The sequence below is a fragment of the Malaclemys terrapin genome, chromosome 4, assembly GCF_027887155.1.
Source record: "Malaclemys terrapin pileata isolate rMalTer1 chromosome 4, rMalTer1.hap1, whole genome shotgun sequence".
In the NCBI taxonomy this organism is placed as follows: domain Eukaryota; kingdom Metazoa; phylum Chordata; order Testudines; family Emydidae; genus Malaclemys; species Malaclemys terrapin.
Window position 1 is genome coordinate 150,707,792 of NC_071508.1, and position 60,948 is coordinate 150,768,739.

The following is a 60,948-nucleotide window of genomic DNA, read 5'->3' on the forward strand; positions in this document are numbered from 1 at the left end:
TGGCACTTTGCTTTAAAAACAGAGTCAAAACTAAAGATCCTTTACTTTTTTTACCCCCACCCATGCTAATACAAAGGGTAAAGAGGCACAAAAATTCTCCTCCCATTTTGCTACCCTCCCCAGCAGGGCCAGCTCTACTGTTTTTGCCGTCCCAAGCAACACACCGAATTGCCACTGCAGACGGCGGGGTCAGTCCATGTGCCGTTAGGGCGGCAGCGGCAATTCAGCAGCAGCTTCTGTCTTCAGCCGGAAGTCAGAAGCCACAGAATTGCCACCACGGGCAGCTGAACCTAGAAGCTGCCACCGAATTGCCGCAGCCGCAGAAATGCACGTGCCGCCCTAACGGCACACGGACTGCCCCGCCGTCCACGGCGGCAATTCGGCGCGCTACTCGGTGCGGCAAAAACACACGGAGTGCCGCCCCTTGCACATTGCCGCCCCAAGCACCTGCTTGGAATGCTGGTGCCTGGAGCCGGCCCTGCTCCCCAGTCCTTTAATTTTACTGCAAGTTACCAGATGGTGCTATTACAGATAGCATGTTCTGTTTAACTGAATGTATAGACAGATTTTGGAGAAATGCCAGTTAAGTGTGATTCAGTTAATAATTTTAGCAGCTGTGTTATTATACATGTAAAATTGGTTTTCTACAATTTGCAAGTGTCATAGGTTAAAACCTAATTTCAGTGGCTGATCCTGCATTCCACATCTGTGGAATCATTGTAAACTGTACATCACTCCCATTACAAGAGTGTACCACAGTCAGAGTGCAAAGACATAAGGGAAATTTGTAGAAATTTGCAGAAGTTGACAAAAGCTTTGCATCTCAATGATGGAAATGACAAAACAACAGTAAGATGAAGAACAGGACGTCAAGGACAGTTCTCACACAAAGTAAGCATGGTGATGAATAGGGACCTGGACACACAAATGACCATTTGTACATATTATCTAAAGTAACAGGGCCTATAACAGTGATGTGACTTCTCTCTGAATAGAAGAAACTCTCGTATATTGGGTATGAAGACAGACAAAGCTACAGGGAAAGTGAAAAGCAGTGAGTTGGTAAAAAGAGGCAGGCATAAGGGGAAGGGGATAATTTTCAGAGCTGGCATGAATAAGAACCCAGTGGCTTACACATCTAAAGTAGGCAGACAGAGGGATAGGGTAGAAAAGATTTTGTGATCGGATAGGTTGTATTGCTATAAGAGGGCACTGATTAGTATTGGGCACCTTTCTGGTAGACAGTGAGGCCACCTAGATGGTGCTTTATTGGACTCATACAGCTACAGGGCTCTCAAGAAGTTAAGTAACAAAATAGATAAAGCAGAGAAATATAGACGATTTTGACCAAATGTTCAGGATATAGCAAATAAAAATAGGGGAAAGGAATGCATCAGTATGGAAGATTGCCACAGGGTCAGCGTGTAAATGCAAGAAATTATTTATATAAAAAAATAGAAAGACAATATATATAGGCAGGGAATTACGTCATGATAGACATACCTGAAGCATGATGATGTAAAACTCAATGGGAATTTAATACACAAGATATAAACTATGTATGAAAGCTAAAGAAGAGTGAAATATTACCCTTAGTTACAAAGATTTGGAGGCAGCTGACATTGGAGATCATATGCTAGGTGCCATTCATATTCCTGCTGTTTTGTCATTTTCCATCCTTGAGATGCAAAGCTTCTGGCAACTTACAACATGGCAAGATGACAAGTTAGATGTCTTCAAGTCGGCAGGGCCTGATGAAATACATCCTAGACTACTCAAGCTGTTGACTAAGGAGATATCTGAGCCATTAGTGATTATATCTGAAAAATTATGGAAGATGGGAGAGATTCCAGAGAACTGGAAGATAGCAAATATAGTGCCAATCTATAACATGGGGAATAAGAACTACCCATGGAATAACAGACCACTCAGCTTAACTTCAGTACCCAGAAAGATAATGGAGCAAATAAATAATCAATCAATCATTTGAAAAAACTTAGAAGCTAACAAAGTGATAAGTAACAGTCACCATGTATTTGTCAAGAACAAATTGTGTCAAACCAACCCAATGGCTTTCTTATCCATGGTAACAAGACTTGTGGATAGGGGGAAAGCAGTAGATGTGGTATAGCTTGACATTAGTAAGGCTTTTGATACTGTCTCGCATGATCTTCTCATAAATAAACTAGTGAAATACAACCTAGATGGAGCTAATATAAGGTGGGTACCATAGGTGCTGGAACAATTTGTATAGTGTTGGTGCTGAAAGCCATTGAATAAAACTGTAAATCCTGTATATGATGGAAACCACTTCAAACCAGGAGATCCTGCTGCACCTCTAGTTCCAGCACCTAAGGTGGGTGCATAACTGGTTGGAAAACCATTCCCAGAGAGTAGTTATCAGTGGTTCAAAGTCAAGCTGGAACGGCATATCGAGTGAGATCCCACAGGGATTGGTCTTGGGTCTGGTTCTGTTCAATATCTTCATAAGTGATTTAAATAATGGCATAGAGAGTACACTTATAAAGCTTGTAGATGATACCAAACTGGGAGGGGTTGCAAGTGCTTTGGAGAATAGGATTAAAAGTCAAAATGATCTGGAGAAACTGGAGAAATGATCTGAAGTAAATAGGATGAAATTCAGTAAGGACAAATGCAAAGTACTGCACTTGGGAATGAACAATCAGTTGCACACATACAAAATGGGAAATGACTGCCTAGGAAGGAGTCCTGCAGAAAGGGATCTGGGGGTCATAGTGGACCACAAGCTAAATATGAATCAACAGTGTAACACAGTTGCAAAAAAAGCAAACGTCATTCTGGTATGTATCAGCAGGAGTGTTGTAAGCAAGACACGAGTATTACTGTAATTCTTCCACTCTACTCCACATCTGATAAGGCATCAGCTAGAGTACTGTGTCCAGTTCTTGGTGCCACAATTCAGGAAAGATGTGGGCAAATTGGAGAAAGTCCAGAGCAAAGCAACAAAAATGATGAAAGGTCTAGAAAACATGACCTATGAGGAAAGATTGAAAAAATTGGGTTTGTTTAGTCTGAAGAAGAGAAGACTGAGAGGGGACATAACAGTTTTCAAGTACATAAAAGGTTGTGACAAGGAGGAGAGTGAAAAATTGTTCTCTTTAACCTCTGAGGATAGGACAAGAAGCAATGTGCTTAAGTTGCAGCAAGGGAGGTTTAGGTTGGACATTAGGAAAAACTTCCTAACAGTCAGGGTTGTTAAGCACTGGAACAAATTGGACAAACACCTATCAGGGATGGTCTAGTTATTTCTTAGCCCTGCCTTGAGTGCAGGGCACTGGACTAGAGGACCTACTGAGGCCCCTTACACTTCTATGATATAGGAATTACCAACCAGGTACAGCACTGGTAGATATTAAAGAGAAAAGGATCGCACAGTGATCATGCTGATGCATTTACCATATCATGTGATCAAAACGAGCATCACTTTTGTTGAAGAAAAGTACAGAATAAGAAGAATATGTTTTCCCATAAGGTCCTACACTGGCTCTGGGCACCATATAACATTAGAACACTCTAAAATAATAATTTAAAAAAACAGTCTGCTTCAGTATATACAAAAAATAATCAAGATGTCCAAAACCAGGAACGTGTGATAAGAGGGAAAAAAGAGGGGACAAAAATGGTCACACCCATGAATGGCTACTGCCTGGAGAAAAGGTTGAGTTTCTTAAGTATGGTAGATGTGGAATGAAGTGTTGCCAACTCTCATGATTTTATTGCAAGTCTTGTGATATTTCGTGTTTAGAATTATAGAAATGTAGAACTGCAAAGGACCTTGATAGGTCATCTAGTCCAATCCCCTACATCAAGGCAGGACTAAATATTATCCAGACCGTCCCTGACAGGTGTTTATCTAACCTGTTATTAAAATCCTCCAATGACAGAGATTCCACAACCTGCCTAGGTAATTTGTTCCAGTGTTTGACTACACGGACAGTTAGGAAGTTTTTCCTAATGTCTAATTTAAATTGCCCTTACTGCAATTTAAGTCCTTTGCTTCTCATCCTGTCCTCAGGGGTTAAGGAGAACAATTTATCACCCTCCTCTTTATAACAACCTTTTATTTACTTGAAGACTGTTATTATATTCCCCCTCAGTCATCTCTTCTCCAGACTGAACAAATCCAATTTTTTCCATCTTTCCTCATAGGTAATGTTTTCTAGATCTTTAATTATTTTAATTGCTCTCCTCTGGACTTGTCTTAAAGCCTATGCTCCTGGAGTCATGTGATTCCATAACTAGCTCTGTTTCTTTTCTTTTAAAGGTAAATTTCTAGCTCTGGTGGTTATAGAGAAAAGCCAAAAAATGTTAATGCTAAAACTGAAAAGACACAAAATATATTATTTTTTAAAAATCTCAATTTTTAAACGAATCATGATTTTTTGGGGGCCTGACTCGTGATATTTGAAAGTTTGGGTTTGGCAATACTGTCATATCAAGGGTGAACTCATTCTACACCCCAGGACCAGCCACAGGAAAGCACTGATCACTTGGCTACTTAAAATGCAGTGGAGAGATCCATAAAAGGTAGGTGTGTGCAAGCACAGACACCCCTAAGAGCTGTGCAAAAACTACTTATGCAATAGGAGCTGCAACTGCAAACATACTCAAAAGCAATAACACAAGCATTTTATTCTTATCCACATCCTGTGTTGCTAACACCAGTTCAGCTGCAGCAGTGTTAGCGATGGTGGGACCTACAACAAAGGCAGCGCTCTAGCACCTGCTTTCAGCACACTGTCAGTTAGACTTGCTCTGAAAATGTTCACTCGATAGAGGAATGAAAATGGTTGCCTGAGCCAGAGAGCTGTCTGCACTAGGGCTCCCACCAGTGCAGCTGAACCAGTGTTAACAATGGCAGGAATTTTATTATTAAAAGATTCCTATCTAGACAAGGCTTTAGGGGAAAGAAATGCATGTAGCCAAAAAGGTGAAGGGAGAGATCTAGATGGGCTATATACTACATCTTCTCTGTGTTCTTGAACTAGACTAGTCTCTTTTCCCTTTCCCAAATAGAACCGTCCCCCCCCCCAATAAATTGTAGAATGCACGCAGTAGATTAGCTATGGAGAAATCACTGCAGGAAGCAACATCAGGGATTGCCACTTCCCAAACAACTGCTCTGGCCTCCAGCTGAAGGAGCAAGTAGCAGCTTGGGGGAGAGTCTCTATTATACTTTCCGGAGCCTTACTTAAAAGGCACAGGACATGGCACTTCTTGCGCCCAGAGGGTACAATTATCTCTGCACCTGTTTGTTCAGAATCACAGAAGAGAAAGTACATTGATTACAGGAAATTACAAGCTAGTGACACAGCCTCTTAACTGCAAGCCTCAGCATGATTAATCTGCCCTTTTCAAATGCTGAAGAGCCCATCAGCTGCACCATCAGCAAGGAATAGCTTTAATATATTACACATTTTATATAAAGTGTAGTGGAGAAGGGCTGGCCACCAGGGAGTTCAAATGCATGTATGCCCTGAGTCACCACCTTTCTTTCACCTTGAAAGTCGTGTTCCAATACTGGCTTTCCATTTTTGACTGGCACTGCACATTGAGCAGAGAGTTTCACTTATCTGTACAAGTCTTTTTACCACTATTACTAGTTATTTCTATTCTGGTAGAGACCTGGAGTCATAAAGATGTTGTGCTGGCACAGCATAAACACACGGCTTGTCTACACTACACAAACGCTTTGCCAGTATAGCTATAATGGCAAAGCCTTCTAGTGGAGACAGAGGTTATAGGAGCAAAATGAGTTATTTTGTTGCTATAGTTAAATCACCTCCCCAAATGACATAAATTATGCCAGCAAAAAGTATAATCTGTTTCTGCACAGTGGGAGGGGGGTGTTGCCAGCATAGCTACATTGGTTAAGGATTATTTAGAAAAGCTGGACATGCACAAGTCCATGGGGTGGGATGCAATGCATCCAAGGGTGCTGAAGGAGTTGGCTGATGTGATTGCAGAGCCACTGGCCATTATCTTTGAAAACTCATGGTGATCGGGGGAGGTCCTGGACGATTGGAAAAAGGCAAATATAGTGCCCATCTTTAAAAAAGGGAAAAAGGAGAATCCGGGAAATTACAGACCAGTCAGCCTCACCTCAGTTCCTGGAAAAATCATGGAGCAGATCCTCAAGGAATCCATTTTGAAGCACTTGGAGGAGAGGAAGGTGATCAGGAACAGTCAACATGGATTCACCAAGAGCAAGTCATTCCTGACCAACCTAATTGCTTTCTATGATGAGATAACTGGCTCTGTGGATATGGGGAAAGCAGTGGATGTGATATAGCTTGACTTTAGCAAAGCTTTTGATACAGTCTCCCACGCTATTCTTGCCAGCAAGTTAAAGAAGTATGGATTGGATGGATGGACTATAGGTGGATAGAAAGCTGCCTAGATCATCGGGCTCAACGGGTAGTGATCAACAGCTCGATGTCTAGTTGGCAGCCGGTATCAAGCAGAGTGCCCCAGGGGTCGGTCCTGGTGCTGGTTTTGTTCAAAATCTTCATTAATGATCTGGATGATGAGATGGATCGCACCTTCAGCAAGTTCATGGATGACACTAAGATGGGGGGAGAGGTAGATACACTGGAGGGTAAGGATCGGGTTCAGAGTGACTTAGACAAATTGGAGGATTGGTTCAGAAGAAATCTGATGAGGTTCAACAAGGACACGTGCAGAGTCCTGCACTTAGGATGGAAGAATCCCAAGCATTGCTGCTTTCAGAGTAGCAGCCGTGTTAGTCTGTATCCGCAAAAAGAACAGGAGTACTTGTGGCACCTTTGTTAGTCTCTAAGTACTCCTGTTCTCCAAGCATTGCTGGGGACCAACTGGCTAAGTGGCATTTCGGCAGAAAAGGACCTGGTGATTAGAGTGTATGAGAAGCTGGATATGAGTCAGCAGTGTGCCCTTGTTGCCAAGAAGGCTAATGGCATATTGGGCTGCATTAGTAAGAGCACTGCCAGCAGATCGAGGGGAGTAATTATTCCCCTCTATTCGGCACTGGAGAGGCCACATCTGAAGTATTGCATACAGTTTTGGGCCCCCCACTACAGAAAGGTTGTGGACAAATTGGAAAGAGTCCAGCAGAGGGCAACAAAAATGATCAGGAGGCTGGAGCACATGACTTATGACGAGAGGCTGAGGGAACTGGGGTTATTTAGTCTGCAGTGAGAAGAGTGAGGGGGGATTTGATAGCAGCCTTCAATTACCTGAAGGGTGGGTTCCAAAGAGATGGAACTAGGTTGTTCTCAGTGGTGGCAGATGACAGAACAAGAAGGAATGGTCTCAAGTTGCAGTGTGGGAGGTTTAGGTTGGATATTAGGAAACACTATTTCACTAGGAGGGTGGTGAAGCATTGGAGGTAGTGAAATTTCTATCCTTAGAGGTTTTTAAGGCCCCGCTTGACAAAGCCCTGGCTGGGATAATTTAGTTGGGGTTGGTCCTGCTTTGAGCAGGGGGTTGGACTAGATGACCTCCTGAGGTCTCTTACAACTCTAGTCTTCTATGATTCTATGGTTACAAGTGATTTCTTCCACATGCCTATTGCCTATGCCAGCAAAACGTGGTGTAGACCTGGCCCCATCAAAAGACAGTCCCTGCCTCAAAGAGCTTATAATAGAAATAGACAAAAACAGACAAAGAGGAGGGGTGAAAACACAGGCAAAGTGACTCAGGGTACGATCCGGCAGGTAGTAATCGATCTATCGGGGATCCATTTATCACATCTCGTCTAGACGCGATAAATCGATCCCCGAACGCATTCCCTGTCGACTCCGGAACTCCACCAGAGCAAGAGGCGGTAGCGGAGTTGACGCGGGAGCCGCGACCATCGATCACGCACCGTGAGGACCAGAGGTAAATCGATTTAAGATACGTCGACTTCAGCTACGCTATTCATGTAGCTGAAGTTGCGTATCTTAGATCGATCCCCCCCTCCCCCCAGTGTAGACCAGCCCTCAGCAAAGCCAGGAATAGAATGCAGCTGCTCTGACACCTACTCCTGTGACTTATTCACTGAACCATACTGCCACTTTCTGGTTCTGGAGCAGTTACAGTGAAATGTAGTGGAACCTAGCAACGTGCAATACAGATCTGGGGAATGCTATGAGCTTTATCCGAGCCTGCAAAATTTAAGCTTTAATTAAAAAACTGAGTTTATAGCCCTTAAGAGTTGTTGAAACAAACCTTCCAATCATGAACCAAATGCTACACGAAGCCTTTTTTAGACAGAGAGCCTGAAACACTAGATATGAATCCCTCTTTATTGGTCTAGCTTCATATGGGCCTTACCTACACTTGTAAACCATGGAGTGTAGCTATACGGGTTTTAAAAATCAGGGCTTTGGAGCTGTGCTCCGGCTCCGCTCCAGCTCCAGGCAAAAACCTGCAGCTCCACTGCTCCGGAGCTGCTCCGCGCTCCAGCTCCAGGCTCCACTCCAAAGCCCTGTTAAAAATGGTTTAAAGTACTAGTACAAACCAAACTCTTTTCCACACCAGTTCAGACGAGTGCGATTCATACCTGGTGGACGGTAACAAATTTTTCATCTGTGTTTAAAGAAGGTGCTAGAGATGATCCTGGGAATTACAGCCCAATAAGCCTCACTCAGGCATGAGGTAAAATGGTTAAACTAGAGATATAAGCCACTTGAGTATCCCAGGGAATAACCAGCATGGTTGCTGCAAAGGAAAATCATGTTTCATGAATCTCTTAGAATGGGCCAATAAAATAATAGGTCATCATTATGGAAAATCATGGGAGACGGGAGAGATTCCAGGAGACTGGAAAAGGGCAAATATAGTGCCCATCTATAAAAAGGGAAATAAAAACAACCCAGGAAACTACAGACCAGTTAGTTTAACTTCTGTGCCAGGGAAGATAATGGAGCAAGTAATTAAGGAAATCATCTGCAAACACTTGGAAGGTGGTAAGGTGATAGGGAATAGCCAACATGGATTTGTAAAGAACAAATCGTGTCAAACCAATCTGATACTTTCTTTGATAGGATAACGAGTCTTGTGGATAAGGGAGAAGCTGTGGATGTGGTATACCTAGACTTTAGTAAGGCATTTGACACGGTCTCGCATGAAATTCTTATCGATAAACTAGGCAAATACAATTTAGATGGGGCTACTATAAGGTGGGTGCATAACTGGCTGGATAACCGTACTCAGAGAGTTGTTATTAATGGTTCCCAATCCTGCTGGAAAGGCATAACAAGTGGGGTTCCGCAGAGGTCTGTTTTGGGACCAGCTCTGTTCAATATCTTCATTAACAACTTAGATATTGGCATAGAAAGTACGCTTATTAAGTTTGCGGATAATACCAAACTGGGAGGGATTGCAACTGCTTTGGAGGACAGGGTCATAATTCAAAATGATCTGGACAAATTGGAGAAATGGTCTGAGTTAAACAGGATGAAGTTTAACAAAGACAAATGCAAAGTGCTCCACTTAGGAAGAAAAAATCAGTTTCACACATACAGAATGGGAAGAGACTGTCTAGGAAGGAGTACGGCAGAAAGGGATCTAGGGGTTATAGTGGACGACAAGCTAAATATGAGTCAACAGATGCTGTTGCAAAAAAAGCAAACGTGATTCTGGGATGTATTAACAGGTGTGTTGTGAACAAGACACGAGAAGTCATTCTTCCGCTCTACTCTGCTCTGGTTAGGCCTCAGCTGGAGTATTGTGTCCAGTTCTGGACACCGCATTTCAAGAAAGATGTGGAGAAATTGGAGAGGGTCCAGAGAAGAGCAACAAGAATGAGTAAAGGTCTTGAGAACATGACCTATGAAGGAAGGCTGAAAGAATTGGGTTTGTTTAGTTTGGAAAAGAGAAGACTGAGAGGGGACATGATAGCAGTTTTCAGGTATCTAAAAGGGTGTAATAAGGAGGTGGGAGAAAACTTGTTCACCTTAGCCTCTAAGGATAGAACAAGAAGCAATGGGCTTAAACTGCAGCAAGGGAGGTCTACTTGGACATTAGGAAAAAGTTCCTAACTGTCAAGGTGGTTAAACACTGGAATAAACTGCTTAGAGAGGTTGTGGAATCTCCATCGTGGGAGATATTTAAGAGTAGGTTAGATAAATGTCTATCAGAGATGGTCTAGACAGTATTTGGTCCTGCCATGCGGGCAGGGGACTGCACTCGATGACCTCTCGAGTCCAGAATCTATAAAGGAGAACTGGTTGATTGTTTATTGGACTTTCAAAAAGCTGTTGGCAAAAGCTCCATAAAAGGACATTAAAAGAATCTAAGTGACCATCGGTTGGGAGGTAAAGAGCCACTATAGATTAAAAACAGGCTAAGACTCCAATAAATAAATAAATACATTTTCATGATGGCCAAAGGTGAACTAGAAGGGCCCTATGGTTCCATGCTGTGACTGGTGCAATTTGCTGGAATCCTGACCTTTTTTTGGTAACTCATCTTTATCCACCCAGACACCTTTTTGCTGGCACTTCGCTGAGACTTACATGCTGACAAGTCCCTCCCCTCTTGTCTTCCCCTTAATTATTTTCCAGTATCCCTGAGCCCCAGCTTCTCTTATTTCCTCTGTCCCTTCTCCCACGCCTGAGCTGCTGCCTAAGAATGTCAGTGAAATTTACCAGGCAGAAATGACAACAGAGTAAAACAAGAATATCGTTTACATGTAGTCAAACATATTAAGAGAAGTGCAGAGTTTTATCAAGGGCCATTGGAAACTTGCTCAGAAATTTTAATATAGAATGCCAGTATTTGTTTACAGTTCAGGCTTGTCAGTGTTACAGGCTCAAAGAAGACATTTCTGTTTTTCATATTCATAAGCCATTAGCTGTAGTGAAGTGCTATACAGTTATTGAGAATGTTGAAGGTTTGTTTCCACTACCTCTCTTCCTCACATGGAATTTCAGCAGAACTTTACAGAACATTCTTGGTTTCCTGATAGCAGTACATTTAGCAATCAAAGCTCTGTAAACAATGGTGGGTTAAAAGAAAGGCAGTGTACTACGTGCTCCATAAGCAGTCACATTTAGAAGACACTGAATGCCGCTCTACAAGGAGATGTACCCTGCAGTCCGTTGTGATGCGAAAATTCTGGATTGCTTCTTTTGCCAGATTTGTGCCACCAGTAACATCAAGTTCTCGCAAACTCTCCATTTTAGCCAAGCTCAACAAGATATTGTCAGTCAAAACAAAACCACTGGGGATGAAAAACAGATTGTACTTAGGGTTTCAGAGGGAGTTACAAACAGAGACATCTGAAATACAGAGCAAAAGAACAGTTTCTATATTGGTGACTTAAAGATCCAGAATCTCCCACTAGTGATGGCAGAGATGTGTGTTCATAGAATCAGAGAGATTAGAGGTGGTCTGGATGGCCTAACAGGTCTCTTCCACATCCCTCTCAATGCACAAGCATGCCAGCAATGAGCATTGCCAGGGACAAAGGATTAGTAATGTAACTAATTGGAAAACTTTTTATCCCAGAGGGCTGCCCTACGGAGTACGGATGGGCAAAGGGAATTATGTCTTCTCCAGAGCATGATCAGGGTGTTTTGGCCAGCTCACTGCTACTCAAAGATCAGATCCTCCCCAATTGCTGGATGAGCTACCAGGCCCCCCAAATTGGGAGAAAGGAAAAACTCCCTGCCTGCCCCGGATGGAGGAGTGAAAATGGCAGCCTACCAGGCCAGGATGTCACTATTTGGAAACTAGTGAGTTAAAAAGACTTCCCTGGGGGAAGGAACATTGAGGGACCAGATGTACTAGTCTCCTGCCAGAGACTATGGTTCTGCCCTTACTACAGCTCCTCACTTCCCTGTTGGGTTCTTCAGTTTTTGGCTACCCAGCGTCATTGCACAGTTGCAAGTGCTGGCATCATACAACCATCACCATGTCTTCAATCTGGCATCCTCCTATGCTCTTTGGGAGTCAACTAACGAGCTCACTAGCCATCTCATGTGGGGGTCAACAAGGTCAACTCATCTCCTGCTCATGTCTACCTGTATATTCAGAGGATAAGGAAATGAGGGCAAGTTTCCCATGCCCACAATTCTTCAGCACTTGTGAGAGCAGAAACACTTGCTCCTGCTACTGATTACCCAATTGCCTATTAGCTTTACCAGCATGGTAAGGGAGATATCTCCCCTGCCCTTCCCTTCCCCTCCCCTGAATACACTGGGCTGAATCTGATGGTCTGGAAGCAAGGGCTTGTCCACATGGTAAATGGAACCAAAATACTGATTGCGGCTACATTTCACAACTGTAATTATTGCAGTTCAAGCCTGTGTATTGATACTCTTATTTCTGAATAACTTGATTTCTTTTTTACTGAATTATTTCAAAAACAGGGCATTTATTCACAAACAGACTTGAACTGAAATAGCCAGAGGTGTGAATTACAACCGATTTAGTTATTTCACTTCCATTAACTGGAAGTCCCAGGAGACACAAAACAAGGTAAATAAAGAACCCCCACCTTCTTAATCGTTTTGTGCTGCCTCTTTATTTAGCTTTAAAGGGGTGTTAATGACAGCCATGTCTACACACAGACTTGCACCAGTTTATCTAAAAATTGGTTTAAAAACCTCACACTTTTAGTTAAACCAGTGCAGCTTTTAACATACAAGTCCTAATGTAGTAAGTTTCTTTCATTCTTCAACATCGGTAGCACATTATTTGGTCATACCTAAGGCAGAGTCTAGTCAGCAGTGGAAAGAGGTGGGGAAATTGTTTCAGAATCTTTTCATCAAATCCATATGAGAGGGTTAGATCCATTTCTCTTAGCTTCCAGGATTTGTCAGACAAACAGCTGAGAGCAGAGTTTGAGAGCTTGGTTCCAATCACACTTAGTTTAACAAGGCTGGAAGGAATGTTATCAACAAACATATCCAAATTGGAGATCCCTTTAAAAGCAGACAGAGGACAAAATATGACATTTATGACTCTTTTCTTGACAATATTTTTCAAAGTATGTATCAGGGGTTTTTTTTGTTTTTTTTTAAGTAAACTTTGTCTTTACTTTTTATAATAGATACCAAAGTTCTGTTTTTCATCCACTGTTCAGCAAGAATGAGACAGTGCAAAAGCATGAAAGATACAAATAAAACCAATGTTTGTGTTACATTAGCACCTAGAGGCCCAACTGAAATCATGGCTCCATCGTGCTAGGTGCAGTACACACATATAGACTATGTCTATACTACCGCGGTAAGTCAACTTATGCTATGCAACTCCAGCTACGTGAATAATGTAGCTGGAGTCGACATACCTTAGATGGAGTTACCACGGGGTTTACACCGCAGGGGGTCGACGGGAGAAACTCTCCCGTCGACTTACCTTATTCTTCTCATCGGGGGTAGAGTTCAAGGGTCAACTGGAGAACGATCTGTCGATTTGGCAGGTCTTCACTAGACCTGCTAAATCGACTGCTGGTGGATCGATCTCAGAGCGTCGATCCCGGCTGTAGTGTAGATATAGCCTTAGTGACATACTGTCCCTGCCCAAACAGCTTACAATCTAAATAGACAAGACAGACAACGGAAGTATCACCATCTCCATTTCACAGAGGTAGAAGTAAAGCCTGGGGAGAGTAAGTGACTTTCCCAAGGTCAGAGGAAATCCATGGCAGAGCCAGGAGCTGAATTTGGATCTCCTGAGTCCCATCTAGTGCCTTAACCACAAAGGCTCTCTAGGAAGACTACATTTTCAAAAACATAGCTTAATAACATAGTATCTTTTGCTCCCCTAATAAAAATAAAAACTTCCAGTCCTGTGACTTAGGACTTGTCTAAACTTCATATGCTACAACCATAGGTGCCGACTCTGTGGGTGTTCCAGCCCTGGGGCGGGGCGGGAAGAGGTGGGGGCTTGGGAGAAGGGGGCAGGTGGAAGTGGGGCTGGGAGCGGAGGGGTTGAGCACCCCTGGGGCCCAGAGGAAGCCGGCGCCTATAGCTACAGCAGCACAACTGTGCAGCTGTAGCACTTCAGTGTAGACACTAACTATAGTGGCAGGAGGGATTCTTCCATCGCTGTAGTTAACCCACCTCCCCGAGTCAGTAGTTAGGTCCATGGGAGAATTCCTCCCATTGACCTAGTGCTGTCTACACCAGGGTTAGGTTGGCATAGCTACATCTCTCAGGGGCATGGATTTTTCACACCCCTGAGTTTTCAGTATAGGCCAGCCCTTATAGAGAGGATTAGGACTTCATAGGGGTTATCACAGGTGCAGCTGCATCAGTGGCTAGTTCCATGGCTGAAATGGGGACAAATCCCAATGTAGATAAACAGTAGTGGGGATCTGGAAACTGGACTGGGAAGGAAACAAGGAGGACATTAAGAGCCATAAGGCAGCAGCTTCATTAAATAGTAGATATCTAGACCGATTTTTCAGTCGGGTTTGAATGAACACAGTCAAGCCAATCAGATTCTGAATTGGGGAACTGATTTTTTCAGAGACAATATTAAGATATATCAGCCAATAGAAACATCCATAAAAATAAGCTCTCTGCTGTCTTGCCAGTCACCATTTAACAGAAGATGAAACTACCACAAACCTTCCTAAGCCTGCACAGAATAAAATCCACAAACACTTCAACCTTAAAAACAACTTACATAGAAGATTTAATTCTGTCAAGTTTGGTAGGTTCTTCAGCACTTGTCCAAAGGCATCCACTGAGTGTAACAAAAAGTCCTTGATGTAACAAACAGTCAGAGTGTGGATGGTGGAGAGCTGATCTAGGAAACGCTCTGAAAGAAGGTTATAACCAGTTTGCCTCAAGGCCAGAGTGTGAAGCTGAAGTTTTGGAACAGGAGGCGACTCTAAACATAGTGGATGATTGAAAAGGTGGGGGGAAGTACTTATTTGACATCCCAGAGATATTTGTTTTCCAATATTAAAGCACAAGTTATGTATAAGTCTTTACATTAGGCTCATACTTATGGTAGCACATAGTGAATATAACAGGAAAGACGGGGGGGATCCCCACACTTTGAAGAAATTAGGTTGCAGTTAAGCCAAATTATTAACCAAACTGGAAGGTATCGGACAATGAGTTATCTAGAAAGTTTGAACAATAAACAAACCAATCATTGGCTAGTAGAAGGGGTCTGAAAAAAAAGTCAGATATGGAAATTTCATAAAGGGTCCATTTAAATTATTTTAAATTTCCTAAACTAAGGAACAAATTCAGCTGACGATCCCCAGGGAACTTTCTCTGTGCTCTCCGATTATGTGCTGTAAGGTTGGTTAAGATACAAGAATTTTTCATACAAAACAAAGAGGTTGAATCTCTGCTTTAAGTGTAAAACTGAAGTATATTATAAAAATGCTACAATACTTAAGTGTGTGTCAAGATTTAAAAAAATTACTAGTGATTTGGGAGAGACAAGGTGGGCAGGGTAATTGTTTGGGGGTCACTTTTAATGGTGCCTGATTTTGAGGGCAAGTGCTCATCTCTTTCGGAAAAATCAGGACCCATTAAGGGTGTCTCCATTTGGAGATCGGAAAACAGACACACTTAAAATCAAGTCACTTTTGAAAGTCTTGGCCAAGAACTATATCCTCCTTTTAGCTATTTATATATTCAGTTTAAAATACTCCACAATCTTTAGGAAACGTGTTTACGACATATCAAAACAGTATTGCAATGGAAATCTGAACCTAGTCCACTAAAGCAAGGGGATACAGTTAAGAATAAATCTTCACTACCAACACACTCTGATATACCCAGCATGTAATCCTTTGAGCAACAATGGACACTTAGGCCCCAATCCTGCCAGTTCTAATGCACATACTTGTTTCACCGAGTTGTCCTATTGATTTCTCATGGTAGCAAAGTTAAACACGTGCATCAGAGCTGGCAGGACTGGTGCCATAATTCTGAATATAGTGTATATAAATATAGCCTATAGAAACAACACTCACCTTCTGATGAATAAGGGATGGGATGTCTATCTGGCAAACTGAGGCATAACAAAAAATGCTCCTTACTTAGGATATAAGAAAGTGACAGTTCTCTGAGTTTTGGTAAATGGAATAAAACATACTCTAGTGCTTTCTCAGGAAGCGCCTTTTGCACAGTATGCAATGAGAGCGTATGTAGGTTTTGTAAGCAAGCAATTCTGATCAATTCACTGCCACTTAAGGTTATGCCGCACAACAACAAGTGGGTAAGGTGTTGAAAGTGCACAACTTCCCTGATTACACTTCTCTCAGATAACTTAGAGCACGTTTTCAAGTGAAGTTTCTGTAGATCTGTGAGCAGCTGTAACCCTTGCAGGATTTCCTCGCTCCAGAGGGAATCCACAGTTACATCTAGCAGACCAGGCATCAATCTCAGCAGCTTTTGCCATTGCTTAAGCCCAATTTCTTTCACTTCTACAGAAGTGATCTTTCTTTTCCGAAGCACGTCCCAGAACTCGGCATTGAAAGCGCTTATGCGTCGGAGGACAATGGTACTCTTTTGCCACACAACAGGCTGATCAACCAGATCCTTGAAGAGACTGCACGTGGCACGGACTTTGGATTTTTCCGCAGGAGGAAGGTACATGATTATCTCAGTCAGCATTTCTTGCGGTAACTGCAGCAAGTGAGTGGCTCTCATTATCCCTGTATTACTGGCTGGCATACTTTTCTCCTGCATTCTTCCACTCTCTTTAAAAAAAGACAACAATTAGTTACATAGCCAAGAAAAGTATTATGTAAATGTAAGCCCTGTGGCCCAAAGCCTACAAGAGAAGGGAGTTGACTAAATGAAGTAGCATGACTGCCACCTACATTTATACCACATATTAACATGTACCATGAAGTACATAAAGGTGTGCATGAACTACAGTGTGTTTTGTAGAGATACTATAAATACCATACATGTGTTACAATAAAAGAATGTTAAGGTTGCAAGGTCAAGTACAGGAAAGTTAGGAAGTGGCAGAATTAAGGTTGTGCATAATGATACAGTAGGGCATTGAATACTGTGTTAAAATTTCAAGCTGTCACTTGAAGTATAAGGGTTTTCTGGTTTTGCTTGCAGGCTTGGGGGTTCTGTACGGAAGCGTATGACCTGGATTTTCAGCAGTCAGTCTGTGAAGAGTCAGCCTAGAGCAAAGTGGATTAAGTTGTGCTTCTCTGCCTTGGGGAGCAACCTGCTTTGTCTTGCTCTGATTTTGATTCTTGTGTGTTAGGGTTCTGGAGTCTAAGAAATAAAGTAGTGTGTTACACTGCCACCTTCCAGAGTGAGTATTTTATACTTTTATCCAACTTTGCTGTTTGTATGCTATGAACAGATAGTCTTTAACTACATGATCACACAGTATTTTTTCCATAGAACCTCTGCATCATTCACCACGCATGATGAACAATGTTCACAGGCCTTCTTTATTATACACCATCCAAACCCGAATTATTAATTTCAGGTTGTCTTCTATGCACTCACTGTACTATCTCAGCCTAAAAATATTAATTATTTTATCTTCACAACTCCCCATTTTACAAATGAACAAAGGCAAAGGCCCAGATATTTAAAGGTATTTGGGCATTGCTCTGCATTGCAATGCTCAACTGATTTAGGAGCGTGTCTCATTTTAAAATGAGAGTCGGAGTCTAAGTGCCTAGGCCACTTTTGAAAATGACACTTAGGCCTTGCAATGCTGAACAGAACCACACTTAAATACCTTTAAAAATCTGGGGCAAAGTGACTTGCTCAAGGCCACAAACGAATCAGCGGCAGAGTCAGGATTAGAACTAGTCCCACATAAACACCCAGTCCTGTGCTTATTCCTCCAGACAGCATTGTCCTCTTAAAGCTAAGCAGCCATAGCTGCAGTTGTGGGTGCTCAGCAGGTCTAGAAGTCAGGCCCCAAGTGTCTCAAGTCAGGTGCTCAGAAAATGAGGCACACACAGTTAGTGGCCACCTGTGAGAGTTTTGGTTTCAGTAATGTGCCTTGCATCACACAAACTCTGTGTCTGAGGCAAGGATAGAACAGAGTTCTTCCAGGTAGCATTCAACTGCCTGAACCACAAAATCGTCTTTTCTCTTCCTGTAGCCCTCTGCTTCATTCATGGCAGACCTTCCAGTTTCTGAAAACAAAGCCAGAAGTCCTACAGCCAACAGCCAAGATTCATTCAACTGCAACAAATAAAATACAGACCCTGCCAAGGAAGAAATGGGAAGACAAAAAACAAGGAGAGATTAGGGACTTAATGTATCTAATTAATTTGCAACATGAATCAAAGAGGAAATTAAAGATTTAAGTGGATTTAATGGCATTTCTGGAGTTTTAAAGCCAAAGTATGGGTCATTAAATAATTATAAACAAAATTTGACTTCTTCCCCAAAGGCAAAAGAAGGATCAGATTTATTCAGAGATCTAAATGTACCTGAAATGAGATCTCAGAAAGTCAAAAAGAGTGTTGCAGAGCATAATAAAAACTAGTACTGCTTCTGAAGCAACAGCATGCACTTTTTATAAAAATGGAGCAAATAAACATGGTAATGCCAATAGATTATAAAGTGGTTAACTAGGTAGATATGTAGAAAGGACAAATCTAATTACACCACTGCCAAGAAAATAGCTCCAAAAGGGAGTGTAACAATTAATGACCGATTTCCAAGTTCTTCATAGTTGCTATAAATCTCTGTAGGAATCAGAATGCAAATCCTCAGGACATGAATTTTTTTTTTAATTTCAAATAATAATCTATTCTGGTTGAATGAGACGCACTGAGTTTCTCTTAATATTAAAAGGCTCCCCCCAGCCTAGCCCAAGCCCTCCTCATGGTACCTTATTTCAAGAGTGCAAGGAACTGGCATTCTTCCTTGATATTATAGATAATCTAGTGCAGATGAGATAAAATGGGCAATGATATATTACGTTTTAGGAGATTTCCCAAGGCAAAACAGTATGTAAAAGACTGGATGCTAGAAGATAGCAATAACCCCTGCTATAGGATGGAGCCACTCATCAATGACACCACACACGTATGTTTGTACTTACAATACAGCCAATATACTTTATTTCTATTGCCCCGCTACAGCCCCAAGATCTGTTATTATACCTAGGCCACAATTACGATCTAAACAACCAGACACAAGATAGAAAAGTGCCCCTTCCCTTGCAGCTCCTGTTTTGATTTTTTACCAACTTCCTCTGGTGTTTTCTCTCTGTCTCTAATTCTATCTCCCTTTTCATTTTACCAGCTAATGTTGGGTTTCTTTTAAATTACCTTACCAGATGATCCCAGTTTAAGTGATTGATACACAGTTAGCAGCACAGGTAGGTGAAACCAATAGCATAATGCAAAGTTATCCACTTGCTGAAGAAAACAGTGCATGGGACTGGTGAGCACTTCCCTTTCAGTTTTTCACAACCAATCCTCTCTCCTTCACCACATGCACATATTGCATGTTGCCTCTCATCCCCCTGCCCACACAATAGCCTCTCACAGGTTGCTCTCTCTCTACAGATTAGAGGAGGAGAGGGGAAGCAGCACATATACTTAGGAAATCCATATCTGATGGTCTTAGCAAAGAATGGGGTCCAGACAGACAGCCACTCCTGCCCAGATGCCTTGAGCTTGTGAAGGAGGTTTTTCATCAAACTGGATGTTCTCCTGAAAAACTCAACAAGCTGTCACCAGTTTCCTCTCTGAAGAGACCAAGCTTGGACTCTGAGTGCTGGTAATTGTGTATTTTCCTTTTCCTTGATTTAGATTGTATATATGTGCACTGTGCCTAACTAGTGTAATTATCCAGTCAGTTACATTGTTGACTAGTTACATGGCCTTTTGCCTGCAACTCTGAATTTTAAAGCTCAACTAGTGGAGCCAATCTAAATCCATGAGGTCTGCTCTAGTAGATGCCTTGGCTATCTCCTGATTTCACTCCCTTTTTATTTTCTTGTTATCTCAGTGAGCTAGCACATCTGGAAAAAAGCTTTGTTAGTGCCACCATTCACTTGTCTTTGTCCTTTTGTGACATGGTGGTAGAACTCACTATTTGGAATAATAAATAAAAAAATTAGAGAGAGAGAGATACACCTATCTCATAGAACTGGAAGGGACCCTGAAAGGTCATCAAGTCCAGCCCCCTGCCTTCACTAGCAGGGCCAAGTACTGATTTTGCCCCAGATCCCTAAGTGGCCCTCTCAAGGATTGAACTCACAATACTGGGTTTAAGCAGGCCAATGCTCAAACTACTGAGCTATCCCCCCTGCACTAACAATACCGACAAACCTACTGGTCATTAGCAGCAAAAGGGCTGCCTCATCACCTGATGGATATAAAAATCTTACGCTGAAGTATCAGTGAGCTAAATAACCCACTCAGAGGGGAAATATTTCGTAAATTGAAGGAGAACTTTGCCTTTCTTGACAAAATGCAAATCAAACTGAGCAAGAACATTTCTTTCGAAACTCCTAGGAACTGTAAAGAGCAAAGCAGAGATGCCCCTCTTGGTAATGGAGATATCCCATCTCCTAGAACTGGAAGGGACCTTGAAAGGCCATCGAGTCCAGCCCCCTGCCTTCACTAGCAGGACCAAGTACTGATTTTGCCCCAGATCCCTAAGTGGCCCCCTCAAGGATTGAACTCACAACCCTGGGTTTAGCAGGCTAATGCGCAAACCACTGAGCTATCCCTCCCCCCAATACACAACACCTGGCTGTAACTTTACTCAGGGGAGGCCAAGTGGCTCAGGTGCATCAAGTCTTTGAGGGGGAGCCAGAGTCCCTTTTCTTAGCCAGGTATTGCGCCAGACTGCCACTGAGCGTCCACAAGCCAAAGGCTGAAAAGGAAACAAACACGAGAGGGGGCGGGGCGGGGCTGGCCCCTGTTCTCCCCACAGCGAGCAGCCAGCCCCGCCCCACTCCCGCAGCGCTGGGACCCTAGCAGCCAGCGGTGACCGCCCCCAGCCGGGCCCGGGCAGCGCCGCTCGCTTTGGTTTGTAAATGATAAAGGGGGGGGGAGGGGCGGCGCGTTCCCTCCCTCTCAGCGTCGGGGTCATCAGCGCCCGCGGCTGGACCCAGCTACCCGCCACACCCGCTTCCCGCCCAGCGCGCCTTACGTCACTGCGAGCGACCCACGCCCCGCGTGCCGGCCGGCCGGCGTCTCGGCCCTCTTCTCTCACGGCCGCAGCCCCGCCTCCGCCGACGTCACTCCCCTCCCTGCCAATCAGCGTGCGAGGCGGCGGGACTCAAAACTTGTAACGGCCGCGCGCGCGCGCGGCGCAGGGGAGAGCGAAGCGGCGGCGGCAGTGGCGCGAGCGAGCGAGGCGGCGGCGGCGGCGGGGTGAGTGTGGCGGGCCGGGCGCGTGGGGGAGGGGTGGGTGGCGGGGTGACAGGGCTGAGCGCGGACCCAGCCGGCCTGGCCCGCCCAGGGCTAGACCCGCGCTGCTGTCTGGGCTAGGGGAGAGCCGCGGTGGGTGGCCGCTTGTACCGGGCGCCTGGAGCTGGTGGGAGGCACCAGCTGTCAGCAGCGGCGGCTGTTCCCTCCCGGGCTTTGTGTCTCTCGTGGCCTGTGCTCGGCGCTGCACACGAGCTCTGGGGTCGCCCATGAAACCCCAGCTCTCGTTGCACAGATGCCCTGGAGATTGACTATGGGGGTGGGGGACTCCTAAGCCCAAAGCTGATCTTTGCCCATCAGTTTCCTGAGAAGAGGCTGCACCTTGTCGTTTCAGAAAACAGCCAAGGGGTTTGATCCTCTCCCCCTTGAAATCAGCTGGGAAGTCTCCTATTGACGTCCAGGGGCTAGGACGACGCTCTTGGAGACTCCGAGCAATCCATGAAAATACACTTGCTGCACTCCCCTGTACTGCGAGTGCTATGGTTGTGTGTCCCTTTTCTGAAACTAAATCATTGGCTGTGAAACAAGCAGGCTGCCAGCCTGTACCTAGCACTTCAACTTGATTGATGTACCACAGAAGTTTACTTTAAAATGTGGCACTAACAATGAAAATGTAAAGACCAACTTCTTTTCACCCCGTTTCTCTTTCTAGCGGACATTTGAAGAAATAAAGTCGACAATCCATGGAATTCATGTTCCTCCTTCTTTTATTTAAAAAACTATACCTAAACATGCACGTTTTAATGACTTTGCAGTAGGAGCACAACACATAGTTGTCAACATTGGCAAGATGATTGCTACACCTTTAAAAAATACAAGGATTTCAAAATCTCACATTTCTTCTAGCAGAAGAGGAGATATGCCTTTGCAGGCAATCTTAATGAGCAACATACCGTCAGGTACTATTACTCCTTTAAAAGATTTGGTGAAATTTCAAGATGCTGGTCTGACTACTTCTGCGACAAAAGAAGCTGTGCTCCCTTCAGTTTTACGTGACTTCAAGGAAAACCATGCACGAGAGGCAGGAACTTCCAAGAAAAGGGAAGGTATTTTTCAGTCCACATTAATAACAGATGGCACTTATGTTAAAGAATTTCTTGACCTCAGTGAAATAAGGCCAGATTCTGACATTGTAGCAGTACAAGCTGCATCTTGCCAGCAGCAACAGATCTTGCCACTAAAAGACAAAAATTTATTGAAACGCAAAGCTTGTGATCCTTTAACTCATGAATCTCCAGCAAAAATCTTCCAAAGAATGAAAGCCAAGGCATCCCATGAAAAGCAGCATCAAATGCCATCTAAGGGAGCATTGTTAGGGACAAATTACAACAGCGATTTGATCCTGACTCCTGCTACGAAACTTGTCCATCAGGGAACACAGGATAAAAAATCCAGTGATGAAGAAAACCAGCAAAGAGCTGGCAAGGTACCTGATAGACAGATCCAGCCAGGGAAAGGTTTGTTGCATAATATTTCCAAGATGCCTGGTTATATTACATCTTCAGTAAAATGCAAGGATGATGGTGGTATCTGGCTGATCTGTATCACTGTAATATAGTGATTGTGTGTCTGACTGGAGGGATGGATCAAGCTTCAGGGAGCAACCAGTACACACAGTCATGGATTTCTATTCCATCAGGTGTGCTATGATTTGTAGGGTTTTAGAACTGGGAGTATGCTGCTGTGGAGGGTACTTCACATACCCACAGTGTCCCTGTGCTGTGATATCTTAGAGGGAATGACGTGGTTTGTAGTATCTTAATGTGTTATGAACAATATGAGACCACTATTGTCATAAAATGTTCTAGTAGTTTTGAGCCTTTTTATGTATGTATTCAGGCTGTGTACAGGCTACAGCTTAACTCCGTATAAGTTGCATCACGCAGGGGAGTGAATAAGCCACCCCTCTGAGTGATGTAAGCTACATTGACCTACGGTAAGTTCTGTTGGTGAGAGAGCTTCTCCCAGGGATGTTGCTACCATTGCTCGCTGGGGCTGGAGTAATTAAGTCCATGGGAGAGCTCTAGCCTCAGAAGGAAAAAAGCATAGAAAACTTAAATGACTGAATTTGCCTGTACAGAAGTTTCCCATTTGTACACAGTGACAAAGGAGTGAGAGGAACTGGCTGGCTCCCTTAAATGTTCATTTGCAGACATCTTAATGTTTTTGGGTTTTTTTGTTTGTTTTAAAGGTGTGGAATTTTTTTGAAACTAAAGTAATAACAGTTTTGGTTGTTAGCTGGAATCTGTTGTTCCATTGGGGGTTAGTAACAGCACTACTTATTAGGGGTGAAAGCCTGATCCCACTGAAGTCAATAACAAAGCTCCCATTGACATCAGTGGGTCAGGATTTCACGCTGGTACTTTTAAAAGATTTTTAAAAGCTGAACTGCTCATGTAGAGAAGAGATCTAAGACAAAAGAGGAAGAAGACGGGAGGTAAAAACAAGAAAAGAGAGAAACTGTATCTCATCAGACTGTGCCTGTTCCTAGGCATAAATAAGTAGCACTGCCGTTTCCTACTCCAAAAGACAACTCTGATATTGGCAAGTAGAGGGAATATTAGGAGTGAGCCAAATTGGGTCTGTTGGGAAGTGGGGCATGACCTTTATTTAAAAAAAAAAAAAATTAACTTTTTAATCGAACAGTTTCACACTTAGAACAAATGGCTAATATAAATCCTGGTGTGTGTGTGTGTGTTTTTTTAAGTTTGAAATACAAGAAATAAGAGAATTCTTTATTTTTTCATTTGTGAAGCTAATGTTCTATGAAATGTATATTTAGTCTACTAATTTTTAAATGAATTACTAACAATTTCTGTTATGCTGTTATTCACTCCCTGAATTTAAGAGAACATTTTTCTTTTAGCACTTCACTGCACCAAGATAGTGCGAAACAAAAATGTGGATTCCCTCGCTGTGGACACTCTGGTTTCAGAATCTCCTCAAAAGTTCTTCTTGCGCATAAAACAGAAAGTGCAGAAGCAGCAAAAAGGTACTTTTCTTGGCAGTGCTGGTAGTGGTTCTTAAAACAGTGACTGGTTTCTTATGTTTCTACGTTAGTGGGTATTTTAGATACAATACACCCTTGCCATAACAAACCCATTGGGATCAAACCATTTGTTCATTTTAGTGAAAGAGTCCTGCGGCAGGGGGAGGGAAGGCAGCTGACTGTGATAGCTGCAGAGGCTGGAGGAGTGGGCAGCCATGGGAATCGAGGTGGGCAGGGCCGGCTCCAGTTTTTTTGCTGCCCCAAGCGGCGAAGAAAAAAAAAAGATAAAGCCGCAATCGGCGGCAGCTCTACCGCACTGCTTCATTCCTCGGCGGCAATTCGGCGGCCGGTCCTTCCCTCCAAGAGGGACTGAGGGACTTGCCGCTGAAGACCCGGACGTGCCACCCCTTTCCATTGGCCGCCCCAAGCACCTGCTTCCGACGCCGGTGCCTGGAGGTGGGATCCAGGGACTGGGTTCATTATAGCAGAAGGTTCATTATTATCAAGGGCATTGTAGCGAGCGTGTGCTGTAGTTACAGTATCTTCTCTTCCCTTCCCCATCATTGCCCCACCACCCAGGGCTCAAGCTGAAGACGAGCAACTTAATATTGTGGGGCCCTAGGCAGTTGCTCTGCTTGGAACCCCCTAATGCTGTCCCCAATTTTTAATCTACTGGATACGCAGAAAACAGGCGGGCCGTGGAATTATTTTGGCTGGGGGGCTCTAAAGAAAAAGGTTGAGAATGCCTGCACTGGACATTTTGTCTATATTTGTACCAATCCTTCATTTTGAGATGGGTGGGTGTATCATTTATCTTGTTTCTTTTTATAAAAATTACTTCTCATGACATCTGATCCCAATTCTGGAGCTTGGTATTATCTCCTATTATCTTGGTATTATCTTCTCCCTACTATATAAACTTCTCCCTACTAGCAGTACTATGTAAATTCCCATCTATGTTGTCTCTCCAAATTCTGCATATGTGTGGGCAAATGGGTGAGGTAATCTCTCTTATAGGACCAGCATCTGTTGGTGAGAGAGACAAGTTTTTGAGCCACACGTCAGGTCTATGTGGGCAGATAGAAAAGTTCTTGGAGCCTCTATACTTCTGCATACAAATTTCAGACTTCTGTGTTCATCACTTTATCACTACCAATTTAGGAGCAGTTTGGTAAGGACAGCAGGTGAGGATGGTTGAAGTGGCCTTTAGCACCAGAAGTCTTACTTGGAGCTCCTGCATGGGCCAACTCCACCATGCAATGTCTGAGATTGAAAGGCTGCTTGCACCTAGTAGTAGCAGCTGAGTTGCTGGCTTGGGGTATGTGGAAATCTTTGTGCCAGCTGATTGGAGGCGGGGCAGGGGAGCTGTAGTTTCTACTCAAGATTCATTGTAATAGAATCAGATTTCTGGTTTTATGAATGCAGGTTTGCTTTTCTTGAAATAACATGAGTTGCTTTGCCTGAATTTTTTTTTTTTTTTTTTATCGGGCAGATCCTGCATTGTCAAACCAAATCAAGCAAAGTATTTCTTCGACAATCGTGAACAAGCCCTTAATCAAATCTGATTTTGCCAAACAAGTCAGTAACTTTAATGGAGAATGTACAGTTAACAATACCAGCAACAGTCAGGATGATGTTTTTCTTGTGGAGCCAATTGATGCTGATGATGAAATGTCTCAAAATACTGTGATTGATACTGTGAACGCAAATTCCGACCCTTCCAAAACTGGGGCTCAGTTAGCAGAAAGGTATGGAAGTGGAGAAACAGTATATGCCAGTCCTCATCGAGAAGGAAGACTATTACAAGATAGCACCTGGAAAACAGCTCAAGGAGTAGAGAAGAAATCGGAGACTGACACTCAGAGGCCCACACAGTGCTTCTGTAGTATTATGTTTTCTTCTCCAAAGGTCCACATACCAAGAAAACGAAAAACAAAAGAAGGAGATTGTAAGGCCTCCTCAAGCACATCTCACATAGATAAAAATGATGGCAATGCAAATAAACAGGTGGGAACGTTTGTTCCTTTGTGGAAGGATTTTGTATTGAAAAATTCCTTCGGATTTGCTACAACTAGTGGTATTTGTTTAGTTTTTTTGTCATATATAGCAATAAATAAGTATAAATACGTATCTATCCTGTGGAATTCATAAGCTTCATGTGTGTCCTTTAGAAAATTTGCAGGCTGTCAGTCCTGTAACTACTTGATCAGAGACTTCATAGAATCATAGAATATCAGGGTTGGAAGGGACCTCAGGAGGTCATCTAGTCCAACCCCCTGCTCAAAGTAGGACTAATCCCCAGACAGATTTTTGTCCCAGGTCCCTCCCCTCAAGGATTGAACTCAACCCTGGGTTCAGCAGGCCAATGCTCAAACCACTGAGCTATCCCAGACTGGGCCTCATGTGATCCTGTTTGGTTGATCAAACTTGTTTATGCTTAAAAATGGTGGTAGAAAGAAACAGAAATAACACTTTACACTTTTTTTATTAAACAAAACTCTAAACCCAAAATTGGTATTTATTCCCAGCTTTCGTTATTTTAATATCTATTTAATATTAAACATTAGAACATTCTGATTGGATGTAGAGAAAAACCTTGAAAGGGAGAGATGGGAGATAGACACTACAGGCAAGGGATCTGGGGCAGACATCACTATACTTTTTTACTGCTTTTGCAGCCAAAGGAATCAATCCTGTGTGGGACTCTGAGCCCAGAGGTCTGCATTAGTGCATCAAATTCTAGGATTATGGTCAAAGTCTAACATTTCAAAAGGCAAAAAACCCTAAATCCATTACATCAGGCAGGGAGGAAAAGAAATAATAAAGAAAAAGGGATGTCGTTAATTAATTTACGTGTTAGAGGAATTTTTAATAAATACAGTTTTCATAATGGAATGATACATTTCATAAAACTCTCCAAATCCTGTGTGCACGCATGTATGTGTGATGTTCAGTATAAAATTACTAGCCAGTTTCCAAAAGCGATAAGGCCCTTGAAGGTCTGCCTTTAGTAGGCTGTTAGGTTCATTGTCTGCACCTGAGGCATGCACTGAGAGTTTACTGATACTCACTGTGCTGTGCATTTTTACTATAATATAATCAGTAAATACAACTGGAATCACTTTAACTCTTTCTTCGATGTGTCAATTATTGGATTTCTTCAAACAATAAGGGATTAAAGGTGTGAGGGAAGAGTTGGTGTTGGAACCTTTAAGAGTTTCCAGGTTTTAACTGTCTAGAAGTTTTGGAATCTAACTCCCCTAACTTTTTTAAATATTTGGGTTTTTTAACTTTCATTTTTAAATTACTGTCAAATGTGTTCATATTTTTTAGTTGTTTAATATTTTGAGGCATCTGTTTTCAACTTTACCTCTACCCACACTGGAAATAGCAAATTAATGTGTTATTTGGTCACTTTTTCATCTCCTGAGAGTATTCAGTTTGTCAATTCACTGTTAATATATGTAGGAATTCTTGGTTTTAAACAAACATTATAAAGCATTTATTTTCTTAAATGTTACTGGTTAAAGGATATTTAGTTTGCTTCTTATTTTAATGGCTGTATAATTGGCATATTAAGTGTACCTATAATGTATGCTGTTTTTCTTTAACTTAGTCAAAAATCTGCCTGAGTGAGTGGAGGATTAAGGTTATCAACAACAATACTGCTGTGTGTGTAGAAGGAAAACGGAGGTAAGTGATGTTTTGTTCCTTCGTCAAAGTTGCACATTTCTGTGGCATAAAACATAGTTTTTTATTCTCATTTCTGTATCTCAATTTCACAAATATGCACCATCCTGGCATCTCCACTACTGAGTGGATCTGGAAAGGATCACGTGCACCAAAGACTAGTCTGTCTCAGTTTAACCCCATTACATAGGGCTGCCACTGCTGCTGACAATGGCCCCCCACCAACTTGTGCCTCCCTCCACTTACCAGAGAGAGTTTGGGGGGTGGACCCAGTGTTCTTAAGTCTAAGAAAGCCACGTGCACAGCTGGTGAGAAGGTAGCCTAGAGCTTCATTCAGCAAATACCAAGTACACTCTCCTGTTCTGCTGTGTTGAGGGAAGAGAGCACTTCAGCAACATAACTTAAAGATCTCAAGGACTAGCTATCCAGTCTGTCATAGAATCGTAAGACTGGAAGGGTCCTCAAGAGGCCTAGTCCAGTCCCCTGCACTCAAGGCAGGACTAAGTATTATCTAGACCAGGGTGGGCAAACTTTTTGGTCCAAGGGCCACATCTGGGTATGGAAATTGTATGGCAGGCCATGAATGTTCACAAAATTGGGGGTTGGAGTGAGGACTGGGGGTGCTGGCTCTGGGGTGGGGCTGCGGATGAGGGGTTGGGAGTGCAGGAGGGTGCTCCGGGTTGTGACTGAGGGGTTCGGCAGGTGGGAGGGGGATCAGGGCTGGGTCAGGTGGGAGGGGGATCTGGGCTGAGGCAGGGGGTTGGGGCGTGGGTCAGGCGTGCAGGCTCTGGGCGGCGCTTACCTCAAGCAGCTCCAAGAAGCAGTAGCATGTCCCCCCCTGGCTCCTATGCGGAGGCGTGGCCAGGTGGCTCTTTTGTGCTGCCCTGTCTGCAGGCGTCGTCCCGCAGTTCCCATTTGCCGTGGTTCCTGGCCAATGGGAGCTGCAAGGGCAGCGCTTGGAGTAGGGGCAGTGTGTGGAGCCCCCTGGCTGCCCCTATGCATAGGAGCTGGAGAGGGGACATGCTGCTACTTCTGAGAGCCGTGCGGAGTGGGGCAAGCCCCTGACCCTGCTCCCTGGCTGGAGTGCCGGAGTAGGGCAAGCCCCAGACCCCGCTCCCTGGAGGAAGCTCGAGGGTTGGATTAAAATGTCTGCAGGGCCGGATGTGGCCCCCGGCCTGTAGTTTGCCCACCTCTGATCTAGACCATCCCTGACATGTGCTTGGAGTTTTTTTTTTTAAAGTAGATTAGACAGTGATGGAGATTCCACAACCTCTCTAGGCAATTTATTCTAGTGCTTAACTACCCTGACAGTTTGGAAGTTTTTCCTAATGTCCAACCTAAACCTCCCTTGCTGCAATTTAAACCCATTGCTTCTTGTCCTATCCTCAGAGGTTGAGAAGAATTTTCTCCTTGTCACAACTTATTCTGTACTTGAAAATTATGTCCCCTCTGTCTTCTCTTCTCCAGACTAAACAACCCCCCCCCCCTTTTTTTTTTCAATCTTCCCTCATTGTCATGTTTTCTAGACCTCTAGTCATTTTTGTTGCTCTGGACTTTCTCCAATTTGTCCACATCTTTCCTGAATGTGGCGCCCAGAACTGCACACAATGCTCCAGTTGAGGCCATATCAGCGTGGAGTAGAGCAGAAAGAATTACTTCTTGTATCTTGCTTACAACACTCCTGGTAATACGTCCCAGAATGACGTTTGCTTGTTTTGCAACAGTGTTACACTGTTGACTCATTTAGCTTGTGATCCACTATGACCCCCAGATCCCTTTCTGCAGTACTCCTTCCCATTTTGTATGTGTGCAACTGATTACTCCTTCCTAAGTGGAGTACTTTGCATTTGTCCTTATTGAATTTCATCCTATTTACTTCAGACCATTTCTCCAGTTTTTCCAGATCATTTTGAATTTTAATCCTATTCTCCAAAGCACTTGCAACCCCTCCCAGCTTGGTATGGTCTGCGAACTTTATAAGTGTACTCTCTTTGCCTTTAACTAAATCATTGATGAAGATATTGAGCAGAACTGGACCCTGAACTGATCCATGCAGGACCCCACTTGATATGCTCTTCCAGCTTGACTTTGCATCAATATCTTGATTCAGGGGTGACTATGAAAACAATAACCAGCAGCCCTCTCCTGTGTCCTTAATACCTACAACCTATCCAGGATCTGGTTCTATGTGTGAGGGTTTATGTTCCTTATCTTTTATCCTGTCTTACATAACTGTGGATGTCCTCATTATCCATAACAGGTAAACACATAATTCATTTTTTACTCCTGTTAACTGTGCTCTTGTATTCAGTGATATCTTGTAGCAGTGAATTCCACAGATTGTGAATTTTTTTTAACCACCTCAGGCAACTTACGAAAGGTTTTTCAGTCTGAAATATGATGCCTTGTAATTTCATTGTATGTTGCCTTATTGTTGAATTCTGAGAGGGTAAATAAGAGCACCTTATTTAACTTCTCTGTACCCGTTGGTACAATGTCACCTGTCCTAATTTTTTGAATTTCTTCTTATACAAAAGAATTTCAGTGTTTCTACTCACTTTGTTTCCTGTCTTGAGACCCTTTTTAGTCTGCTGTAACTTTTTGAAATGTGGTGACCAGGACCAAGTACAGTATTCCATGGGAGGGCATACCATTAACTTAAATCTTGGCATAGATTTACAGTATTTTCAAACTCCATTCTTTATACGTTGTTGTAGTTGGTTTGCTTTTTTTGTGAACAGAGCAGCTGTTTTCACTGAACTGTTCAGAATGGCATTTGAATTCTTCTTTTCCTGAGTGGTTACAGTTAATTTAGAACAATAATGTATTTGAGTAGCTTACCTTATTCATTCCCCTGTTTATCACTTTGCATTTGTCAGTATTAAATTTCTTCTTCCGTTGCACTCTTAATTCGCTTAACTTTGTTAGATCCCTCTGGAGTTCCTCAGTCTTTCAAAATCTTGACTGTGCTAAATAAGGGCCTGAATCCAGTACCCATTCAAGTCAATGGAAAGGCTTCTGTTGACTTCAGTGAGAGTTGGATTGGGCCATAAGTTTGTATCACTGACGATCTTGATACTTCTCTGTTCATTCCCTTTTCCAGATCATTAATGAAAATATTTAAACACCAGTCTGATACAGAATCTTGGTATTCTCATTGTTGAAACTTGAAACCCCATTGTTAATCATTTTCCCTAACAAAAATGAACTTATTTCTATTTATTCTGTCTCTTCAGAGATATGAAAGAACTGTGCTGGCATAGTAATGCAGTTGTGGAACGCATGGCATCCAACCAAGTTAAAACAATATCTGGCAGCATCTACGTGTTACAAGGAAATGTAAACTCTGTTTCCATGAGACAAGAAGGTAAGGAAACTCATTTGAAATTTAAAATGTCTGGAGTGTGTGAGAGAAATAAAGGCAGAGTGACAGTTCTTCTGTAAAATACAAACAAAGGCAAGGTTAAAGGTAATCAGCAAATAAATTGACTACATTAACTTCAGCAAGATATGCTGCATATCCCTGCCAGTTGGACTCAGTGGGATATTCAGCACATACTGTAAAACTGACTTCTGTCCTCAGCTTTTTAAATCCTTTGCTGTTCATTCCTGCTGGCATCTGCTCCATTGTGATATTGCAGCCACTAGGAAACCCAGCTTGGAGCATGGAACTAGCCAATAGGTATGTCAGACAGATGTTTTTGTTTAAATTGCCTGATTTTGCAAAATTTCCCTTCTTATAATTTGGAAGTGTGTTGGGTTTTTTTTTTTTTGAGGTTTTGTGTGTTAAATGGATCATAGGGCCTTAATCATAAAAGAATTGTATGCATATTGTTGAAGATAAAATATGAAAACTACATTATTTGCAGTTCATCTTTAAATGATTAATTACTAGATTAGTAACATAACATGAAACATTACTTTGAAAACCATCCTATAGTAGACCCAATAACTTTCACCAAAGTACCTTTATAGTTTGATTTAGTAAATGTTTATCTTTCATATCAGTGGGAATATGATCAATTGCATAGAATTTTCCTTTTCAGATTCTTTTCTTCCCCCCTCGAACATGGGATTTTTAAGAAAATTCATTCACAGCATACACAAGTTAAATAACTTAAAATGTTTTCTTTTTCTCTGAGAGTGATACCCATTCTTTCAAAATGAATGGGTAATGACTCTCCAGCAAACCTTTCCAACCAGCCATGATGTCCTATCTTATAGTCCCCCTCCCTCTCAAAATCCTCACCCAACCCTTCTTAAAATATGTACACACACACACACACACACACACACACACACACACACACACACACACAAGTCTGGGACAATAGGTTAATCTTACAGCATGTCCTAAAAGTCATCAGATCCAGGCTTGGGTTAACCAAGTGTGAAGTGAACTCCCAAAACATCCTGCTGCCAGCCCTCTGTCAGTTATACCAGAAAATTATTAGTCCAAGTGCCTCTGATGATCACAGCTGCCAAAATATCGCAGGGATGAGAGGCAGTATCTATGATAGAATCCCAGCTCGTTCGGGGCAAATACACATAGTCCTTCAGTTTAAGACCAGAAGGAATTTCTAGATTATCTAGTCTGATCATTTAGTCTGAACTATATATCACAGGTTGCCAAAACCACCCAGCAATGGAAATGAGACCAAAGTAAATGAGACCAACAGGAGACTAGACCCAGGTGCACCAGTGATCAAGATCCCTGCAAAGGCAGGGGAATGATTAAATGAAAGAGTCCCAGATAATTCTGGCAAGTGACCTGCACCCATGTGGTGCAGAGGATGCGAAACCCCCCAAGGTTACTGCCAATCTGACCTGGGGGAAAATTCGTTCCTGATCCCAGATATGGTGATCAGTTAGATCCTGAGCATGGGAGCAAGAACCAGCTAGCCAAGCAGCTGAGAGAGAATATACTGTCTGTATCTGTAACTTATTTTGATTTATAAATCTGAGATAATACAGATACCTGTTCTGAGTTCTAGGACTACTTACAAGACTTAAAATTGATAATAGCCCATGGGTGGGAAGAAAATAACATTTAAGCAGGTTAAGTCCAGTCCTCTGCCTATCCAATCCTAATCCGATTCAGCTCCATCATTTAAATACCTGCATTCTATCTTTTGAGGATGAATGAGTTTTTCAGCATGTCCAGGAGGCTAAGAAATGTGGGCTGTGGCAGGCTTGGGTGAGGAGTGAATTCTGAAGTTAGACACCTCATTGTGAGTGTCTTGCCAGAAACCCCTTCTTATATCAAGATGGCAGTATGGCTGGGGAGAAACATTGCCTGTTAGGTAACCTGGACCTAAACCATTTAGAGCTTTAAAAGTCTATGCCAGCACTTTGAATTCCACTCAGAAGCACACAACTGCAGTGTGTTTCAGTAGAATAAAGCTCCACTTAATAAGCAAGTTGCCATATTCTGTACTAGCTTCAGCTTCTCAGAATGTTCTTGAGGCTCCAAGCAGAGAATATTACAGAGGTGACAAAGGCTCAGATAAGCATGAGTACAGATGGGGAAAAATGCACTCTTTGATCTACAGATTCTTCCTGAGAATCTAATAGCAGCCATGGCCTAATAAACCCCCTGAATTGTAAACCTGATTCACAAATAGTGGCCACACACTTTCAATTAGTGGAGCATACATCATTTTAGCTAATGCTACTCCTACCCAACGGTGTAATCTCTGCCTTGTCCACGTTCAACCTCAGCCAGCTAACCCCAATTCAAACCCAGTCTCTTATTGACACTGGTAACTTCTAGAGTATCAGTAGAATTGACCATAATGATGTCTTCAAATCAAGACTGGATGCCTTTCTGGAAGATAAGCTTCAGTCAACAGAAGTTATCGGGCTCCATAAAGGGGTAACTGGGTGAAATTCTTTGGCCTGTGATATATATAGCAGGCCACACTAGGAGATCTAATGGCCCCTTCTGGCCTTAAAAATCTGACACTCTCTGGAAGTGCAGTGAGAGACTCTCTATTCCATGTCCAAATGGAGACAGCTCAGATTAGCCACACTATCCGAAATGGTTCAACTATATATTGCTATGCAAATGCTATGAAAGAGCCCCAACAATTGTCTTTAAATGTCTTTATATTCCAGTTGATTGAACTCAGGTGGGGATCTCTGCCCCAGTGCTCTAGTCATTCTTCCGCTCACTTCATCCAGCACAAGTCTTCTGTACACTAAATGACCTGTTAGGGTGACTCGAGGGAAGACAGCATTTTCTAGTCACTGCATAAACAGTCATGGACAACTGCAAAAGTGTAATGGTTATCGTATGTCATGGATGCAGTGATGACGTCCCTAACCTCCAACCCATTTCCAAACACTACATCCAGAGTGCAGCCAGCTGCATGCAGAGTAGCTTTAAATTAAATTGACTTACACCCATTCTTATGGCAGTATTTTCAGTATTCAGTTTAGCAGTTTGCCCTTCGGTGAATTAATTAAAAGGCACTGAAATAATTGACTATATGTCTATTTCTGTTTCGTGAGGGTGGGGGAATTGACTACAGTTCTTTTTTCTATATACAGTAGAACCTCAAAGTTACGGACACCTTGGGAATGGAGATTGTCTGTAACTCTGAAATGGGAGTGCAAGGTCTCCACAGTGGGGGTTGCGGGGGGAAGCTCGGGGCTGCAGCCGGAGTGGGGCGGGGCTGCCAGGGCTCTGGGCAGTGGGGGAGCATTGGGGGCTGCAGCTGCAGGGTGGGGAAAGGGGGCACCAGGGCTCTGGGGATATGTGCCAGGGATCGGGGCTTTAGCTACAGTGCGAGCGCTGGGGCTGAAACCATCGCTTCCCTCGTAGCTAAAGCCCCAGCACCCTCTGTGGGGCTGAAGCTGGGAACAGAGCTGCAGGGTTGAAGCCTCGAGCCTGGGTGCTTCTGAGGGTCAGAAGCCCCAAGTCCACCCAGAGCCCTGAACTCCTCCTCCCTTCCCCTCCACATGGCTGCAGCCCCAACCTCCCAGTGAATAAAGCCCCAAGGCAATACAGTATTTGCGGGGAATGTTTTGTTTTGTTTTTTGTTCTGTGCTGCTGCCTGATTGAGGACTTGCGGTTTTACAGATGTCCGGTTGACTGGAAAGTCCATACAAACACTAGAGTTATCTTTGAGGTTCTACTGTCACATGTAATGTACTACAACTTATGTACTGCTATCAGTGAACCAAATTCAGTATTCAAATATCCTTCTTTCTTACTGTGAAAGGGGGGAAAACGCAGTATGCTGCTAAAATTTTAGCCATTATTAACACTCTCCTTTGTTTCAAACAGGATTTCCATACAAATTCATCAAGAAGTTTACATTTGGATTTCCAGAACAATGGAAACAATATGTTGAGAATTTTCTTGAGGAACTAAAGAGGTAACTTTTGGTAGGCCTTTATTTTGCTCAGTGCTAATTTAATAGTGTAGAGTAAATATTAGTTTTTTAAAAATACATAATAATACAACTGAGGTTCAGTAGATGTGTATTTAGACTAAGTTCTAAGTAAATTCTTAGTAACCAATGTGTTAGATGGAAAATAAAGTTTAGCAGGCTTTGTCTACTCTGTGTGTGTGCGCGTGCGCAAGAGTGTAAGTGAAAGAGAAACCAGTGCAGCTACACTGATTTAGCTGCAGTGGTGCGCCACGTATACCCATTGCACTAATGCAGGAGGACTTGCACTGGCTTGGCTTCTGGTGTAGTTTATTAACACTAGGGGTTTGAATCAGTGCAGCTACATTAATACAATGGCGTGGGGTTGTGGGGACGGGAAGAACAGTGTATAAGGCTTTTCATTTGTGATTTTTTTTTTGTGTTTGAATGGTGTAAAATAGGATTTCAGCTGAAGTTCTTTAATAACATTTAAGCAATATTAAGCAGTGACAGATTTTGGTTTCCTATTTTTTTTCTTAAACTTAAAAATTAGGAAAGAACAAGATACTGATGAGGCTGGCAATGAAAAAATCAGTTCTGTGGAAATGGATATGTTGGAAGAAGAGGGGGTAACAGGAGACTTAAAAAAACAATCTAGAACACAAAACACCACTTATGAAGTAGCATTGAATGATAACACATGTGAGTACTTCCTCCCACCCCCCTTTTTTTGTTCTAAATTGATAGTAATTTAAGTGGTTAAATGACTGACTTTTTTTCTTAATATTTCTCATTTTTAGAATTGTCACAGCATGAGGTTGTTTTTTTCCCAATTGTAGTGGCATTTCTTTCTCACAATAAAGCTCAATGTTCTATTAAAATATTTGAATATGAAGGGACAAATTTAACCCACAGTTTGTGGGGAATGAACCATCAACATTGGTTTGTGTTGTATAACTTAGACTATGTGATGCTTCCACATTCAGGGAATGAAAGATTGCTAGAGGGTAACTTCCTTGTAAGTTTTTATTTTACTCCCTTTTATAAAATGAGTACATTGACAATTGCAATTCCTGTTGCTCGCAGCCATTCCAAATTCTCTCCTTTAAAATATTTCTCCTAATCTCCCTTAATGCATAGACCTCTCGCTCAGCCTCCATTTTGTGCTGATTTCTTTCTGAACCTGTTAATTGTTATGAACCATTGTTAGACACATGAAGTGGGTGAGCTAATATCTTTTAGTTGGTCCAGTAAAAGATATTACCTCACTCACCTTGAGTCTCCAAATAACCTGGGACTGGCATGGCTACAACTACACTGTATGAACAAGTATCAGAGGGGTAGCTGTGTTAGTCTGAATCTGTAAAAAGCAACAGAGGGTCCTGTGGCACCTTCAAGACTAACAGAAGTATTGGAGCATAAGCTTTCGTGGGTGAATGCACACTTCATCACACTTGCGTCTGATGAAGTGGGCATTCACCCACGAAAGCTTATGCTCCAATACTTCTGTTAGTCTTGAAGGTGCCACAGGACCCTCTGTTGCTTTTTACTGTAAGGTTTTCTCTGAAATGTTGACATTTTTATAACCCTACATATTGTTTCCCCTTATCCATCTCTCTTTCTTAGTACAAGCCTAGTTTTCCTAACTCCAGGGGCACCATATCTTAATTGGTCTTTGCACCTCTGTCATATCCTGAATATCCTTCTTATGATATGATGCTCCAAAACGTCTTTGATCAGATTTAATGATTCATTATCTCTTTATCCAGACTTCTTCATTTTTGTATCATCTGCACATTTGTACTTTTTCCAATGTGCTTCCATACAATTGATTGTAATCTTGGGAATAGACTCAGAGTCTAAACTTTTCTTTGGCTAATTCCACTTACCACCACCTTCCTAAATGATCTTTGTGTATCATTACTCTCTGAACTAGGTCACAAAGTCAAAAGACTTCAGAGCATAAATTTGGTTGCTATGGGGGGAAAAATTACTAATACTTTAATCACACTAAGTTGCATGGGTTTTTGACTTGCCTGCTTTTAAAACTAAGAATGGTAATTTCTTGATTTAGATATTCACTTTTGTTTTGTGTCAGCATCGTTTTCATGTAAATCAATACAAAACTGGGTGACTGGGCTACAAAATGGCAGATGAAATTCAATGTTGATAAATGCAAATGCACATTGGAAAACATAATCCCAACTATACATATAAAATGATGGGGTCTAAGTTAGCTGTAACAACTCAAGAAAGATCTTGGAGTCAGTGTGGATAGTTCTCTGAAAACATCCACTTAGTGAGCAGCGGCCATCAAAAAAGCAAACAGAATGTTGAGAATCATTAAGAAAGGGATAGATAATAAGACAGAAAATATCATATTGCCTCTGTATAAATTCCTCGTACACTCATCTTGAGTACTGCGTGCAGATGTGGTTGCCCAATCTCAGAAAAGATGTATTGGAATTGGAAAAGGTTCAAAAAAGGCCAACAAAAATGATTAGGGGTATGGAACAGCTTCTATATGAGGAGAGACTAATAAGACTGTGACTTTTCAGCTTGGAAAAGAGACGACTACGGGGGGGATATGGTAGAGGTCTACAAAATCATGACTGGTGTGGTGAAAGTACATAAGGAAGTGTTATTTACCCCTCATGACGCAAGAACTAGGGGTCACCCAATGAAATTAATAGGGAGCAGGTTTAAAACAAACGGAAGTATTTTTTCACACAACACACAGTCAAACTGTGGAATTCTTTGCAAGAGGATGTTGTGAAGGCCAAGACTATAACAGGGTTAAAAAAAGAACTAGATACATTTGTGGAGGATAGGTCCATCAATGGCTATTAGCCAGGATGGGCAGGGATTGTGTCCCTAGCCTCTGTTTGCCAGAAGCAGGGAATGGGAGACGGGATGAATCATTTGATGATTGCCTGTTCTGTTCATTTCCTCTGGGGCACCTGGCATTGGCCACTGTTGGAAGACAGGATACTGGGCTAGATGGACCTTTGATCTGACCCAGTATGGCCATTCTTATCATAGAATATCAGGGTTGGAAGGGACCTTAGAAGGGCATCTAGTCCAACCCCTCTCAAAGCAGGACCAATCACGTTCTTATGTTTTAAATTGTTTTTATGTTCTTATGTAAATGTAACAGAGAGTCCTGTGGCACCTTTAAGACTAACAGAAGTATTGGGAGCATAAGCTTTCGTGGGTAAGAACCTCACTTCTTCAGATGCAAGGCATCTTGCATCTGAAGAAGTGAGGTTCTTACCCACGAAAGCTTATGCTCCCAATACTTCTGTTAGTCTTAAAGGTGCCACAGGACTCTGTTGCTTTTTACAGATTCAGACTAACACAGCTACCCCTCTGATATGTAAATGTAGTATTCTGAACTTGCAAACGTTGGTTAATGCCTGTAAGATCATATTCAAGATTACTTTTAAAATACAGTATTTTGATGTTTTTAAAAAAACAAAACTATCCTGCTGCTAACAAGGTTTTTTTTTCTGTGTGTGTGTGTAGATATGACACCCAAAAGCAATTCTGTGCAAAAAGACCCAGATGCAAGTTACAGCCGTAGTGGTCGGCGCATTAAACCACCATTGCATTACTGGTGTGGACAACGAGAGTTTATTGATCGTAAACTAAATGTTACTATAGAAGAGGGTGGAAAAAACTACTTGAGTATTGTAAGACTTTTCTGCATGTTTTTACCTTATCATTGTTCTATAATTGTTTAAAAAGTATCGAAGTTAAGATGACTTTTGTATGCCACAGCCTATTAAGTCAGAAGTTTTTGAACTTTTTTCTATTGTGGACTACTTTGTAAGGATCACTTCTTGAGGCTAAGGATGGTTCAGTGGTGTGCATTCTAGCTTGGTACTTGGGAGATGTGGGTTCAATTCTGATCTGCCACAGACTCCCTTGTATTATCTGGACAAGTTATTTAGGGCTGGATTTTCAAGATCTGCCTCTGTAGACATCTGAAATCCCTTTTGAAAATCTGGCCTTTGATTTCTCTGTGCCTCAGTTCCCCATCTGTAAAATGGGGATGAAAGGGCTGTGCTATCTCACAAGGGTGTTGTGAGGATAAATACTGTGACACTGCACCCCATATTCCTCATAGTTCTATTATGATATGATTATGGCATAATTAAGATGCATTTTGTACAAGATAAATCATGTGAGGTGTCATTGGAAAAGTTATGATTTGCTGAATATGATTATCCTATTTGCATGCATGTATCATTTTTGTATCTAAAGATAGCTCAGTGGTTTGAGCATTGGCCTGCTAAACCCAGGGTTGTGAGTTCAATCCTTGAGGGGGCCATTTAGGGAACTGGGGTAAAAATCTGTCTGGGGATTGGTCCTACTTTGAGCAGGGGGTTGGACTAGATGACCTCCTGAGATCCCTTCCAATTCTATGATTCAAATATAGTTATACCCAGGTAACACCCACTACTCTAAATAGCTGGTTGTAAAGGGCCTATTCAGGGTAATGGGCCATTAGAAAGACGAATAGGCCTTAGGAGAAGCTTATCCCCCACTGGATGAGCCTTCCTGAGAACTCTCCAGACAGCATGTACGTAATGGCTGCTCTGACTCTACAAGGACATGTGACCAGGCCACGTGATTCTGGACTCCATCTTGGGATATCAGTATTTTTTCACAAATTGGTCTGGGAGCCAAGCTTTGCAACAAAAAGGGTACCTGCCATATGCTAGAGCTATATAAGGCAGGGAGTGACATCATCTGGGGTTCTTCACGTCCCACACAAGACCACCCCTGGAAACACTTGAAGAAAAAAGACTGAACTGGGGGAAATGCTGGACCCAGGCTAAAGGGATTTCTAGCCTGTGTATAAAACAAGTGTAGCTTGTGCCTTAAGAACCTACAAGTCTGCATGTACGATCGGTTAGGGTGAGAATCTGCTATTCATAGATTGGCTATCTAGTATATTAAGCTTATGTTGCATTTTTTGTTTATTTGCTAGGTAATCTGCTTTGATCTGTTTGCTATCGCTTATAATCACTTAAAACCTAGCTTTTGTAGTTTAAATACATTTATTTTATATTTTAATCCAAACCAGTGAGCTTTCACTGGAGTGCTTGGGGGAAAATCTCTGCTTGATTATCACAAGTGTGCATTGTTCTCTTTACATTGAGGGAGAGGCGGACCGGGTATTAAACTCAATATACTAGCCAGATTTGAGCAGGGCAGGACAGTACTGCTCTGGGGTCCTAGGCTGGGAAGCTGGCTGTTAGAGAGCCTGCATGTAACTGCAGTTGGGTGTGTCCCTACCTGTGTGAAGCCTGGTGAAAGTGCAGGTTGGCGGGGTTTGTCACAGCAGCTCAGTGTGAGAGGGAGCCCAGGCTGGTGGATGAGAGGGCTCAGTGGTACCTCAGTTCTTAGTGGCACCCTGGGAAGAACCCATCACAAATGCATCAGATTGTGAGGCGCTCTCATACTATGGTAACGGGGGCCATATAAGCACCTGAGAGAGATTTCTTTGCAACCTCAAAATGCTCATTCCACAACTATATTGATATTAAAAATGTAACATTAGGACAGCACTAAAGAGAGAAGATGAAAATAAACTCATGCCAGTGCAGTAGCATCAACATTTTTTGTCTGTGCTGTTTAATTTAATTTCCTCTTAGTGGGTGGAGAACTTCTCATTCATTAGGACCAAATGTTCCCTCTTCTCCTGTAGCTTTCTGGTCTGATCTTCCCCAGTCACTTTGCAGTTTGGGTCAGTCTTTTGGGTTTGGAGCTGCTGGCTAATTCTAACACACTAGGCAAATTTGTTCGTGGTTGAATTTAAGTGAAAGGAAGATACTGTTGTTGTTTCTTAGTTGTGCATGGGCTTAAATGGGGCTGCTGTTATGTTGGGGGTTTTTTAAGCTTAATTGATCTAAAAAGCCTCTGGAAACCTTAAGAGGACTGGACTTTGCTGTAATAGCTAGCTGGTGCCATTGCTTGAAGATGCATTGCTGCTTTACCATTGTGATATAAACGGCTCCATAGACCTCCGTTTGAGACTCACTGTCTTAGTTAAAGTGGTCCTATAAATTAAAGGAAACCTGATCTACTATTTTGGTCTCACTGTGGTGTCCCTTGTGGAATTTGAATGAGCATCAACATTTACAAATACTACTGATGCAGTATAGCAAAATATTGTGCCCTATAGTTTATTACTAACACCTCCAGCCCTCCATCTCAGAGTGCAAAACCAAAAATTTATGGCTCGTTGTTCCGTACTGGTTTTACTATAGCTGATGTGTATAATCTCTGGCAGACACATTTATTTTCTTATTTTTCAAGGTATGTAGTAGTAGTAAACAAGCCAAAAAGAAAACCATTTCCAGCCCACCAAAGAACAACAGAGAGGATACAACAGAGACAAGTGAAGGAAAAACTAAAAGCCAATCTAAAGGTAAGAATGGCCATGTGTTTGTAAGCTACTAAGTGCATTCCCTCCCCCCCCCCCCGAAGTAATTGTAAATGAGGAAGATAGTCTATTAAATGTGGGCCTGTAACAAAACCAGTATGATGGTGTTGATATTAAGAACTTTTAAAATCTATCTTGATTGCCAGTTGATTTTTTTTAATAATTAAAGCAATACTGTCCACTAGTTTTATGCCAAAAAGAATGATAGGTGGTGTGAAAATAGAGAGGGGATACAAACTTCATGAATAGACAGATTTGCTATCTGTCATAAATTGAAATGGAAACAGGTTGATTAAAATTTCTGCTACTATGCTGTGAATCTGAACACATCAGACTTGGTGTTGTCAGTGTGTGACACTGAAAAAGGAAAGAATAAACAAAAGTTGACCAATCTAGCTTCACTTTGCAAACTGAGTGAAGTGCAGAAAGTAAGCGGCCTGTGTAAATAGTACATTCGATCATCAACTTTTAAGTCTTTTTGGAAATATACAGTAAACCCATAAAACTAAGTTTAAAAACACAAGTTAGTGTCCTTTTTGAAGCAACTAGAGCCTCCTATAGAATTCTTTATTGTGTGAAGGGAATATTTTATTTTGACTGGATCTTATCCAAAATAAAACTCATGTAGCTGAATGATTTAGACTGAGTAAAACAGTAGCATTTTCTATTGACTTTCTTATGTTCCATATTTATTCAGTTCCTTCATGTTGGAATTAACTCTTCAAGATTCCCTTTGTGGTTTTGATAGTGCCCCATTCTTGTGAGCAGAAGGGTGTTTGCATTTTTAAATGGAACTACTTCCTAATGGACCAATTCTGCTTCTGTTATGACGTGAGGGTTCCCATTGACTTCAGGGAGCAGAACATGTCCCTAAGCAGTTGAGGGAGTAGGATTCTTATCAATTGAAATACCATGTCCTGATACAAGAACTTGAAGAGACAGATGTAATGAGTGCAACACGTCCTCCATGACCTAGAACAGGCTGTCAGCTTCCTTGGTGGCAGAGATTTTTGGGGATCAGATCCGCCTTGCCTTATTTGTTACAAGTAGGTTGACTTGTGCAAGCAAGGTGGATTTGAAAGGGCTTTCGGGGATCAGGATGACATACAATCTTGCACTTGTTTTGACTAGAGCTGCCTGTTTGTCACAGCAGTGGAAAAGTCACATGCACCGTGATTTCTCTGTCTGTCAGTGATTTTAAAAAAGCACCCATGAAGAGGGGAAGGCCTGGTGGGGAGAGAGTGAGTTCTCCCCATATTCAACCCTGGGAGTGGTGGCTCCTGTGTCCCTACGAAACCTGAGCAGTGCTATCGACCTGTGTGCTAGGCTGCACTACCTGGAGTGGGGAGTTGGGTCCAGCTCTGCGGGGAACAGGTGCCACCACTGCCCAGGGTGAGTGCGGTGTGGGCTCAATCTCAGGCACCCCCCTCTCCAGGCCTCTCCTCCTCATCTGTCAGTCTTCTTTAAAATAAAAAATGAACCTGTGCCTTTTTCTACATTTACTGTGACTGCTGGAAATTGATATTTTTTTCAGTTTCTTGGTTGAGCATGAAGTTACATTTTCTTCCAAGAAAAAAAGGAACTTCCACGTTCTTTGATAGTCTGAGCATGGTTCCGCTCAAGCCTTACTTATTAACACCTCTTCCCAAGCCTCTTAGCCATAAAATCATAATAATTGAACTATCTATTTTCTGATAATTGGGTTCTTTAATTTAAACTTGAAATATATTTTTACTGCTCACTTCCGTGAGCATGAAACGTGCAGTGAGGCTGTTCTATAGATTTCTTACTGTACCTAACCGAAAAGTATAAAGATGGAAAAATGTGTTTATGGTGTAGATTGGGGGAAAACATTCCATGTTTCTCTTTGATCTCTGCAATGCACTATAAGTTATTAGCATGAAAATGTCTTGGAACACAACTGATATATTTAACTCTTATCTAGTGCTTTTCATCCATAGATCTCAAAGTATTTCACAGAGGAAAATCCCCTTTAAAATGGGGATGATATTTAAAAAAAAAAAAAAAATAATGGAGATATCCTATCTCCTAGAACTGGAAGGGACCTTGAAAGGTCATCGAGTCCAGCCCCATGCCTTCACTAGCAGGACCAAGTACTGATTTTGCCCCAGATCCGTAAGTGGCCCCCTCAAGGATTGAACTCACAACCCTGGGTTTAGCAGGCCAATGCTCAAACCACTGAGCTATCCCTCCCCCCCCCAGAAGACTTGCAAGTATCCTCTAAGGTCACTGAAACAGTACAGAAAAGTTAAGTATCTTGACCAGGGTTCTGCAGCAGGTCAGTAGCAGAGCCAGAAAAAAGAGCCTAGGTCTCCTGCCGCCTCATTCAAGTGCCATGACTGCTGGACCATACTGCCTCACACATATACTAGGTAGCATCAGACTTTCCAGAAGGGTTTTGAAAATATAAGCCTCCTCCGTGGAGTCTCAGTAAATGGAAGTATATGCAAGAGTGCGTAATTGGGCCCACAGGATCATATTGTACCCTCCCGAGGCATAACTCCCGAATGGACCAGAGAGCTCAGAAAAGTTTGCCATATTCACCTGGTGGAATTTTCAGCTAAAGCTCATGTTGAGTATGAGGTAGCACCATAGCCTTCAAATGCTGGGCAATTAACTCCCCCACCACTGGAAGGGATGTCCATGCAAGGTGACTGCAGCTTGCCTATCCCATATCTGTCTCGTGTATGGGACAGGATAGTACAGAGTCGGAGTAAATGCTGCTTAGCGGCACTAATTCCCATTGGTTTTACAATATTATTTCTGTATGTTTGGGAGGAAAGCTGGCGTCTGAAGGCAGCTGCTTCCTAGCCCAGCATGAACTGCTGGACACCCTCCTGACCCGTGGAACCCTAGTCTCCTGTTAGTCTGATGGAGAGGCTTCTGTGGAGTCAGGGGATTTGCACACTGGGGAGTCGCTGCTTGCCTCTATCCTGTTCCACTAGCTTCTGCCAGTAAAAGCGGAAGGGAGCCTCCAGCTTTAACCATTGTACAAGGGGTTCAATGTAGTTGCTGTAGGGGGCGTAAGGTATAGTTGTTTAACAGCGTGCAATGGTGCAATGCTACATCACAGGTAAAACCTGTCTTGGTGTATGTGAAAACAATCCGTATATAATATTTTTTCTTTTAGGAAAAATCTATGAGAAGAGAGCAAATTTCAAAAAAGAAATTGGGTCCGGTGACAAAAGAGACTCTAGACGTTTTATTTCAGATCCTGATGAAAGTGACTTTGAAGCTGAACTTAAAAATATTGATAAAAGAACTGTTGTATTGACACCCTTGAAGCATAAAAAGCTGTATCAAAATAACCTAACATATAATAGCCAGACTGCAGAAAAAAGTGCAGAGCAAAGTATTTCAAAATATGGAACTGAGACCAGAAATTGCAAAACAAACTCAAGGAGAGAGCTAAAGACTTGCAAGTATTCTCTAAGGTCACTGAAACAGTTTTGCCAAGACAAACTGTCTACGGAAGAATCCTCAAGCAAGGATGAGGAAGACTCCAATGAAGATATCCCTCTGTCTATCAAAAGGAAAACAAAACCCTCTTTGGAAAGAGAGATTCATAATTATAAATCTTCCTCCGATGCTAAGAGCTCACAGAGCGATACAAAGAAGAAATCATCGGAGCAAAGAAAAATAGAAAATTCTGCAGCCACTTCCTCCCACAACAGACAGTTAAGGATAGATCTGTCTGATCAGAAGAAACCATCAGAAGTGGAACCTAAAGGGAAGGCTCCTCCTGGTGGGTCCAGCAGTGCCCCTTTGATTGACAGGAGAGTAAACACAAGAAAAATGAGTATCAACCCTCCGACGTATGTGTTTGAGTCAGAAATTGAGACAGAAGACTGTGATAGAGAATTTCAAAGAAAAAAAAAGAAATCAAAAGTGTCTGCCAAAAAACCTGATTGCAAGATTATCAACAGTACAAAGTCTTCAGCGGTGAAGTCAAAGGAATCTGACAAGAGAGAGGAGCAGAATTTCTTGGAGTCTTTTCCAGGTGCAACTGAAGACTGGACTGAGAAAGAACTACAGAAGCTACACAGGCAAGCGGTTATGCTTGGTAACAAAAAACAGAGCAATTTACCTGGACTTTTAAGCAATGTATTAGACTTGATCATTTAGATTTGCTTAGCATCACCTTGGTTACTTTTCAGTCAAGGTAGAGTAAGATGTACCAATTACACTACTGTGTGTTTAGCATTCGCTTAGACTATTCTGTTTGTTTTTCATGTTTCATTTTCAGTCCTTATCTCTTTCTTAAATTTGGAACTGTCTTTTTCAGACTTTTTTTTTTTTTTTAAAAAGACCATGAACTTTGAGTATTTCTCCAGACAATACAATCCTATACACAAGGGGTAGGCAACCTATGGCACGCATGCCAAAGGCGGCACACGAGCTGATTTTCAGTAGCACTCACACTGCCCGGGTCCTGGCCACCAGTCCGGGGGGGCTCTGCATTTTAATTTAATTTTAAATGAAGCTTCTTAAACATTTTAAAAACCTTATTTACTTTACACACAACAATAGTTTAGTTATATATTATAGACTTATAGAAAGAGACCTTCTAAAACATTAAAATGTATTACTGGCACATGAAACCTTAAATGAGAGTGAATAAATGAAGACTCGGCACACCACTTCTGAAAGGTTGCCGACCCCTGCTAAACACCTTATAAAAAAAAAAATTTGAAACGAAAGACACAGACAATGTAGGTTTTGGTAAAATAAGTTATGCAAAACCATTAAATTTAGATTAAAACAAATTTTTCTTTAACATGAGTCTCCTGTTTTTTTAAAATATTCCCTTACAGGGTTTACAGGTCAAACGTATTACAGCATTGTGCCAGTGCAGGAAAACTAGAAATTTAAAATGACTAGAAACAAAATAAAAACTCACTTTTTGTTGTGGGAGTTAAGATATGCATGGAAATTAGGTTTTTAAATTCTTCAGTTGAAGGTGCTGATGTTTCTAAGTGTGAAAGATTTTTCACATGAAGAAATGGAGAGAGATCAGGACTGTTTAGTTGAAGGAGCAGGTGAATAAGGGGTGACATGATAGATGCAAACAAACTAATGAATGGGATAGAGAAAGCTAAGTGGGAACTACCACTTGCTCTTTCCAAATACAAAAAAGGAAGGGGATGTTAAAAAAAATAAAAACTAACCCTTAAAATGTACAGGGAAATTAACTTGTGGTACTCATCGCCACAAGGCATTGATGAGGCCAAGAGCTGAGTAGGGTTTGACACTTCTGTGAATAATAAGAATGACCAGAGTTATTTTAAGATTAAAAAAAAACCTTAAAACAGAAATGAATTCATGTTTCAGGGTGTAAAAAACGACTCCGCCTGAGATTAGGAAGAAACTCCGCCCATGTGCAGGTCACTGCATGATTGTCTGTTATGAAGGTTTTACACCTTCCTCCAAAATGTCTGGCACTGCCTGCTGTGGAGTTTGTCTTTTTTAAAATTTGATTTCATTTATTTTAAACCTAACAATGTAAATGTTAGATTCAGTCTGTCTTATGACTTGTAGATCAGAGGTTTGACTTTTGAATGAACATGTAGTTCAACCCATTTCTTCTGGCTATAGATTATTACATTTTTTGCTCTCTTTACAGGGCTGTTGCTTCTTTTCCAAAACACAAGAATGGCTTTTGGTTGGATGTAGCAATGGCTTTGGGTACTCGATCTGCGGAAGAATGCCAGCAGAAATATATGGAAGAGCATCAGACAAAAGGTTCCAAAAAGCATGTCACAAAGACTGCGTTAGATAAAAAAGGACAAAAAGGTACTGGCCTTTCTGCACAAATCATGTATGTTCCTTCTATTTCTTCATTTTTCTGATTTTTCAAGCAGTTGTTTTTTAATTCAGTCCACACTAAGCAGGTGGACTTACACAGAAGTGGTATTATTGCATGTGTCATACGTAAGTTGATATTGATGCATTTTCAGCATACACATTGGATTTAACCAGTACAGCCCCTGCTGAATAGAATCTAATAACAGCTGCCTATAAATCCTGTAATATTGTTAGCCCAGTGAGAATTGAAGTGGTGCACAACATTTGCAGCAGCCTAAACTTCCTCACTCTGAAGGTAAGGCTGCCTGTCTGGATCGCTCTCCAGGGTGCGCACCATCCATGCCACCAGCATCTCCACACCTGTCAGCCAACTCGGTACCCCAGACACCCGCCTCGGGTGCTCACAGGGACATTCCTCGTACTTCAGGACATTGTGAGCCCTTTCTCCCATTGGTGCATCTCAAACTGTCCGACCTGCATTCTCTGCTGCTTGTTACAATCGAATCTCCCACTCTGGTGGATGACCCGTCCCTGCTCCAAAAGCAGCATTTCCAGGCTGTGTGTTGCAGACCCCCTGTACCAACGACTCCACCATTCCTGGAGGCTTCGTCGGACTCCAACAGTTTCTCTGAGCTGGACCCGACGTTCTCCCCTGCTTCCAGGAGAAGCTCAGACTCCTGTGCCCACGCATCTCACCCCTAGCATGTGACCCGGTGCTGCAGGCTTGGTACCAGTATATCTGTGGCCCGCGTACCCCCAAGTCCCGGCCACATCCATCCTTGCCCTCCTGGATTACCTCTTAGAGCTCAAAATGTCAGGCTTTGCCCTCAGCTGTCAGGGTCCCTCTGGAGGCGCTAAATGCCTTCCTTCCCCCTGTGGATGTACCCTCTGTTTACACTCCCCCACCACTGTTCACTTCATGAGAGGCCTTCTCAACAGCTTCCCTCAGGTACTAAAAGTTGTGCATCTATGGGACCTTAATTTTTCCCTCTCCACCTTCCCCAAACCTCCCTTCAAAACCTCTGGCAACATGCTCCCTCTCACATCTTTCCAAGAAGGTAACCTTCTTCAGGCTATCACTTTTGGCCAGAAGAGTTATCAAACTGGCAGCCATGATGGCTGACCCCCTCCCCCCCCCACACACACTTACTTCATAGGGACAAGGTTTCCTTATGACTGCATCCCAAGTTCTTCCCAAATGTGATGTCAGAATTGTTCTACCTCAACCAATCTGTTCACCTTCCAGTTTTCCATCCTGACCCGCGTTCACTCCCGCGTGCACTGGTTTTCTATCTGCTCAGAACTCGCTTCCTTCATGCCTCTCCAAGACTGTTTGTGGCTGTTGCTGACTGCTCCAAGGGCCAAGCCCTCTCCTCCAAATGAATTTCAAAATGGGTTTCAGGCAGCATCTGTGAATGCTATAGGCATCCAGCACCCTGCCACCTGACAGCATTATGGCACACTCAGTGTGGGCACAGGCAACCAATCTGCCTCCCTAGCGAATGTCTCCTGGCAGGCATCTGCCAGGTGGTAGCGTGGTGTTCCATACATACTTTCACAACCTATTACACCATCTCCCATTTGCTAGTTCCCATGTCTGTTCTGAAGCTTTAATGTTAAATATTCAAACTGTAATTTATCAACTGTGAGAACTAAGTGGCTTCAGATCCGCAGAGGGTGGAAGCCTCATTGAATTGTACAAAGTTAGTTCTGGAATGCTCACTCCAGAAGCTGCTGAATCTATCTCAGGTCTGATCAGTCTGTTGCACAGAAGATCTGAGACACAATGACGCCAAAGGCACCTGAGGTCACAGATTGTACAACAGAAACCTAATGTCTTTCATATCTGATATGTAAACACACAGAATATTTCTGCTTAGATGACCAATAAAATAGCTAAAAAATTGATGTTTACAATGCTGCAATTTTTTTTTTTTTAATAAAGTGTAAATTCTATAGAAACTAGAAGTACAGGGAGCAGGAAAACTTCAAAGATTGTAAGACTGAGGATTTTGCATCACAACAGTATTGTCTATAACTAATAATCTGCAAGACCAAATAGCGTAGCCAATAGCCCTGAACAAATGTAATATGTTGGCAGATTCAGATAAGAAACAGCCGGTAATAACTGCTAAGGTGGGAACATTTAAAAGAAAACAACAGATGAGAGACTTCCTGGAGCATTTGCCAAAGGATGACCACGATGATATTTTCAGTGCAACACCCCTACAGAATAGAAGAGTAAAGGTAAATCTGTCATTTAAAAAATATATTAAATTGAATCTTCTATTTTAGAAATCTGCCCGTTCAATTTCTTGGATCATAGGTCAGTGACTTTGTGTTGGGAGAAGGGGCTTATATCTTTGACCACTTATGGCTGAGTGTTGGCAATTTGGACCTCCAGTGTAAATGGATTAAAGGAGACCGGCAAAGGAAAGAAACTGTGTCCAATTTTTGTTGCTTTATGATGTGTAAGGAGATTCTGAAATATGCGTGCATGCTCGCTTTGTCTGTCTCTCACAAAAAACTGTTTCTGGTAACTTTGAAAATTGGGGATATTGAATGTGGTCCTTCCTGGTTTTGCTGGAGAACTCTTAAAAGCTCACAGTTCTCACACTAAACATTCAGGGGCATACTGAGTATTTTAACGAATACCTTTTCTCCCAAGTGTTTCTTATACATTTGAGTAAATAGATGTCAACACGTCAAAGGTGTTGTCCACTGTGTAAAACAGAACCAGAGACAGAATTTTTTCTTGCCCACACCTGCATCTAAATCAGGTTTAGCCCAGCTTCAGTTGCAGCTGTTGTCAGTAGCGATTCCCTTTCATTGTGTAGGCCAAAGAGCTTTCAGCCCAATAAATATCCTTTCAATCAGTTTTCGCCTCCTTGTCTACCTTGGTCGTCTTGAAAGTCTAGAGAATTATTGTTTATGACATGACCTGAATTTCTAATCTCTTTATTTAAAAAAACAAGCTACCTTCCTCTGCCCCCACACATGTTTTTTTAAATTCTGCTTTGTTCATCTTATATGAAAATTTGCTTGAGAATAGGGAGAAAGCCCCCCTCCCTAATATCTTCTTTCCAGGTACACTGCTGGGTGTTTATATTGTTTGTGGTAATGTGTTTTGTGTACTTGCATGCCTGACTTTGTAGTAGAACCCAAAAAAGGATTGGAATTAAAACCACTTGCTGCTAGGCATGATGGAAACCATCTACCTTTCCTTCAAGTAAGTGAAGAGACTTCAGTCACCCTGATATCTGCTGGGAGAGCAATACAGCGGTGCACAGACAATCCAGGAAGTTTTTGGAAAGTGTAGGGAACAATTTCCTGGTGCAAGTGCTGGAGGAACCAACTAGGGGCAGAGCTCTTCTTGATCTGCTGCTTACAAACCATGAAGAATTAGTAGGGGAAGCAAAAGTGGATGGGAACCTGAGAGGCAGTGATCATGAGGGATAGCACAGTGGTTTGAGCATTGGCCTGCTAAACCCAGCGTTGTGAGTTCAATCCTTGAGGGGGCCATTTAGGGATCTGGGGCAAAAAAAAAAAAAAAAACAGTTGGGGGTTTGGTCCTGCTTTGAGCAGGGGGTTGGACTAGATGACTTCCTGAGGTCCCTTCCAATCCTGATACTCTGAGATGGTCGAGGTCAGGATCCTGACACAAGGAAGAAGGAGAGCAGAAGAATACGGACCCTGGACTTCAGAAAATCAGACTTTGACTCCCTCAGGGAACTGATGGGCAGGATCCCCTGGGAGAATAACATGAGGGGGAAAGGAGTCCAGGAGAGCTGGCTGTATTTTAAAGAATCCTTATTGAGATTGCAGGAACAAACCATCCCGATGTGCAGAAAGAATAGTGAATATGGCAGGCGACCAGCTTGGCTTAACAGTGAAATCCTTGCTAATCTTAAACACAAAAAAGAAGCTTACAAGAAGTGGAAGATTGGACAAATGACCAGGGAGGAATATAAAAATATTGCTCAGGCATGCAGGAGTGAAATCAGGAAGGCCAAATCACACTTGGGAGTTGCAGCTGGCAAGGGATGTTAAGATTAACAAGGAGGGTTTCTTCAGGTATGTTAGCAACAAGAAGAAAGTCAAGGAAAGTGTGGGCCCCTTACTGAATGAGGGAGGCAACCTAGTGACAGAGGATGTGGAAAAAGCTAATGTACTCAATGCTTTTTTTGCCTCTGTCTTCACAAACAAGGTCAGCTCCCAGACTGCTGCACTGGGCAGTACAGCATGGGGAGAAGGTGACCAGCCCTCTGTGGAGAAAGAAGTGGTTCGGGACTATTTAGAAAAGCTGGACGAGCACAAGTCCATGGGGCCGGATGCGCTGCATCTGAGGGTGCTAAAGGAGTTGGCGGATGTGATTGCAGAGCCATTGGCTATTATCTTTGAAAACTCATGGCGATCGGGAGAGGTCCCGGATGACTGGAAAAAGGCTAATGTAGTGCCCATCTTTAAAAAAGGGAAGGAGGAGGATCCGGGGAACTACAGGCCAGTCAGCCTCACCCCAGTCCCTGGAAAAATCATGGAGCAGGTCCTCAAAGAATCAATTCTGAAGCACTTAGAGGAGAGGAAAGTGATCAGGAACAGTCAGCATGGATGAACCAAGGGCAAATCATGCCTGACTAACCTAATTGCCTTCTATGACGAGATAACTGGCTCTTGGATGAGGGGAAAGCAGTGGATGTATTATTCCTTGACTTTAGCAAAGCTTTTGATACGGTCTCCCACAGTATTCTTGCCGGTAAGTTAAAGAAATATGGGCTGGATGAATGGACTATAAGGTGGACAGAAAGCTGGCTAGATCGTCGGGCTCAACGGGTAGTAATCAATGGCTCCATGTCTAGTTGGCAGCCGGTATCAAGCAGAGTTCCCCCAGGTCAATCCTGGGGCTGGTTTTGTTCAATATCTTCATTAATGATCTGGAGGATGGCGTGGACTGTACCCTCAGCAATTAGCAGATGACACTAAACTGGGAGGTGTGGTAGATACGCTGGAGGGCAGGGATAGGATACAGAGAGACCTAGACAAATTAGAGGATTGGGCCAAAAGAAACCTGATGAGGCTCAACAAGGACAAGCGCAGAGTCCTGCACTTAGGATGGAAGAATCCCATGCAGTGTGCCCTTTTTGCCAAGAAGGCTAATGGCATTTTGGGCTGTATAAGTAGGGGCATTGCCAGCAGATCGAGGGACGTGATCATTCCCCTCTATTCGACACTGGCGAGGCCTCATCTGGAGTAGTGTGTCCAGTTTTGGGCCCCACACTACAAGAAGGATGTGCAAAAATTGGAAAGAGTCCAGAGGAGGGCAACAAAAATGATTAGGGGGCTGGAGCACATGACTTATGAGGAGAGGCTGAGGGAAGTGGGATTGTTTAGTCTGAAGAAGAGAAGAATGAGGGGGGATCTGATAGCTGCTTTCAACTACCTGAAAGGGGGTTCTAAAGAGGATGGATCTAGACTGTTCTCAGTGGTAGCAGATGACAGAACAAGGAGCAATGGTCTCAAGTTGCAGTGGGGGAGATTTAGGTTGGATATTAGGAAAAACTATTTCACTAGGAGGGTGGTGAAACACTGGAATGGGTTACCTGGGGAGGTGGTGGAATCTCCTTCCTTAGATGTTTTTAAGGTCAGGCTTGACAAAGCCTGGACTGCAAGCGTCTGCCCTTCAATCAAAAGTACTGCAGAGACTTGAACTTCCAAAGAAGTGTCTAAGAAATAGCTAGAATAGGCTCCTTGAAGCTATGGATAGCAATGTCACCAGGTTCATTTCCCCAGCCTCCTCTTGTCACATAGACCCTCAAATAAATCCTGGTGCACTGTCTTCAAGAACCTTGATGGTAATGATTTTCCCAGCAACTACTCTAATCTGACTTTCTTGGGGAAATTTGAAGAGGAGGTGACATGAAATCTAGCAATACTTTCCCTTTCAGGACGTTAGGTCCCTTTCGATTCACTTCCAGACCTGGCTATGACTTAAAGACTGTTCTGAGAGATGTTGTTTTAGCGCTTGTTTGAAGACAGGTTGAATATGAAGGGAAGTTCCTTTTATAAATCTAAAATAAGGTAGGTAATAAAACTGTCTGGAGGTGTAGTTAGTTAGAATTTTTATTCTGCAAGTGATGGCTAAGTTTCTGTGTGACTAGCAGTTGGTGATGGAAAAGTTCCACTGTTGTGTGGTCTGATTATTTTTTTAAAGGTGGGTGTTCCCTTTGCGTGTACATACACCTGCATGCGTGCTTTTCAAGCCTTGTCTCGTGTGTACAGACAGACTTTACAAGCATTAACCTGACAGGAGCCATTCGTTTTTAAAAAGTGCACATGTCAAATTGTGCATGTATAAAAGGAGGCTGAATTGAAACCCAGTCCAATATTCTTGGTGTCTGCTAAAACAAAAAACAAGTGCTGTGGCTTTTGCTGTCCAAATGAAGAAGGATTTGGCTGCGGCTATTTCCAGTCTGTGCTCCTTAACCAGAGACCGAAGAGGGGAAAGCAGAATAAGTAAGGTGCATCTTTAATTCACTGTCATAAATGAACAGGTTTCTAAAAGTGCTAGTTCATCGATGAGGACGATTGTGATTTTCTTGTAGCTCCCAACATTCCGGGAAAGCCAAGATGATGACGTCTTCCAACTTATGGACAGCAATCCAATCACACCTTCCTCAGCTGTCTTCCCCTTGGTAAAAACCCCTCAGTGTGATCATATTAGCCCTGGCATGCTGGGATCTATCAACAGGTAAGAGCTACAAACAGCTGTTCATTGTGTAATGCCACAAAGCGTTTCTCAGTTGTCTTTCTACTTAAAAGGAATCCATTTTGCTTCCTTGGTTGTACAGCAGGTTCTGATGGGCATTATCTGCACTGTTTAGGCTCTACCTTTTTCATATAAATTGCAGTTATTGTTGTACAGGTGTTTCAACTTTACAACCAACGAGTAAACTTCTAAGAAATTTAATATTTTGAAGCTGGCTTGGATGGCACGCTGGGATTCAGAACGTGTCAGCTTTATGAAAATGCAGAATTATGATGTTTAATTAAGACTTAGCAAAACGGTCTCCATGCTTCAGAGCTGAGGTCCAGGAAATGTTAGAGGTGAATACCAAGAGTTTATATCTTAAATAAAAACCCAGCATTTGAAAGATTCTGTAAGCACACAACAGAAAGTTCCTGTTGTTTCATTGCAGTTAGAAGTTGTTCAGGTACATTGTTATATTTCTCTCTTTGGTTTTATGGGTTTTTTTTTTTTTTTTTTTTTTTTTGCCTTCCTCTGAAACATCAGTAACGGGCAGTTGTTGGAGTTGGGATATTAATGCAGGCTAGTCTCCTGCATAGGAAATCCTGCATTCCTGTGAATTTTTGGTTGGACAGAGAGAGATGTTTAACAAAATTGCTCATGCTATTTGAACTATGTGAACTTGAAAATAAACATCTAAGAAATTACTGAATTAATTGCCCTTTTTCACTCTTATGATTAGTAATTGAGCTTCATATTTAGCAGGGTCTTGGTGCTGGCGGTGGTACTTCTTCAAAAAAATCTGAAGAAATTTGGTTCAGAAGTGAACTTGTCATTTTCGATTACTTGTAACTGAATGTTTGGAAGGGGGAGCCGTGAGTGTTGTGTTTTAGGCAATTTGCAAAAAGGAAAAGCCGGGACAGAATGTTAGCATTTAAAGATGATTTAAGGGCCAAATACAGCACTTCACTTGTATCCCTTCAAGTATTTTTAGCTTTAGTTCGAAACCAGATTCCTTCATACCAAATGGGAAATTAAAAAGTGCAAAAAAAAAAGCATCTTGAGGGCTTGGCTACACTTGTGAGTTACAGCACAATAAAGCAGCCCCAGGCGCCCAAGCTCACTCCCCATCCACACTGGCAAGGCACATAGAGCGCTCTGACTCTGCGGCTACAGCGCTGCTGGTACTCCACCTCAGTGAGAGGAATAACATTTGCTGCGCCCCCACTGGAGCGCTGCAGCAGCAGTGTGGACGAGGTGTTGGGTTGCTGCACTCTGATCGGCCTCCGGAAACATCCCATAATCCCCTTAAGTCAAGTGGCCACTCTTGTCATTGTTTTGAACTCCTGTAGGAATGCGGAAATGCCCTTTCAAAGCTCCGCTTCTGACTGCCGGCATGCAAGCCGTTACTGTGCAATGCTGTGTGTGAGAGAGAGAGAGAGGGGCGGGGGGCTCTGCTGCTGTCTGAACTTACAAGACAGCATGCTGACATGCTCTCAGCCCCCCAAAATCCACTCTCTCCCCCCACATACACACAACACACGCCCTGTCACACTCCACCCCCACCTCCCCATTTGAACAACACGTTGCAGTCACTTGCATGCTGGGATAGCTGCCCATAATGCACCACTCCCAATGCCGCTGCAAGTGCTGCAAATGTGGCCACGCCAGTGCACAAGCAGCTGTCAGTGTGGACAGACTGCAGCGCTTTCCCTATTGCGCTCTCTGAAGGCGGGTTTAACTCACAGCACTCTACATCTGCAAGTGTAGCCATGCCCTAAGTCTGGAAAATGTGAAGCAGTGTGTAGGGTTTGTTGTATCTTTCTTGGGGGTTTTTGTTAGTTGTCCACTGCCAGTGTATCTGAGCGCCTTTCACTTCATTCATGCGTGGAGTTCAGTGTGTGTGGTTTTTCTTTTTAAGGTAAAAATTGGGTTTGAGTTGCCCCTAGCTGTTTGATGTTTCCTCTTTCTCCATTACATATATAAGGTAATCATGAGAACCGGTGGATAAGGCTTAGATGGTAGCACAGTATCTGCCACCCCAGAGCACTCTAGGAAAAGGTTAGTGGGATGGCTCAACTGGCAAACCCCTGTAGTGGGAGATGCAGCTTATACTGGGAAAAGTTCCATGGTCTGGAAGCTAAAACTAAACAAATTCAGACTTTTTTTTTTTAAACAGTGAGGATAAGTAGCCACTGGAACAACTTATTCAGGGTTGTGGTGCAGTCTCCATCACTGGCAATTTTTAAATCAAGATTGGATGTGTTTCTAAAAGATCTGCTTTAGTTCAAACAGGAATTATTGCAGGGAAATTCTATGGCTTGTGTTATGCACAGAGACAAGTTGAGAAGGTCACAGTTCTGGCCTTAAGATCTATGAAAGAGACATTTTTGGGAGTATAACTGCATCTATACAGTTTACAGCAGGGCTTTTTGCTGGCATAAAAATGTCCTAAAGAACTGCATCCCTAACCAACATTATTATACCAGCAAAAGTTTGTAGTGTCGACCTGGCCAAAACTGGTTGAGAACCCTCAGTAGCTCCTAGAAGTCCTGAAGTAGAATTCCTAACTACTGTGGCTAATACAAAAGGCTTCACTTCAGGGGTTGATTGAGGAAGAAGCAGCAGCTTCTTGGGTGCTAAGCGTAGCGAATGCAACTTCTGAATGGAAGGGATAAGCACTATATTTTTAAAGGAGGATGCTGACTGTTTCACTGGTATCTCACTTCAGAGAGCTGTTGCACATTCTGCCTACAGGGTTAATATAAAGTTTCATACAATTCATGCACAGAAGTATAGTGCTGGATTTTTTAAAAATAAGACTAAATATGTTATCCATTTTTCTTTAAAATGGTTCAATTACCTTTCTGCCTTAAGGGGTAACTAATTTATAATGGCTGTAATTGTACCAACTGGAATCTACAGAGTAGATACACCAGTAATACTGACTGAATTGTTTGTATTTACAGGCATGATTACGATAAGTATGTGTTTAGAATGCAAAAGAACACACAAGGCAAGAAGGGTACCTGGGGCAACATCAAGAAGAAATCGGTAATGATTTTTTCCTGTAATTTGAACTGAAAACTAGTGATGCTAGTATGGAGTATGTAGCCAGGAGTTCCTGTGCACTGTTCCTCCTGCTGAATGGAATCAGAAAAATCCCACAATTGCAAAGCTGTAATTGTGGACCTACTTGTTATAGTAAAAGCTCCCAGTCTTCAAAATTGTATGTTGGAGAAAACAACTTCTAGCCAGAAAATGGCAATTCTCGGTCATGACTGAATGCAGAAACACTAGGAGCTAGATCCACAAAGGGATCTAGGAACCTAACTAGCACTTTAGGTGCCAAAGTCCAAAATGTAGCTCCTCAGAACATGTAATCAGCTGCTGCCTTGCCCTGTAGGTCAGGGGTGGGCAACCTGCGGCCCGTCGGGGTAATCCGCTGGTGGGCGGCGAGACAGTTTGTTTACATTGACCGTCTGCAGCTCCCCGTGGCTGTGGCTTGCCATTCCCGGCCAATGGGAGCTGCGGGAAGCGGTGTGGGCCGCGGGGACGTGCAGGCTGCTGCTTCCCGCAGCTCCCATTGGCTGGGAACGGCGAACCATGGCCACTGAGAACTGCGGGCAGCCAGGTCAGGCATCCAGCTGCCTAAGGCTCGGAGCAATGCACAATCTAGGAAAAGATAGGCAGATAAACACCTGACTAGCCTCCAGGGCCCTGTCTGATAAGCTCCCTTACTGAATCAGACCCCTCTAGGCAACTTACACAAGAGGAGAAAGCCTCCTTCAAAACTCTTAGCCCAGTGGTCACAATTCTCACCTGGGATGTAGGAGGGTTTTGTGCTGGGATCTGCCAGCTCTCACATTTGCTCTAACTGTTGAGCTATTCTGATGTGGGGCTCCCTCTGTCTCTCCTGTTGAAGCTGTTGCACCATGGTTTAAATAATGAGAATCATGGGGCCAGAGAGAAAGCATTAGTAATGGGGTAGTCTCGTGGTTAGAGCACTCACCTGGGAAGGTCCAGTCCCCCAGTCTAATGATGTTTTTAAACATTAGTTATCCCCAATGGAACAGCTTCAACAGGCGGCCTGCTGGATTCCCCCATCACAGTATCCCATAGCCCAGTGATTAGGGCACTCACCTGAGAGGTGATAATCTCAGTTCAAATCCTGCTCCCTGTTGTGCAGGGAGTGGGAGAAATTTGAACCAGATGTCTCCAACCACCCAGGTGAGTCCCCTAACCACTGGGATAAAAGTTGAGGGAGCTCCTCTTACTATTAAAAATAAAGTGCCTAATGCCCTCAGAGTGTTTGAAGCTGAAGGAAGTGCCTCCTTGTAGCCTGGACTCAAGCCCTGGTCCTCTCTTGGTGATAGGCACCTAATACCTCCCTCATATTGACACCTGCCATGGCCTGGCTTGGGCAAGGAGCCACCTAGCCTGCTGATTTCTGTGAATCCCATTCTCAGGTGCTGCTTCCTCCATTCATCATGTAGGAGCCCGAGTGCAAAAGCCAGGCTTTGTGAATCCATGATTTTCTAGGCACCTACCCAGTTAGCGTGGCAATGCTCCAGGTCACGATGCTCTAGGTTTCTTTGTGAATCCACCCCACGTGCCTAACTTCCTCCAAACCCCAGCTCAGCTGCTGCTTCACCCCATAGGTACTAAATTCCCACCGGTGGGCATGTGCAAAATCGACTGCTTCCTGGTACCTAGGTCACGCCAAAGCCCTGGTGGGATTCACAAAATCTGTCTCCCCTGGAGGACCCAATCTGGTGGATGGTCTCTGAGGCCAGCTACTGAATGGGGCCCTACACCACACATAATTGCATTATAATAGTGAACTAGTATCTTCATTATAGTTGATGCAACAATGGACAAAGTTGTGTAAACTTGTTCCCCTGTCATTTAAATCAGGCTCGAACTGTGTTTACCACTCCAACCTCGGGAAGAACCACCACATTTGCCTTCGATCAAGGTGAGCTTTGTTATCCTTGCTGCTTTTCCTCATTTCAGGCCTAATCCTTTGAGATACTGAGTTGAAGGTGATTGCTGCCTTCAAGCTAGGAGTGCAGTAGGATGCTCCCTAAAGCTGTTCTGTTGGAGCAAAATCAGCAGCAATTCACTTCCTGCTTGCACTTGCTGTAGCTAAGTGCTTTGCTACTCCAGTCAACTTTTCCCCCCAATGCTTTCTTGTTGCAGGTGCAGTGAATGACTCTGTCATAGGGAAGCTGTTCGTAGGTGACGCAGCAGAGCGGTCAGATGAAGAAGAGCAAGAAGATTCCTATTTTTCTACTTAACCAAGTCCATGGTTGTAAATAGTTTAACACTTACTGTAACTTTTACTGAATTAAAGGGCAAAATATTCCAAGGGGCTTCAGCTGGCCCTTTCAACTTGTGCTCCCATACTTGGTCGTCTCACACTGAAATTTGGCCTATAGTGTTTTAAGGTGTCCAATTATGTTCGAGTCTTGTTTCATTCATACCTATTGATGCGATTAATAATACTTGTAAATTAAAACTCTGTCCCAGTTCAGGGTGTACCTCTCACTTCACTTCCTCTTGTGGGGAAAATTTATAAAATACCAATTAGTGTCAAAAGTTTTTTTCCTTTTACGGTAAAAATAATGTTTTAAAAATGGTAGTGTAATAAACCTACAGTAGGGTTTGTAATGAAATGGCCTTTTAATTTCCTATATTGAAAACTGCTGTATTTTTATTAAATAACTCGTCTCAATGCTTTTCAAATGTCTCAACTGTTTCATAATCATGTCATTGTTATAGTAAATGATGTAAAGGTGTAAATAGAAAATCAGTTAATTACCAGCTGCTTAATGTTGCAAACCTGTACCCTTCAGATAGTATGGAGGAATTTTTTTTATAAAGCCTTTTTAAATTGGGGGGAGGAGAGCGTGGGGATCTCCAGCCATGTAGGATCTGTATGAGGCTTCTTGAAGAAAAGACAAGTCCCACTTTTCAGCATCTAGGGCCTGACACCAGGTGCATCTCTCTGCTGAGTTGCTATATCCTTAGAAGCATCGAGGGAGGCTTTCACCCTAGTGAGCCTTAATGTGTCCCTAACTGCCACAAGCTGAGTGTAGCTGTTACTTTCCTCTCTGTCTGTCTTCAATAGTGCAGGATGAATTGGGAAAGGTTCCCACCTTAATGTTCCTCAGGCCAGAGGAAGGTTGGGCATGCCTCCCTGCTTAGCAGCTGTCCCCCTCTCCTCCAATAAGCTATAGGACTTGCCCGGTCACGTCTCATCCCTACCCATGGAGGTGATAGCAGGGTTACACTATCACCTCCATGGGATCTGCTATTTCCATAGGTGGAGTTTGGGGGCATGCTCAGACCCTTAATTAATGCCCCTAGCTTTGTATAAAGCTAGACTGTTTATGTAGCTTGCTGTGCTGGGGTGAGGATCAGTTATTGTTTGTAAAACACACTGAAGTGTTTAGCTGGACTCTCACATGGCTTTGGGTAAGGGACTATTCCCATGCCTGT

At 42.7% G+C, this 60,948-nt stretch overlaps 2 protein-coding genes across 2 annotated transcripts; one reads left to right on the top strand and one right to left on the bottom strand.

Moving 5' to 3' along the window:
• Nucleotides 1-11,034: 11,034 nt before the first annotated feature.
• On the bottom strand, nucleotides 11,035-16,673 carry LOC128836165 (uncharacterized). The gene is made up of 5 exons (XM_054026182.1): nucleotides 15,956-16,673; nucleotides 14,644-14,778; nucleotides 13,524-13,548; nucleotides 12,719-13,045; nucleotides 11,035-11,230 (listed from the first exon to the last, which is right to left on the bottom strand). The coding sequence occupies exons 1-5, from the start codon at nucleotides 16,671-16,673 to the stop codon at nucleotides 11,035-11,037; spliced, it is 1,401 nt and encodes a 466-aa protein (XP_053882157.1).
• Nucleotides 16,674-21,255: 4,582 nt separating this feature from the next.
• On the top strand, nucleotides 21,256-60,332 carry MIS18BP1 (MIS18 binding protein 1). The gene is made up of 17 exons (XM_054027084.1): nucleotides 21,256-21,313; nucleotides 22,020-22,824; nucleotides 24,234-24,359; nucleotides 25,849-26,363; nucleotides 27,973-28,049; nucleotides 31,283-31,413; nucleotides 35,338-35,428; nucleotides 35,976-36,124; nucleotides 38,948-39,114; nucleotides 41,750-41,861; nucleotides 45,028-45,943; nucleotides 47,521-47,690; nucleotides 49,804-49,949; nucleotides 54,302-54,447; nucleotides 57,414-57,498; nucleotides 59,362-59,422; nucleotides 59,647-60,332. The coding sequence occupies exons 2-17, from the start codon at nucleotides 22,158-22,160 to the stop codon at nucleotides 59,742-59,744; spliced, it is 3,657 nt and encodes a 1,218-aa protein (XP_053883059.1). The 5' UTR covers nucleotides 21,256-21,313; nucleotides 22,020-22,157; the 3' UTR covers nucleotides 59,745-60,332.
• The last annotated feature ends 616 nt before the right edge of the window (nucleotides 60,333-60,948 follow it).

Excerpts from the sequence above, each read along its gene's own strand:
- LOC128836165 (XM_054026182.1), bottom strand. The coding sequence starts at position 16,673 with ATGCAGGAGAAAAGTATGCCAGCCAGTAATACAGGGATAATGAGAGCC. Across the intron at positions 14,779-15,955 it reads CATCCCTTATTCATCAGAAG|AGCGTTTCCTAGATCAGCTC; the intron begins GTGAGTGTTGTT and ends ACCTTCTTTCAG. Across the intron at positions 13,549-14,643 it reads GACAGAATTAAATCTTCTAT|ATTGTAAGCTGTTTGGGCAG; the intron begins GTAAGTTGTTTT and ends TTGTCTATTTAG.
- MIS18BP1 (XM_054027084.1), top strand. The coding sequence starts at position 22,158 with ATGATTGCTACACCTTTAAAAAATACAAGGATTTCAAAATCTCACATT. Across the intron at positions 24,360-25,848 it reads AGTGCAGAAGCAGCAAAAAG|ATCCTGCATTGTCAAACCAA; the intron begins GTACTTTTCTTG and ends TTTATCGGGCAG. Across the intron at positions 57,499-59,361 it reads GCAACATCAAGAAGAAATCG|GCTCGAACTGTGTTTACCAC; the intron begins GTAATGATTTTT and ends CATTTAAATCAG.